Genomic DNA, 72,089 nt, shown 5'->3' with positions numbered 1-72,089 from the left:
TCGCCAGCTGGGGAGGGGCAGCGTCACCATTAAGGCTGAAAGGGTGAGGCCACTGGAAGCAGAGGCCTTTTTCCTAAAGACTGAAACTCCCGCGAATCCGTGGGAGCTTCAGTATTTAGAAAGCAAGGCCTCTGCTTCCAGCGGCCTCACGTTTCTCCATAATGGTGGCGCCGGCCCACGTGCATCCCTTGATTAAAGGGATGCCTCGCAGGTGCGGCGCCACCATTATAGCTGAAAGGCATTTTTTTCTGAAGCCTGAAGCTCTCGCACACGAGCGAGAGCTTCAGGCTGTAGAAAAAAATGCCCTTTCGTGTAGTGGCCGGGGCTGCCCGGGGAGATTAGTGGGCCCCGGCAGGGCCCTGCCTCAAAACGAAATTTCGGAGTCTGCCGGGGCCCAGCCCCGGCAGGCCCCGGCCCACTTAAAGCCCTGCTTATTGGTTTATAGCGTTCATCTCTATCGAGATGAACGAGGGGGGAGGGAATAACGAGATAAATGTAACAAATCAAACTACAGCTGCGGATACTAAAGAAGGTGATTTTTTGAGGTGGGACGGATCTAAACTTGTATGGGGATATTACACAAAACCGCCCAATGTTGTTACCCCGCCAAATGAAAGAATGCAGGATAAAATGCAAATTAGCACAACTTCCCCACCAAATGTCTCCGATTACATGCCCGCAGTTTAAATGATCGCAACCCCTCTATTATATCATGGATGTACAACACCCCCACTAGCGTGCCCACACATGTAACCACCCCCACAATAGAGAACACACTACCTGATAGAATAAAGAAAGAGAATGAAGAGATGGCGGTGAGATGTACAGCATTATATGATGAATGGGAAAAGGGGGGCGGAGGGGAGAAAGGGGGGCCTACACTGTTCCTCGCCCATGAAGCTGGGAGATATTTTAGAAATAGTAGGAGGAAGAGGGAAGTGGGAAGGAAAAAATACGACGAGTATTACGGGTTGGGACTCGACAAAATAGAAGACCCACGACACCCCCACCAGACAAATAAATGGTATGCAGACATGAGTGCAACTGGAAAGCAAACAACAAATGAGATTTGTTATGTCTGCTCCCTCATTCCCCCTGCTTCAGGTTCACCCAAAGTATTGCTGCCAAAAGAGTTGCCTATTGTTGATGCCCAATGTCTCCTTCATCTCACGTTGTGCAGAATTAAGAACACCTTCCAGGCACACGAGGTAACTTTTAAAATGCTGCAGAATGAGAAGACCTGCTACCCGAAAGCGGAAGGAGTGATATGTTTGGGAGAACCATTTTTTTAATACAAGGGACATTATTTTCAGAAAGTAAGTGGAAAGATGAAGAAATAATGTGCAAAGCTGAAGCGCTGCGAGGTGTGGCACCAGAGAAACTACAGTGGATAGAGAAAACATGCACACCAGTATGGAAGGTGCACATCTCAAAATTGACCTGTGTGACTGCCATTGAAAAGCCCTTCAAGCTACAGAAAGAAATAAACTATGAACTGTGTTTCAAGGGAGAGGGGAAAAATATCATGGGAGTAAACAAAAAGTGCAACAAGACCCTCACCATCCCGGATATGAGAAAAGGAACAGCGGCCCTCATGGACACTTATCGGGTATGCGGCAACCAGGCATACCTGCACCTCCCACAATCCTGGAGTGGCAGCTGCTCATTGGCCACCCTACATTCTGCACTAATGGTGATACCGGAAAGCCACATTGATGGGAGCAAGAAAATGCGAGAGACCCCTCAGCAGAATAAGGCCCAACCAACTGCAGAATTACAAGTATATGTCCTGTCTTCCGGTAATAAGGGGGAGATGCTGTCACGAAACAGACGATCGTCGAACTACATATCAAAAGCATCCTCAGAGCTACTGGCACAGATCCCGGACAGATATCGATTATTCAGCTCTGCAGAGACTTTCTTCGCCTCACTCATCCCCAGCATCCAGGCACGGGCAAATGCAAAATGGCTCCAAATTACACGCTGGGAGCTGATCCAGCTGGCGAATGACATTGAAGAATTTAACGTAATAAAAGTGGAACTGCAAGCACTGTGGCTAATGACCATGCAAAATAGGTATGTCTTAGACCTGTTAACAGCGATGGACGGAGGTGTTTGCCGAAAAATTGGAAGTGCCTGCTGCACTTTCGTACTTTCCGAAGATGCAGATAATGGTTCCTTATCCGACGTGATCGAAGCCGTACATAACCTAGTAGAAAGAATGAAAATGGAAGGTGGAGCAGAAGCAAGCACATGGTTCGACAACATCTTCTCCTGGGTCCCATCGTGGCTGGGAATGACTGTTAAATTTCTAATGCCGGCAGTAGTGTTCCTCCTCTTTATTTTTTGTATGTGCCAGGTGGGTCTTCGATGTTGTGCAAACGCAGTACCAAACGGTGCAATGATGATGGTGACAATGGGCAACGCTAGCGGTACGATACAAAATATGCAGGAAGTAGAGGTACAAACAGGAGCAGAAAACACATCAAGATTCCAGATGGTGCCATACACCATAGCGGGGATGTAGTAGACAGGCTATGGCACACTACAATTAAAGAGCCCCATGAACTCGAATGGTATGAGGAGGTGTGGGTGGATTTGGAAGGGGATGGAGGTTGTATATATATGACCTGCACCCCGGACGAGTATGCTAGAAGGGGAGAAAGCCTGCGAGGAGTGTGTAGGGCATGGATGCCCATAAAAGGCACCCCTGCATGGGATGAGGCTGTAGCTGAAGAAGAAGAACGCAAGAGGTTGAGGGAGTTACAGTATTCGTTACTTAAGTAACGAAAGGGGGGAAATGTATGGGAGGATAGGTCCAAGGGACCCCCCCTCCCCTGCAGCACCCCCCCTTGTGGAGTCCATGGCTCGTCAGGGGTCCCCCCTGCCACCAGGCCCCAGGTGGCGGGTGAACCACTGGCTGAAAACAATGACCAAACATGCTGTATTAAGCGAGGCCCTGGAAACCATTTTGTGAAATCAAAATGGCATGAGCCCTGTGCACCGCAGCGCGGCCCCCACCCTTGGAGAGTTCTCACTTGTCCCCGCGGCCACAGCTCCCGGCAGATCCGCCGAGAGCCCGTTCCCACAAACAGACGGACATGAGCTAGTGCTAGATGCAAACACTGTAACATTCACATTCCGCAGTGTATCACTGTCCTCAGTATGACCCGGCCAGCAGGGTCGGGGTGGAAAAGAACTGTAAAATGGTCCCCCGACAAAAGTAGAGCCCCCAAATACTAATGAGAAAACTGCCTGTGATGAAACTCTTCTCTCCATTACCTTTTTGTTTAAAACATGTAACCTCCATGAAGATGGCAGAATGTGTGTTTATATGGCATTCTGGTTGAAGTACCCACATCCCTGTAGCTATGCGCAAATAGTAAAAGTATCCCGGGGTTTTCATGTTATATGTTTCGCCGAGAAGAATGCACTCCAAGGTCCTTTGCCATAACTGAACTAATGCTGCTAGAGTGCAAAGGAAGACAAGTGCAACCACATTGGGAGCTCATGTAAATTGTGCACGAAAATGCACAAAATGTATTTGAATGTCCAAGCTCACCATGTGTCACTGCCATCAGTCTCATTGGCCAGTTGTTCCTGCATGCTCCACCAACCTTACTACTACCTCGCTTACCGTGCATGCATAGAAATGTAACAAAATGTTGTGGTTGTTAAATACTTAACATATAGTTATCAATTGCAAAATGGGTATAGGTAACGCATTTGAAATGGCCATGTAAAGGCACTAACAATGAAGAAAACATAAGCTTTGAAAAGACTCAAAGGGCCTCATTACGACCCTGGCGGATGGACCATGGTGCTAATAGCACCATGGTCCATGCCGGTAACCTTCCGACTCCGCCATGGCGGAATGGGGAATTACCACCCCATTCCGAGGTTGGCGGAGTGGTAATTCCCCCTTCCGCCATGGCCCTTCCCCATTCCCATTTTTGCCCCATAGGGCATAATGGGAATGGGGAAGGCGCTAAGTACGGTGCTGCAAATTGCGGCACCGTACTTAGCACCAAGGTCCCTTTGCGGCATGGTTTTTAACGCCTGCAAAAAGCAGGCGTTAAAATCACCATCCCGCAAAGGGACCTTGTAATCAGGCGTTAAGGGTTGGCGCCGTTTACGGCGCCGTAAAACCCTTAACGCCTGACTCGTAATGAGGCCCAATGAGTATTGTACATTATATGAATGTTTATGCCTCTTCCACATAATCTGCAACACACGAGGAAAATACCATTGTGGGCATATCCAAGGCCATTACCCCTTCCTCCTCATTGAAGCCTGCCAGACGGAAAGCAGAGGCCTGTGCTGCTCTGCCTCACCTCCCACAATTTGGCTGGAGCCGCTTCAAGCATTCATGTTCCCCCGCAGCTCCCAGGGCCGTGGCCAGCCACCTGAATTATTTACAACCCAGCAGTAAACCCTGGCCATAAACGCAGGCCAGAAGGTGCCCTTTCTTAGGCTCCACGACCCACCAGCTCACCCCAGGTTAATGGCCCCTGTAAAATTAGGACACCCAATATTATAGCAACACTGTAGGAACACATTCATAATGACTTCTAACGAGACATGATAACTTGGACAGCTCGCCCCTTGCCCTGAGACCCAACCTCGAGACCTATGATACCCGGTCAACAGGACAATGGTAACCATGTATTGATGTATTACCAAAGGACCCCACTCTAGGTGCATTCCTCCTGTGTTGCATTAACCTGTAGATTAACCTATTGGAAGATTTACCGGGGAAGATAATATTGCAATATTGAATGAATGCGGTGTGCGTGGTCGTAGGGCAGAAAGGCAAGAAAGACGTTTATCAATGACACTGGCCACGCCTGGCACAACAGCACCGCCTGGATGAGCCCAGCTGACCTGCCCGGCCCACGTTGGCAACCAGTGACGTCCGCCAACCACGGCGCACCACATCACAGATGCACCTATAGTTAGTCGTCGCCACCCATCCCCACGAACATGTGCCCCCTATAGTGTGTAGGTTCTTATGACGTATTTTGTAAATATATACGCCTGTCTTTGCTAATGTCAGACAGAGCGCTCTCGGAGTTTGCAGAGTCCTTTGCATGCCCTATTTCAACTTATATAAACTCCCATTAAGCTCACCCGCACTTTGTCTTAGCCTTATTCCCGCTGGGAGAGTCCATTATTGTCTCTCATTGGGGGGAGGATCGTGCTAACAGGGGGACGCTCGCCATCAGCCTCCCTCTGGAACAGCCTCCCTGCCTCTCTGAAAATTGAAGAGAACCATTTCCGGTTCCAGCAGAACCTCAAGACCTTCCTCTTTGCTTCTGCCCTCGCTCCTCCTCTCCCCAGCCAATCTGGTTACCCTCTGACTTTGGGCCCAGATCTCTGCCCTCCCAGCCACACACCCACACTGCCTCCTGGGAACCCTTGCACTTGGGTCTGTATCTGCTACCCTACAGTCCCCTTCCAGCACTAATCAGACACCCGTTGTCTAGACCTTATTCTCGCACTTACCACCTGCTGGCCGCACTACCTGTTGCTGTTCTATCATGTGTTCAGCACTTTCCACTCCTTCCCTGCCCCTCACACTTTCCCCGTTCCCTCTCCCTTGCACTTGCATGTTCTCAATGTCACTTGGCCTAGTAGGATTGTTGTTTTGTCCTTCCTTGTTTCTCCTCTCTTGCCTCGTCGCTCTCTGAAACACTTGTGTATGGGCACGATACAAGTAAAATATCATATCATATCATATCACAGACCTCTCTCTACGGTATACCTACTCCCTTTGATATTACAAATGTAGGGGAGGACTGGCCACGAGGCCCTCCTCACCTGCAGCCTTCTCCCCAGGTGAGGACCATGACTCGGTGGCCGTCCCCTCATGCCACCCGGGCCCAGGTGGAGGAGGGGTCACCCGCCGACGACATTGCCCACACATATCCGTTCCCTGCATATACCAAAATTCAGTTAGGCCTAGAAGCCATTTTGTTTAGCAAACATGGCGTGAGTTCAGCACACTGTAACGAGGCCCCCACCTTTGGAGGGCCTTTCATGCATCTCCGCCGCCGCAGTAGCCCTGGTAGATCCGCTGCGAGCGCGTTCCCATGAGAAAGTCGGGTATGAGCTAACCCGAGAGGCTAACACTGTAACATTTTATCGTCCACAATGTAATATTGCACCCCGCATGACCTGGTCCGCGAGGCCGGGGTGACGGGAAAAAAGCTGAAGCATCACTATCTGAAGAAAGTAGAAAATAATTCAAGTATTGGTATTAACGAACTACCTCTGGTTGAACAGATCCTGTAAACTGTGAATAAACCATAAAGATGTAACGTTACATGATACCACCCCAGGTCTGGACTAGTGCTGCTATAACCACAGAGAAAGATGTCGACCAAATGTATAGCCTTTATCTGTATAAGTGTTCTTACAATTTTATGTAGAAACCTGAACTCATATATGTTTTCTTAATCACCTAAAGCAGCGAGCATCAATTTCTGTAGGCCATAACCTAGAACTACCTCGTGTAACGTCTAATGTACATAAAATAATCACACCATGTAGTAAATGTAATGTTAGGTAATGAAAAGGTACTCGGACCGACTGTATTAAAGAAATGTGTAACGAAATTGAAATATATATGTGTGTTTAAATAACATCAAAATAAGGCGGAACATTATAAAAGTTCTGCATTCAAAAGTTAGCAACGCACGAGGAAAAAACCTTTGTGAATATATGCAAGGCCATTCTCCCTCCCACCCTACCAAGCCTGCCAGATAAAGAAGCTAAGGCCTGTGCCGCGCTCCCTCACCTCCCCCAACCAAGCTGGAGCCGCTTCAGAGAGTCAGAGGCCCCGGTACCGCACCCAAGGCCACAGCCCGCCACCTGTGTTATTTACAGCACGGTAATAAACCCACGTTTGAATCCACTGATCTACCAGCACCCTCTCGTAAATTCCACAATCCCCCCTAGACCACCCCGAGAATCATGACCCCGTGCAAAGACGACCCCCATCACTGGGACAAGACGCAGAGACCCATTTATATAATAACTTCTAACGCGGTAGACAGACATGTATCATTCGGCTCAGGCCCCAGAGCCCAGCCCCTCGACCTAAAATACCGGTCAATAGGACACAGGTAAATCTCACCCCAACCGATAACCACCGGACCTCTCACGAGGTGCATTCCTCATGTGTTGCGTTTATTTTATAAGATAAACTGCTGAGCGATTTATTGATGAACTTAGATGTCGTTTCTTGAATAACTGCAGTGTGCATGGCCTAGGGCAAACGAGTCAGGAAAGGTATTCATCTTTGTCACAGGCTGCCCCAGCATACCAACACCGCTCGGATGACCTCAAGCTGGCCTGCCAGGCCCAACCCAACCCACGAGGCTGACCAGTGACGTCCTCACGCCAAGACCAACCACGCTGCAGCAACACCTATAGTTAGTCGACGCCACCCAATCCCAATTAACTTGTGCCCCCTATAGTGTGTAGGTTCTGATGACGTTTTTTGTATTAGAAATACGCCTGTCTTTGCTATTGTCAGACAGAGCGCTCTCGGAGGTTGCAGAGTTCTTTGCATGCCCTATTCTTTGGATAAACTCCCACTTACGCTCACCCGCACTCTGTCTTGGTCTTATTCCCACTACGGGAGAGTCCCTTATTGTCTCTCATTGCGGGGAGGATCGTGCTGAAATTGGGGGCGCTTCCTTTCACCCACTACTACTTATTCGCACCAAAATGAAACATTCTCTACTCTACTATCATTCTCCCCTCCTAACTCCACCAACACTCTCCTCTCTATTACTACTATCATCTCTCCACTCCACTAGTACTCTCCCTTCTCCAATGCACTACTAATCGGCGATTTCCACTCTACTACTAACATTCTCCGACCTCACACTACTACCATTCCACCCTCTACATTACTAGTATTCCTCCCCCCACACTGACAACACTCCTCCCTACACAACTACTATTCAGTCACCCACCTTTCACTGCCTCAGTCACCCACTCTCTGCCTTCCTCCCACTACTCTCACTCACACCACCTGCACACACATTCAAAACACCAACCAATACACAAGGCCTTCTGCGGTCTGGGGCCTCAATACCTCCAACTCTCTCTTCCTAAATATCTTCCTTCTCGAGCTAATCGCTCCTCCCCCTCCAACTCCCTCAGGGTCAGTCGCTTCTCCAAGCAAGGAGTTGGTGGTAGATCTCTTTCTTCGGCTGGGGCCTCCCTCTGGAACACCCTCCCTCCCTCCCTGAAACCTGAGGAGAAGCATCTCCGGTTCTGGAAGCACCTCAAAATATTTCTCTTTGCTTCTGCTTTTTCTCCTCCTCTCCCCTGCTGACCTCCTGGCTGAAATTGAATCTGCACTGGTTATCTAGCCACCCTCTGTTCTCAGGCCCAGGCCCCCCCCCAGTCGCACACCTGCACTGCCTTCCTGGCAACCCCTGCACTTGGGACTATTTTTGTATCCTTACAGTTTCAATAGCAGCACTTACCCTTGCACGTGCCACCTGATGTCTGCAATTACCGTTCCAGTCGCCACCAGCTGGCTCTACTTTACTTACTTATTTATTCTATTATCCTATGTACTGCACTGTCCCTTCCCCCTTCTCTTGTGTGACATGAATGACACCTGGCCTTGTAGGATCGTTGTCTGTCTTCCCTTTGTTCCCCCTCCCTTGCCTCTTCGCACCTTGAAACACTTGTGTGTAGGCGCATTATAAATGCCATATCATATCATATCATATATCATATCAATACCTCACCTTTTCTAGAAATTGCCTCCATGCTCTTCAACACCATCCTTCCTCCTTCTGGTCTCTTGGTCTGAAAACTACGCCTCCTCCAGCCTCACTTGAACAACCCACACCTTCCTGACCCTTTTTGATCCTATTCATCCTGTCCCATTGGAGTTTCCTCACTAATTCCCCGGGCCAATTGGCTCCTCCATTCTTCTCTTGGGAGATGTCACAATCAGACCAGTACATAAAAAGGGAGCTAAGCCCCGACCCAATTCCTCATGCTTCAGGGCCAAGGATTGTTAATGGTGGCTTGCAGGGGTATTGCTAGGTCTGGAAAAGACCCGGGGCTACGCTGATGTCAGAATTACGAGACTGGGGCTAGCTAGCCTTTTGGTTGTAACTCCTGAGATTCTATCCGTGGCTAAAACCAAATGATCAGGGACTATAGCCCCCTTAGCCCCCCCTAGCAACGCCTCTGGTGGCTTGGTCTGAAAATCGTCCAAGTTCCTTTCACTGTTCCATTATTTCGGAGCCACTCCGGGGCTGGTTCACAATTGAATGAATCTGTTTGTTAGAACTGTGTGCAGTGGTCCATGCTGACACACATTGTAATCACCAGTGCTGCTTCACATAGTGGTTTTCTGTCTCTTAGTTGCCGGTGAGGAACTGCTGCTGAGGGTTATCTCCCTGGAGACGCTGCTGGGCTGTTTTTCATAGGGGCACAAAGGGAAGGGACAGGGACTGGGGCCCCAACTTCCATCTTCCAGGAATGACTCATTTTTCCACCTTTGTAGGCCTCCCACCTCAGTCTGGGAGGAGTCCCTATTCCTTCCTGGCCGGGTCAGATAACTGATCCTGTTACACACTTCTCCCTCTTTCAATCTCTTCACCTAGACAACTAACTGCCTGTGTACCCAAATAGCAAAATACATTTTGTTTCTGTACCTCCTGGAGACACTGGTTGAATAACGAAATATTCATACTCAAGAGAACCTCCTCTGAGAGACCTGACATCACTATTATTGGCTATGTGCCAGCTTCTTATAGGTCTTTGACCTTAATATTGGCCAGAGGTTAGAGATCTATGTCCACATGGACACAGATGATCTGAGGCTGAGCCCCTGCGTACAGCTCTTTGTGGTTGACCCTATTCAGACAGATAGCGGTACTCTTACTCCCAGAGACTAGTAAATCTTTGGCAGGCACCCTCTGAACCATTATTTGGACGTCGAATCTTTAGTCAGTTTCTCTGGTAGTATGCATGGTCCAGTAATTCAGCTCAATCCTGTCCTCTTCCTCAGAAATGTATTTTGTATCGCTTTGTTTTTCCATCCAGTCTGCAAGGTCGCCTTCCCATATAGCTGATGGTGCTACCCAGGTGAGAAACCCAATTTCCATTGGTTCTTCCTTGCGGTTCTCTGGACAGTACGAGGCAAGTTGTCCGGGTTTCCTGCAAGCACAACATTTTTGTATTTCTGGCTGCGATTGAGGCCGGGGATTACACCAGTCCAAGGGAGTGGTGGTCATTGCTTTGTATCAATGTTTGGGATTGTAGGACAGGCCTTCCTCACATTGGGGCTTTTTTCCCTCCCTTGTAACCCCAGTTTTGGATCACTGGGTTTCTTGGCTCCACCAGCAGCTTCCCTGGAATAGATGGCTCTCAGGTGTGTGCTGTCTATTTCGATTGCCTCTTAGCGCATGAGATCATGTAGCTACCAGACACATTTTTGTAAGTAAGGGGGTAGTGAATCAACAAATTGTTCCAGGTTGAACATTTCTTTAACTTCTTCAAATGTTGTGTTGATCAGACATTTGTTTAGTAAATCTTCCTCTAAGTCACACTTGTTATTTCTCTCGGTCTTGCTCCAGTCTAGTGGGAATGCTTTGTTTTAGATCTTCAGAAAGGCTCTGGCCATCTGGATTGAGAGACTGGAAGTCCTATTGTTAGTAGCAAGGTGACATATCAGGCCTAGTGTTCATCCGGTGGTCTCGGCTAAAGTTTCAAAGGTTACAAACAAGGCCACTGGATCTTCTCTGTTGCACAACTTCTGCAGAATAGTAGGGGTTACTGCTGCTTGTTCTCGGCAGGTTTCCTCATCCGATAAACAGACTTTGGTTTCTTGTTCCTCTCTTATCTGGCTTCAGCATTTCCTGCACTCTTGGAACGAAGAGCTACTGGAAAGATCTGGAAGTCTACTCCTTCAGATTTGTGCCGACCCATTTTCTCTTGTGCTTCTTGTATTTTCTTGATGAGACTCTTCAGTGTTGCCTGTGCCAAAGTGTAAGGCTGTTCTAGCTAAGTGATAAGGCTGGGTTGATATCCTATTCTGAAGACTCCCAGGAGTCCTTCACACCAGGCTGAGAGGCGTCCCCATCCCTTCTTGACAGGGTCAGATTACTGACCCTGGCCCTCATTACGACCTTGGCGGAGAACCATGGTGCTATTTGCACCATGGTCCATGGCGCTAAGCTGCCAACTCCGCCATGGTGGTTGGCGGACTTACCGCCCCATTCCGACCTTGGCGGGGCGGTAAGTTCCCAATCCCCATTTACCCTTCCCCATTCCCATTTTTGCCCCATAGGGTATAATGGGAGTGGGGAAGGCGTTAATTACGCCACCGTAAATTACGGTGGCGTAATTAACAACAAGGTCCCTTAGCGCCATGGATTTTAACGCCTGCTAAAAGCAGGCGTTAAAATCACCATGGCGCTAAGGGAACTCGTACTCAGGCGGAAAGGGGCGCCATGGTTTACGCCGGCGTAAACCCCTTTCCGCCAGGGTCGTAATGAGGGCCCCTGTCATTATACTAGATTATCCTCTCAGGAGATTTTCACCACCCTTTGGATCCAGTTGCAAAGAAATATGCATAAGCCTTAATGTCAGCCTTGCAAAGTCCACAATGTGATTACAACCATTATAAAATAGTTCCATGTGTTTTTACTGCCCACATTTCACTGCATTCTTAGCACAAGGGGCCTCATTACAAGTCTGCCAGTCCGGGAACTACGGTACCAGTAAGTTCAGTGACCTGGCGGGCAGAGCGGCACCGCCAGCACAGCATGTTGGATGCACCGGCAATGCCGTAATGAACCGGTTATTGCCCATTCATGGGCACCGGTAAAAAGAAAAAATACTGGCGGCAGCCGTGCCTCTATTACAGGCACGGCTACCGCCAGCCTCCTAATGAGGCCCAATGTTTTGCTGATTTTATTTGCTGTGAAAATGTGGGGCATACCCTCCACAGCCCCCTCTAGCCACACCCACCCTCTTAACCCTCACCTACCTTCACCCTCTACCGATACCATATTGTCTCATGCAAACTCCCCACCACCCCCTTGCATTTTCAGGGAAAATGTTGGTAAACATATTGCAGTAAAAAATGTTGGGGAAAAGTAGATAACATAAAAAACAAGCTAGCCTAATAGATCTCTACTAGGCACACAATCCATCCGCAAAGTTCTAGGGTGGAGGTTGGACATTGTGTCCGCAAAGGTCCTTGTTAGATTCTCTGAAGTTGTTTGGCCTCCTTTTTAAATTGGTGCTCTTATGTTTTATCTTTGATCTTATGTGGAAGAATGCAATTTGCACCCTGCACGTTGTTGCTTCCACATTCTGTGGTGCTGCACATTGGTTGCTCACTTCTCAGCTGAGCAGACCTCCCTTTTGGAAGTAATATCATGCTCCCAGAATTTGGAAATGTGAGAGCTAATGATTTCCTGAAACGTTAGGCCTTGGGTAGTGGTGAGATGCTGGCATCCACATGGCTTCTGTTAATACTCAAGGACATGCTTCTGCGAACCTACAATCTTCATAGGATTTCAATTGAATTTAGGAAGACTGAACCATATCTTATTTGCCAAGCAAAGTGCTTGCAAGGGTTGATGCCAGTGGTTCTTTTAGGGTAAGATAACTCAGGGCTAGCTCATAAAGACATTTAAAACCAAAAGCAAAAACATTAAGAGAATCCAACAATGTACCAAAAGCCAATGACGCGATTGATGTAAGGGATTAATGACATTGGATATTGCTGAATTAAAAATAAGCTGGATGCAGCACTTGGGACTTTTTGAAGAAACGGGGCCAAATTCGAATTTATTTTTGGCTCAAGTGTCTACCTAATAGCCGATTTGACTCATACCAATCTATTGGCAGGGTGGCCTTCCAAATTAGCTTAAAAATATATGATCATGAAAATCCTGATCCTAGAATTACTTTCAACTTGTTTTTCATTTTTTTTAAAGCAGGCCTCTCTCAGGCAAACACAACTAGGTATATTCACTCTTCTTTGCATGTATAAAAGTTAATAAACAATGGGTTTCTGCAAATTCCGGTTTTCAAGAAACTGACACTTGCACAAACGTACTGTTTTGGTGAACTAAATCTTACAGCTTAGGTTTACAACATGGCAAAGCTACATGAGATATATTCTGTCTCATGTAACAGAAAATGTTTCTTTTCAAATCATTTCCACTTGTAATAACAGTTAATAATAGATTGGTCTGTTCATAAATATACTGTGCCCCTCATGTGAATTTTAATAACTTCTTTGTATCATTTCCTTGTAGGATACTGAATATTTAAGTTCCACAATTCACCATAATCTCCTTTCATGTGGCAGCAAACATGGAAAAGCACCTTTAAAATGACCCTTCTTCTTTTTACAAGGCTTACAAACATAGTATGTTTTCTCTGCTTATTTTTTCTTAATTACATCATACACTACTGTAAAGCCATACTGAGCTTGCATTATTCAATGGAGAGCCATGCATTCAATCAGATAATATTTTCAGCCTGCAGTGATGATTTGTAATGTATTTTGTAATGTTTAATAATGACAATGGGCATAACATTATTTCGCGTAATTATAGACGTTATTAGCCCAAAGCATGGCCACCGCATTCAACAATTACAATGCGGCCTGTGTGTGACATCACCCCGTTCTTGTGGGATGACGTCACACACGCCATAATTAGGACCAGCAAAAGCTGACGACTCTGATCAGGTTTTCATGAGAAACGCTGTTACCCTAACCTGAAGCTGGGAAACCACGCAGGTAAATTTCATTTGAAATACTAAGCAGTGGCTTTGGAATTCTTATAGTATTGCAACGTACATTAGTAATGCAATGTGCTTAGAAATGTTTAGTAATGTATACTGATGTGACCTTTTTTCTTTTCCCCACATGTCAACCCATACCCAAATTGACTGACATGAACAAAAAAGGAACAGCTTGTTTTTGGTTTTCTTCGTGTGCAGATATGTATTGATAAAGATACTGCAGATATAGATTCATAAATAAATACAATACATAAAGGTATATAGGATGAAACAAGATAACATTACTCTGGGGTTTCCAGGGGGGAGGGGATTGTGAAGTGTCTAGAAAATCTGTCTTAGGTTGGCACTAGGTCAGGGGTCTGTAACCTTTCACTTTCAAGATGTTTGAGACTAAGGGCCTCATTACGACTTTGGAGGCAGCCATCCGGGTCCGGGTTCCCTGAATGGGGAATTACCGGGCCATTCCGAGTTCGGAGGGCCCGGTAATTCCTCCTTCAGGGAACCCGGGCCCGGACCTTCCCCATTCCCACTTGAGCCCCCATAGGCCTCAATCGGAATGTGTGCGAGAGCTAACAACGGGCCGATTACGACCGGCCCGTTGTTAGCTCCCTGGTCCCCTCGTGGGACCCGCTCTGGACGTCTGGTAAAACCAGACGACCACATCGGGTCCTGCGAGGGAACCTCGTAATATTGCGGAATGCGTTTAACGGTGCCGGCACCATTACCGGCGCCGTTAAGCTCATTCCGCAATTGTCGTAATGAGGCCCTAAGTCTCCAATAATCCCTCACCATTAACTGTGCTAGCTAGAGCTAATATGAGTTGTACTCCAAAAACATCTGGAAAGTCAAAAGTTTCAGCCCGCAGACCTAGTTGAATGTGAGTCTCACTTGCTGGACTGAAATGGGGGGTGTGTGAGGGGCATGCATGTAGTGTAGGGACACACAACTGGCAGAGATGTTGGCAGAGCTATCACACGAATTTGATTACTTTGTCCTTAATATACTGGATGTAGTCCCCCTTGAAGTGTGTGTGTACAAAACGTCGGTCTGTTATGTTATCTTATATTTGTATAGAACCTTTTGCCATAGTTTTTGGTTTCAACGCACTTTACCTGTCAGAAAGGCTAAGGAGGAGTGTGATAGAATATTTAGTAATGGTAGGAAGAAGCAAAGCCAGGTAGATAGTTGGGATGAGGGCAAAAGGTAGATAAGATACACAGGAAGGCCTGAGAAGGAAGAGATTGAAGAGGTTTGTGTACAATTGGTCCAAATTTATCGTGGGTCTTAACTGAATTCTATGGGGCGCAGAGAAGGCTGGAGATGAGGTGTTCTCTGCACAAGGGGGTAGGTCTGGAAATTACTCCCTGCATGGTGAGCCTGGGCACGTTTGAGCCATGCCCAAGAAAACACATGTGGAAAAGGCCTTATACTTATTTCCCAAAGCCACCAACAAAATGTGGGAGGGGTTGTATTTCAGAAATCTGAATTTGTCAAGTTTACAAAAGCTTCCTGAAAAGCATGTAAATAAACCTTCAAATGTTTTGGTTTCCTCATTTATGTCATAGTTGCCTAAACCCTAGACTTGTGCGCAAAGTTCTTATTCCAGACCGTGAGCCCTCAACGGTGTCATGGTGCACCAAGGAATGTTGAAAGCCATCACCAAGCAAACAGCATGTGAAGCCCCTGCACTTACTCCCCAGAAGGCAGGTTTTATATATGGGAAAGATGGAAGTCAATATGGGCAAATTTAACTCAGGGTGGGATTTTGACCACGGGTTCATCGGAAGCAAAATCCCAGTCTGGCCTTCCTGCAGGTTCCTGAGTCATGATAGGGCCATTAGAGTCATGGTTATATTAATCCGTGAAGCAAGAATCCTCTTAGGCTGAGGCTGCACGCTTATGGGAGTTAATTTACACAATCCAGTCTTTGACTACAGTTCTCACCCTGGCCTGCAGTTACTGTGTACTGTTAATAGAGGGCATCATTTTAATGTTAGGTTAAATCAGGGCTGTATGGTCTAGTTAACACATTAGATTTCCAGGTCTACCTTCTGTTTTTAGTTTTTTTGCGTGTTTAGGGGGTTGCTGCCTGGTGTCTTCAAAAGCGCTTGAAATTAGACATATAGAGCTAAACATCATAATGAAACCGCAGCATAATATAACGTAACCTAACCTGCTAGTATAAAAAGAAACTAACATAATAATTACCATATGCATATATGCAGAAGCACTCAGGTAGATTCTTGTTAATGAGCACTTAGATTTGGGAAAAGATCACTTTGATCTTGGCAGAGCAAGACATTACAACAAAGTTTCTGCAGCTTAAAATATAACATGGCATAGCATAACATAACACAGTGTAGCATACCAAAATGTATTCAGTGCAGCATTTCAAAACAGGGCTGGGTATAGATAATAAAGCCTATTACAGGCACAGAACAAAAAATCACAAACACACGCACAGACACACACACGCACACACACATAGAAATGTGCTTCTCTTTTGTAGGCCAAGGGCCTGGGTCTTCAAAGGCAATGGACCCCACCACTCATGCCTTCCTTCACTCTGCCCTCTGGCAAATTGCTGTTTCCTTTCTTTAAGAGGTGCCATTTCTCCTTTAAGAGGTGTTACCTGTTTTGGAAAGAAGGAAATAACATTTGGGTGCTTTTTGATGGAGGAGTGATGGCCCACCCTTTGAAATAACTGTCGGCTTCCATAAATGGAGTTTCTTATTTATTTATTTGTTTATTTACTTAAGTTGACCAAACCCCATGGTGGTTTTCCGATTAAGAGGGAGGGATAACTTATTGTCCAACCTTCAAAGTTGGCTTTCTCATAACATTCTTAATATGGTCCAAATGGCAAAAGAAGTTTGAACAATATGTGCCCCATCCTACCCAGGGAATGCCTGAAGTTTTTAACAGTGACCTGCGGATGCTCTAATGCGTAATGGCTGGCAATAGATATCCAGGCAAGAGGGAAAAGGTACACTTCTTCCTCAGAACTATGAGGCAGCGAGCGGGATCGGTGTTACCACGAGATCAACCCTGCCATCAGGTCTCAAGGGAAATAGGGTTTTTTGGTGCTGATATTTAGTAAACAGTCTGTGGGCAAAGCTACCATGTGCAAAGCACTAAATGGACAGGCGTTGTGAGGCTGAACATGAGTGGTGTAATGACAGGGGAAATATTCAGCTCAGATCAGGTGTCCAGAATGTCGGTGAGCGAATGGGGCATGAAGGGTTAATGGATAAAGGAGTGGTGCGGGTAGTGAGAGTCTCAAAATAGCTTGCAGTGGCTTTCAAGAGTGCTGGTTAACCGGGGTGCAAGTCATGGTATGCTGAGGTGATGCTCGTGGGCTGTTCAGAATGGTAGTGTGCCCTAACAAATAATTGAAAGTCTGTCACTCCCACCAGTACATGATCCTTTTGCATCAGCCTCCCTAAGAGGCACACATGCTGCATCTGTGTGCACAGGTCAGAGAAAATGGTCTGCATCCAAAAGTGCTGGGTGCACAGGCAGCTCTGCAAGTGCCAAACAATTCTATAGGACTTCAAAAGTCCCTCTACATGGGACATTTTCATTCCTGGACTTGCTGAACATCAGCCTCAGCATTATGATCCCCTCGCTGACCCTGCACCACAGCCTCTTCTCCATACACTGGTGTCATCCACTGCCTTATTTTGCACTCATTTCCCCTCCAACCCATAACTGAGATCCTAGACAGTTTCTGGCACCTGCTCCATGTCCCCCTTGATGGTGATGTCCACCCAATTATCCCACATTGGTCTTCCACTCCATCACCAAGATCATAGGCAGGATGAACTGGCCCCTGACCTTTCCCCCACTCAATGGTATTGTCCAGTACCAATGCCCCATCTGAGTTGACTTCCAGCACTGGCAGAGCTGATAGTGCAAAAAGAAAGAAACATATAGGGCCTCATTACGAGAATCCCGCTAAAAACAGGCCCATTACTGGCATGGAGGAAGTAGCGGGTCCATGCTCATTTGACGCCGCCAATAGCGGCTGATTACGAGTGCGCAAGCACGCATGAGCCCCCATGCTGGTAATGGCCATACCACCATGCCGCTAAAGGCCCTCCAACCCCCCGATAGCAGCATCACGGGACCCACCGATACCGCCTCCGCCTAGGAGGCACCCCTTAATACCGACCCGGTAATAACACCATGTAAATACCGTGCTCATAATACCGGACCCGAAAGTAACGTCATTGCGTCGGAACGGGAAATGCGCTGGCGGCCATCTTTAAAAACACAGTCCATTGCAATCCTCCCAATCCACCACTGCTACATAGGAGAGAACAGGGCCACTGAATAGAAAATGTCCAAGGCTACCCAAAAAACCAACCCCCACCTGTGCAAGAAGCGCTTCTCAGATGAGGAATTGAACATGTTGGCAGATACCCTTGCTGCCCATGCCGATGAGGTCTTCACCCATAACCTCAAAAGGGAGGTGCAGCAGAGGAAGAAGGAGATATGGGGGGAGGTAGCACGCAAGGTGTCTGTAGTTGGCACCACCCCACGCACAATCGAAGACTGAAAAAAAAGGTGGAAAGACCTCCGCCTCAGGGTACGCAACATCCTGGCCAGCAATCATCGGGAGGCCATGGCCACAGGCGGGGCTGACCACTCCCCGGTCAAACACATCAGATGGAGTCAATAGAGGGCTTCGGGGAGATGGAGACGGGTGCCGCAACATCTGGAGATGGAGGTGAGTGACCCTGCAAACCCCAGTACGGCAAACCATGACGTAAGACAAGTGATGTGGAATAGAGCCTAGGCAAGGCAATGCATGGCCCATCACACACACATATATGAACATATCCATGTCCAGATGGAGGCCCAAACCCTGCCACACTGAAATGCATGCTGAGTGCCAATCCCATTACCAACATACAGCCAACACACAGGGACCATTTCCATGTCATACATCACACAAACCCCAATACAACGGCATACCACCTGGCATGAATCATTGCCGAATTGAGACGTCACAGCTAATGACAAAATCCCTCCCCTTCAAACTACCCTGTGTGACACACCTGTAAGATATCAATGCATGAGAAATTAAAAACTCCACAGCACCATCTCATGCATCTTGCATGTAACACCATCACTGATGCCCTGCATCTCTTCTTCCCCCCAAGGCACCGATGGAGAAGATGGCAGTCAAGACCCAGCCACAAGGCCATCCACATCCCGGGCCAAACAACCTGGCACTGGCAAAACCACCTCCGGGGCAGTATCGCGGCCCACAGTACAAGCCAGGGCGAGTGCACAGGCCATGCTGACACACGAGGGGCCCAAAGCAGCAGATGAGACTGCAACCACATAGCTGCCAACAACAGTGGAAGGGGAGGCCAGTGGCACCCATTCCGCTGCAACAGTTCAGTGGGTGAGGCAGCAGCCACAGCCCCACTCAGTGACGTTGACATAGGAGCAGAGGAGTATGTGGACCAAGAAGGTACAATCCATGTGGCATGTCGACACACCCCAAGCCCCCCGTCCACCTTCCAACACACCACTCATGCCTCACTCTCCAGTCCCATGCTGGATCCTGCAGTTCTGCTTCACAGCCCCGAACTCAGTACCACCCCAGAGGCCAGCCCTGCAATGGCACGCCCTGCCGCAGCACCATCAACCTCTGCTGCTCCCACTGACTTGGAGGCACGGCTGTCAAGGGTGGAGGCAAGGCAGGACACCATGATTGACATTTTGCGCCAATATGTGGCTGATGGGGAGGAGACAAGGCGGGAGATCCGTCAGGCCATAGCTGGGAACACTGCCGCAATCAATGCCTGTGCTGATATGATCAGTGACAGATTGGTGGCGGTCACGCAGGTCCTGACTGGCATACTGCAACACATGCAGCAAAAACAACCTGCGCCAGCCTTGCCAATCCCTACGGCATCCACCCCATCCTCCACACCCGCATCCTCCGCACCCTCCAGTCCTGTGCGATTGACAAGGCGGAGTGCGAGGCCTACTGAAATGCTGCCGCCGGACACCAAGAAAGCATGCAAATAGTGTGGGATAACAATGGGAGTGGGGGGAGGTGGTGTTGGTGGTGTATAGAATAGGGGATTAAAGGGGTGTTCATTGGGGGGTATGCGGAGTTCATTGGGGTGTATGGGGAGTTCATTGAGGGTATGGGGAGTTCATTGGAGGTATGGGGAGTTTGGGTGTGTTGGGGGTAGGGGGGAGGGAGGAGGGCGTGTGAGTGGTGGAGGGGTGAGGCACTTTTCTGTAGTTTTCATTAATACACCAGTTGTGTGAAAAATCATTTAATGCCTGGACATTGTTCATTTCGTGTGTATTAATTTTATTCATGACAGTGCACAGTGCCCAACTCCCCACATACCCTGTGTGCATGTCCACATGGACCCAGTACTCAGTGTAGCACTGACACATGTCCATCAACGTCCCTGTGGTTCAGAAGTATTCCTCAATCAGTGATTGGCGTACAGCACGGCCATCTTGTGCATCACGTACTGGCAGGGGTGCTGCTTCTCCTCCATCATCATCCTCATCACCCTCACCCGGTGCAGGCATGTCAATGTCAGGTGGTAGTGGTACATTTCTCCGGATGCACATGTTGTGCAGCATGACACAGGCCATGGTGATCTTGGCCACCTTCTCAGGCCCATGAAGGAGTGCTCCACCAGACCTGCTTATGCAGCGGAACCGCGCCTTCAACAGGCCAAAGGTCTGCTCAATCATGACACGGGTACGGGTATGAACCCGATTGTACTCCTCTTCGTGCCTGTTCCGCGGGTTCCGCACAGGGGCAAGTAGCCACGGCTTCAAGGGATAGCCTCCATCTCCTGCATGGGAGTACAAAGAGGTCTGTGTGAGTCATTCTGAGCTGCCACCTTTAGGATTCACGGCCATGGCTTCATCTATTTGGTGTTGACATGCACATGTCCCTGTACATATGCACACAGATTATTTGGATGCATTGTGTACTGCAATATGGTCTGCTAGTCTGGATAGCTTTGTACAGATGATCAGGGTGTTCACTTGCATGCTGATGCAGATGTACTGTGGATGCGGAACGATGTCTTGCCTCCCATAATTGCAGTGTATGCAACTCTGTGCCTAATCATACTAGCGACATTGGCACAGTTGTAATCATGTTTAGTCATGCATCGCTTGACATACCCATGGTGGCCTGGTTGTGCGTCTTGCATGTTGTCATTGATGTACGGCATTGGTCTAATGTGTGGCAGTGATGTGTCGTGTTCGGGTTGGGAGGTTCAGGTCAGAGGTGTTTAGCTCTGAGTGCATTGTCCACTCACGCCCATTCCCACCCAGGTGGAGTATGCATCCCCCCACATTACCACCCAGGTGGAGTATGCATCCCCCCACATCACAACCCAGATGCACTGCCATGGGCCAGTCAGGCAACTCACCAAGCAGCCAGGCACGTCGTCCAGCATGTCGCTCCATGTAGCGGGGTAGCGAGGAGTTACGCAGCACCATGGCATCATGTGTCGATCCAGGAAATCGGGCACAACAATGTGTGATGATCTTTCTGGAGTTACATACCATCTGCACATTGATGGAGTGGTATTGCTTGCGATTGCGGTATACTGCCTCTATGGCATGAGGCACTACCAATTCGAGATGGGTGCAGTCAAGGGCACTGACGCAATTGGGCATGCACTGCCAGTGCATGAAAGCCTACTTTAGTGTCGGCAAGGTCCTGGCCAGTCCGTGGTAGTGATATGTGGGTGCTAGCATGCTTCAAGAGGTACAGGGTGTGGATCTGCTCAGGGGTTAGATTGAATTGACTGGGTCTAATGCGAGGGATTGGTGGCTGCCTACGAGGTACTACTGGCTGCACTGGTGGTATTTGCTGGCCTGTCTCACCCTCCTTCTCCTCCTGCGTCTCCTCTGTGCTGCCTGTTGTTGTGGCTGTAGATGTTGTTGTAGTAGCTGTTGTTGCTGTAGTTGTAGCAGTACAGGCAAGTCCTCCAGCCCCATGATTGCAACAGCTAGTGGTATCATTTTGGTGTGGGATGGGGTGTGGTGTGTGGGTGTGCTCCTTTTATACTGGGACAGGCTCCATTGACTCCACCTGTGGTGATTGTGTGCACCTGTGGCAGTTGCCTTCACTGCAGGTTGCTATTTAAGGGTGGTCTGTGATGCCTGTATAGCCTCCGCCATGCAGGCCCTAATTACCGCCTTTGGGATATCGGTAAGTGCATGTCAGCGTAACTTGTGATGTCTTCCTATTACCGGCATCCCGGTATTAACTCCGCGAAGGGGCGCATGTGCGCGCCCATGCCGGTATGTAGGGGCACGGTACAGGCGGTGGCGGTATTGGCGGGTTGTCGGGTCAAAATGGCCCATGCCCGTTAACGATGCCGGCAATACCATTCCGCCTTCCTATTTTCATTACCTCCATGGTCGTAATGAAGCCCATAGGTATTGATAGAAATGGGAAGCACAGTGATGTATTGAAATACAATACAGCAGAGAAATGATAGACTGGTCGTACAGGTTTGGCATGGGCTATGTCGGATCTTTGGATTGGGTTGGCAGGGACAGTATTGCAATACCCAGTGGAAGACCCCTTCCTTTGGACTTTCAGTGCTGTCGGATACACTGTCTGGCATTATAAGGCAAAGAAGGCTCTGTCCTTCTCTTGCATCCACTTATCCTCGTTGCAGTACCTTTTGTTGGATCCGGCTTCCCTGCCGATGCGTCGGCGGGAAGCAGGAGATGAGGGCCTCAGGTTACAAGGCCAGCGGGAGCAGTGAAGACACAGACACACGTGTGTTGCTGTCCTGCCCCGGAACTGCCCGCGCGGAGCGGGGGCGGGGCTTTTATTCATGACACCTTATGTCACCGCGTAGTGGGACGTAAGGCGGATATAACATTCTTCCTTTATTTGAATTAAACAATAACAAACATTATTATTTTCTTTAACAACTATTTCAGACAGTGAGTTTGGTAGTCTCTCGGGCTGGTCTTCTACCACGCATAGGGCCTCATTCCGAGTACGGCGCTAACCAATGGCGCTATTAACGCCTTGGTTGACGCCGTACCCGGACCGGCAGCGCCTTGGTGGTTGGCGGAATTACCGCCCCATTCCAAGGTTGGCGGGGCGGTAATTCCCCAATCCCCATTTACCCTTCCCCATTCCCATTCTTGCCCCATAGGGCATAATGGGAGTGGGGAAGGCGTCAATTACGCCACCGTAAATTACGGTGGCGTAATTAACATCAAGGTCCCTTAGCGCCATGGTATTTAACGCCTGCTAAAAGCAGGTGTTAAAAGCACCATGGCGCTAAGGGAACTCGGAGTATGGCGGTAAGGGATTACCGCCACCGCTCTCGTTAGCGGTGGCCGCTATCCCTTACCGCCATACTCGGAATGAGGCCCATAGTCTCTGAGTCTGGCTGGGGGCCGGGGCGCATTTCTTAGTTCATACCGTCCACCCCTGGGTGCTATCCCCTGACTCTCCTCGGGTTGCTAACCTTCATAGTTGGGCTCACCCAGCTCTGGTTCACTCAACAGTTCTTCCCCTCTGTCGTCCATGGTCATTTCGCATTCCTGGTGATTACGCTCCTCTCCCATTGGCTGGTCCTCTTCTCGGCGAGCACTGGCTTGTTTTTTTTTCTTTCCAGAGGTTTTGTCCTGTGGTGTTTGGGGTTGTAGCGGCAGTCCCGACGATCTGCATACCTTTGCGTAGTGGTCTTTTCTGCCGCATGCACCGCATGTTGTACCTTGGGCTCGGCAGTTGCGTCTTCCGTGGTGAGGTCCTCCGCACCACCCACATTCCGTGGATCCTGGGATCCTTTGTTGCCATCTGGATTGTGTGCTGTTTCCGCTGGCCTCATCCCTCGTGTGTTGGCGGCTCGTGATTTGGGCTACGGTCACCATTGTAAGTGCCGGCTGGAGCTTCTGTAAGGTCGTGCCCATGTGTGCTGCTCTGGCGTGTGCCAATTCCCTCTGGCGGCCAAGTTCCAAGATTCTGGTCAGGGATATGCCTTTTTCACTTAGCACCATCCTCCTTAACTTCTCTGAGTGCATTCCATTGATGAGCTGGCATCAGATCTCCTTTTCAATGTCGGTGAATTCACATGAGATCGTGATTTTCCGGAGCCTGGTGTGATAGGCATCCAGTGTTTCATCCTCTAGCTGAATGGTGGTGCAGAAAATGAATGTTTCATAGTCTGGATTAAGCTGGGGCATGAAGTGGGCCGTCAGGGCGTCCTTCGTATGTTGGTAGACGTCGAGGCCATCTGTGATCGCCAGCGAGTTGAATATTCGTAGGACCTCATCCCCGACGTTCAGTAGGAGGTGCGACCTCATTTTCCTTGACGTGGTAATGTCTTTGCAATCCATGGCCATCTTGAATTTTTGTAACCACAGCTGCCACCGTGGGCCAACCGATGATGGGTTGGTGTATGGATCGAAAGGGCTGAGTGCGATGGTGGTCCCAACTTGCGGGCGTGCTTGCGGTGTGGATGGTGACAGGTTGGGAGCTATTCTGGAGGGCATGCCTGGCCTGAGAGTGGATGTGCCTGTCGCCATATAGCGTAGATCTGGCGTCTGTTGGTGCGCACTTGTATCAATGCCCCCTCACCTTGTCGTGCTATGGGCGACTCCACTTGGCTTCCTCGTCGTGTGTCCAATTGTTGGGCACCAGGCTTCTACTTTCCCTCTTTTTTTCTGGCTGATAGGCCCCAAGATGTCTGCCCGCTTGGTGCCGGGCCTCCCAGCACTGAATTTTGTGGCAGTTGTGGGAAAAACTGTTATGGTCCACTGTGTTTTCTGGGTCGTTTTGGATAATTTGAGAAAGAGAAACATTTTTTTTCTTCAGGTTGGTGTTGGGCCCCCCACCGTGGTTCCAAAAACTTCGCCCTTGCCGAGGGCTTTGTATGCTATGCTGCAGCGTCGCGTGTGCCGTTTTTATCACTTCCCTCGTTGCCAGTGTTGGTTCCGGCTTCCCTGCCGATGCGTCGGCGGGAAGCAGGAGATGAGGGCCTCAGGTTACAAGGCCCCGCCGCGCAGCTCCAGCGGGAGCAGTGAAGACACGGACACACGTGTGTTGCTGTCCTGCCCCGGAACTGCCCTCTCGGAGCGGGGGCAGCTCTTTTATTCATGACGCCTTACGTCACCGCGTAGCGGGATGTAAGGCGGATATAACACCTTTGTATGTGCAGAGTTCTTCGCGTGACAAAATCTTTTTTCAAAATTCAGCCTTTTCAGATTTTTCTGTGCCTCGCTGCATCCACTCCCTTCCCCCATTCTCCCTCTGTAAATTAGGATCAGACAATTGTATATTCTTACTCCTACCCGTGTGTGTGTCTGTGTGACTGCGTGGGTGTGTGCCCCACTAGACATTTTGGGCACCCTATGTTCTTCATCATTCATTCCTCCATGAGCAGGCAGAGGAAGTAGTTACTGGCTGGCAAGCATATCACATGCCTACTGACAGTGCGTATCTTCAGGTTTATAAACTGGGATGTGTGTGCTCGTAGGCTGGTGTCTGTTATTCATGTCATTGTACTGTTTCATCGGTACGATGCCGGCAACGCTGAAGCCACACAATTGCGATTATCCAGTGCCCTTTGGGTGGAGGTCACTCGTATAAAATCTATGCTGCATCATCGCCTGTGAAATGTGTCCCTGCAGTGCCACGACCATTCTAACACATTTGGTTGTTGCTGCTGGAGTAGGCATGGGTGCACATGAGGGTATACAGGATGTTGCTGAGCAATCAACGCCCATGCAATTGCATGGCACCCACCTACACTGCTCAAGGGAATTTAAGCCAGGATTAAGGCATTCCATGGGCTGTGAGCTGTTATGCTGGGGGGAGAGTTTAGGGGTATCATGGGTTCGAACCCCAATGGTGCACTTAGAAGATGCATGAATGCAGCATGAAGGGCTTCATAAATCACATATAGAATAACAAAAGCAATACCACCAGCCTACCATCAAAGCTCGGAAATGATCTCTTAGCTGTTGACAGCACAGATGTTTTCAACATTGGAAAAACAAGAACAATGCCAGAAGCATTGCGGCCAACCCGACAGATAAGGGTGCATATGGCATGTTTACTCCCTAATAATAGGCAAATACTCCCAAAGACTAAAAATTGGGAGTAAAAACAATCCCAACAAAAAATAGCATACAGGCAGATAGAAGCCTATCCTCCTGCTTTCATCCTCGTAGCTCCATGGATATATTTCGAACAGTAATATACATAACACCACAAGAAGAATCTGTATTATTATTATTATTACTGCCTGATCTGAAGAGCTAAACAAGCATCTAATGCATCATGATTATTTATTACAAAACATTTCTGTTTTACGGTTAAAACATGTTTTTACTCTCTTATTAAATACTCCCACCAGCAATGCGGCTTACTTGTGGCAATACTTGCAGCGATATACCATACTCTGGGATATTCTGTGAACACATATGAGTGTGCATCCGCCGTGACAGCTTTACAGAGTCAATATTGGAGTCAATGAATCATGGTGACCACACCATTGAAGGCTTTATCCCCCATTCACTTTGGAATGAGACATCAACATTACTTGAGTGCTCACTCTTCATTTTCTATAAACAACGTGCTTTCCTACCGTAGGCAACTTATTTTAGTTTTGTTACATGCAGGTCTAGCTGGAAGCAACAGAGAGGTTTACAAGGTTATCAGAACCCGCGCCCTAAAAATCCTCTCATCATAAACTATGCAACAAAACTATGCAACTGCTAGTCTTTTATTTAGTGTTCACTGTGCCACCTAAAAGCAGACGCTTCTGCATTATAGTACAGCTAGCAGCGAGATAACATGTGTGTTGGGACACATGGTTTGGGGGTATTGTTTGGTTATTTATCCACCCATTGACTGCTCATGCCCTTTCTAATCCCTATGGTCATTCCACCCACACCCTACTCCTCCCTGTCCAAAACCCATCCTCGTAAGATCTCTTCAAGCTAGCTCTAGCAAGCAATAACATCAAACGTTGGCCTGCAAGCGTGATTTCAGTTGTAAATGTGCTAATGGTGGAATATAAATGTCTTAACCAAGTATGCTTTCAGCCACTTGGTAAATACTTGTTCCTTTCACTAAAGTCACTGAAGTCCTGTTAAAAACAATCATTGACAAAGCCAACAGTTGTTGCTTGTGTATAGGCCTTAGTTATACATTTGCCAGGCACTGCTATCACATAGCCAGGCAATCACACCCTTTTCTAGTTGCTACCATCTTAAGAACAGGTAGTCCTTTTATGGAAGTGCTTGTTAAATGCATATCGTCTGCCCACATAAAAGCGAAAACTGTTGGCATTTCCAATGCTTGTTATATACATGTTTTCGCTGGAGAATTGGTGCTACCACATTCTTTAAATTTGCGATCCAAAAGAACCGTTTTCAGAATCAGATGCTCACAATAGCTTTGTGCACTGTGCGTTGATGCTAACACGGCCACCTTGTTTACAAAAGTGGAAAGGAGGGGCAATGTGGAAATGTCACTTTATTCTGCATTGGTGCATGCATTCAACACTCACATCTTGAAGAGTAGACACTTTGTACTCAATTACTAGAATGCCAACTTGGTAACTGACACAAAAACCTCACAGGCACTGAAAGTTACTCATCTAAAAACCAAGCTTTGATAGACTTTTAGTACCAGTTTTTCGTTTGTCCAGAAATGAGTTTGCCCAAATCACTTCAGCAGTTCATAAGCGTGTGTAATGCCACCGAACAATAGTGTTCTAACTGGGCCTAATGGAATATGGCGCTGCTATGCTGACTGGGCACATTGGCAATATCCATGCCACTGATCGGAGAACCTGTGCTTTGGATAGCAATGGCATGAGTATCTGAGGGTTTATTAACAAAGCCTGGAAAGAGTTTCAGCACTTGGTCTTTCCATGGCAACACCTTCTATAGGAAAGTAGTTCATGCTTTATGATGTTAGTTCCAGAACAAATCAGGCAATATCTGACAAATGATTACACACCCTGGCCATCTGTCGGCAAAATCTGGCAACTGGTGTACATAACCTGGCAATTGATGCCAAATGCCTACATACCAGCAAATACATTGGCTTAGGCAGTGCTTGCTCGGGTTGGTCTCTGTTCTGTGTGAGTTGGTTTGCTGCTCTGTGCATGCTCCAAAGGATGCCATGTTGGTGCATTTAGCATTTCCTACTGATATTCCGCTAACACTGTACTCTAAGTATTTTTCCGTGTGCATCTTCTCCAGCTTGCCCCGTTTACCTAATTTGGCAGGCGACCCTAGCTAATGACCGTGTAAATTACGTCATCTACGTGATTCTTTGTTGAATATTGAGCGCTCCCTCACTGTACGTTTGCATCTTTTGGACAGCTGAGCTTTACCACTCTTGTCTCCCTTTTCCATTTGGTTTTCTCTTTTGGAAATATGTTGCTGGCAGAACTCTTGTTCAGAAGTGCACTGTGCGCGCCTAGTTCTCTGGCGCTATTCATCTTCTGGTGGCTGGGGAAAGATCAACATATTAAGTCATATTTAATTCTGCCAACAGTGAAGTAGTTGCAAGTAATGTGTTTTGTGGTTGGATCGCTGTAGGCACCTCTTGAAACATTCAGGGTTAGTAAAACTTCTCTGTTGAATCAAGTGAGAATATGAGACAATCCTGCATGTATTCCAGTCCAGTAGGAAAACCTTTGTGGTTATAAATCATTAAAGGCAGACAGGTTGCACACTCTAATTTACAGTGCGTCATTAATTCCAAAAGTTGGGATTCACTCCCTGGGAGGTGTTGATATTAGATTTTCACTTGAATTAAGATCCAAATGCATCTTCCATTTTAGTAGTGTACACGCACTAGGTCATAGTCTAGAACACATAAAGGGTTGGGTGTTCAAGTGTGGCACAATACATCTGGGGAGAAGTACTCAAAACAAAGCTAGCCACTTATATGAATATACAGTATGGATGCTCACCTACTCGGCAAACCACTAGTATATAAAATTCAAGAAGAAATTATACATAAACGAAACCGCTTCCTGTCAACATTGAAAGGCCCAGTAGTGACTTTATTAAAGATGTGCATACTAGAAAAACACAATTTCTTGTTTGAAACTATTCCTATTCATGTCCAGAAATACATAAGTGGCCTGCAGGGTCAATTTAATAGCTTTATACGTGCCTCGAAATCCCACAGATTAGCCTGAACTAAACTATCAAGATCCATTGCTAGGCTGGGATTTACTTGACCTTTTCATATTCCCAATGGGCAATAACTAGAAAGCATACCAGGCCTTTACTAGGAAAGGGACATTTGGAGATTAATTGCAAAAGACTGTTCCAATTCAATACATGATTTCTCCAGGAAATGTGCATCAATGAAATACTGTAAACAGATCAAACTAAAGGTATAGCAATACTTATTCAAAACATAGTTAGGCATCAAGAAAAGGGTGGCTCCATCACATTTTAGGCATGATTAGTCATTTTGGTATTTCCGGGGCACTGCAACTGTTTGCAAGTTAACATGGGCAAATGTATTCAGCCAAATACACAGACGTTCTGGAGCCAGATGAAACCAGACTCAATGATGGAAATATACAAAGTGAAAGGCAAAACCCATCTGTGTTAACATCCAAATAAAGCATGGACAGCATACATGCATAACATGCCACTGCTCTCAGCCTGCTTATCAAAAAAATGCATCATCAATGACATCATAACATAATATTAGTTTACAAAATATATGGGTTACGGGGATTGGTTAAGGGGATTGATTACATACACATTCTATAGGGGTTAAAGTTCTGATTCGGTAACACTTGTCTGATGGCTCCTCCTGAGACCTTCTTTAAATTGATAACAGTAAGAAGACATCATATCTACAATAAACTATTGGTTGGTATAATATGTAATGGGTGGCCTAGCATTGGGGGCTTTGATTGGTTGGCTTCCTACTGACCAACATTGGGCAACTGACAGGTCATAAAGACACGAGCCAGACATGAGTAGGGGGAGAGAGGTCCATGGACTGCTTTCCCCCCAATTAAAGAAAATACCACCTCTCATTCCTAGGCCATGAGCCAGGGTGATTTCTTTGTATTCAACCTTGTGTGGCATCTCGTGTCTGGAAATATGTGTGAGGAGCGAGGCAGGTGTCCTATCTATGTTCATTGCTAATGAATAGACAGTGTTCTTCAATTATGGGTCATGTCTGATGAGACTGCGTTTGGAACTATGTCAGCCTGTATTTATTGGGATTTTAGCTAATATTAGTGCAAGTGTTATGGTTCATTTTACCACTGGGAACACTATTGAGTTATTCATTGTAGCGTCTTCTTAGGTTTATGGTTCACTCTTACCTGACTTACAAAGGCTGTTTTTTCTTTTAATAAATCTTAGACTATATGGCTTACGTCTTGGAAATCGTTATCTCATGCTTTCACTGCAACGTTCCTATTCTCCCTTTTTCATGGAAACCTTGGCTTGAGTTGCTAGCTACTATCTAAGCTCTGCAAAATAGTGTATTTCGTGTCCATCTCTTGTTGTACCTGGCTGGGATTTAGGTTGTACAGTTGCCTTAGTGAGTAACGTTTCTCACTTATAAGGTACTAGGCCAGAGTAGGGACAGTAGCTATTGATGATGTATAATATGATGTGGCATTTATAACGCGACTTTACACAAGTGTTTCTAGGTGCAACAAGATAAGGAGGGGGAAACAAAGGGAGGACAAAATAACAATCTTACTAGGTATTGTGTCATTCAGATTGCCCAAGTGCGGGGAAGAGGGAATGAGATAAGTGCCAGGGGGAGGGGTAGGAGGAAGTGCAGTTAACTCACAAGTGCAGCCAGCCGTGACTAATAAGTGCAGAGAGAAGGGACTCTAGGGTTCCAGATACAGACCCATAAGTGCCGGGGAGCCTGGAGGGAGTGCATGGGCAACTGGACATGCAGGTGCCTGAGCCCAAGTTTAGAGGGTGACCAGGTGACCCATGTGCGGGAGACATATTCATCTGTCTCCCAACATTCCCACTCTAGTCGAGTTCTGAACCACAGTCTCCTGCTTGTCCTCCCCCACATATTCTTCTTTGGGTATCCATACTTTAGTCACCCCCTCAGGGTACCTAATGTTCCCCATTAGAATCACAATATACTCAGTGTTCTGTGTAGTGCTCTGTGTAATTGTGAGGGTCCTGAGGATAACTGAACTTCGATACTGGAGGGACAATAGGGCTTTCCATTGCTTGGGCACAGGCAGGTCATTTGTTTTGGTATACTTATGCAAGTTACCATCCACATTTATTATTATTTTCATTCCAACTACCCCTTTGGTAGCCTTTTTGCAACCATGTATTGCTATTCTTAGAACTCAGAAAGCCAGTAGTATCAGCAGTACTATGGCTAGCAATATTGTGAATGCATTAGCTAGCCAGGTCAGTATTCAGGAGAACAGGTAGCTGAACCAGTCATCATTTTCAATCTTTTCCACCTCGCCCACCATTTTTGTGTGTAATTCTGTTAAGGTGGCTATGGCCTCTCTTAGGGTTCCATTCTCCTCATCGTAGGAGGCTTTATGTGCAGCAAGAAGGCTCCATTTTTGCGCACCCCCCCTCAATGGCTGCTATCAAATTGAGAACGTGTTTATTGCTCTCATCTCTTCTTATATGGCATTAAAGCTTTTCACAGTTGCATTGATTGTTTGCAACAACTCCCATCAGGTTATTTCTAATCATTTTGCATTTGGGATGCCTGTAAACTGGGAGTAAAGAAGGACGTAAAGAATACTGCCATCCTACCAAACAATCTATGCTCATCTGGTATGCCTTCATAGGCCTCTATTGATTTAGCCAAAAAGTAGGTTTCCCTTTTACTGAATTTATGGTTAAGGGGCCTATTGTTTTCAAAAGTGTGCATCCATTTGGGAGAAATCAACAATCTGTACTTCACTCTGAAGTACTACTAGCGCTGGTGTACTAAGAAACCTGAGGAAGGGTAACAGATTCCCGACAGGGACCGGAGAGGAGCTGGCGACCGTAGGCAGGTTGTTTCCAGTGCTGCTGTGAAGCAAAGCAGTATCCATGTCGGTGAGGGACAGCGAAGGCACCCGGGAACCTGAACTGGGGGTTGGGGAATCATGGGGCTATACCCAAAGCAGTACTCTGATATTGTCACAGTCCACGTGTCAGAGATGCCAAAGAAAACTGGTGAGTTGGCCATTTGGCATTGGTGATCCCAGAGTGTTCCGAGTGGTGTGTGGAAATGAAAGAGAACATTTCAGGTATCGATTAAAAGACTATTGTGAAGAGAAAGAAAGAGGGCAGAAATGGTACAACTTCCCTGACCAGAGAGATCAGTTGGGGAAACCTTGAGCCAGCATTGCCTTAAGCCATACGATTGTGATGTGAGAGAAAGAGGGCAAATATTGTACAGCTAACTTGACAAGAGAGGTCAGTTGGGGAAAACCTGGAACCAGCATTGTCTTAAGCCACAAGGTAAAGAAAGAAAGAAAGAAAGAAAGAAAGAAAGAAAGAAAGAAAGAAAGAAAGAAAGAAAGAAAGAAAGAAAGAAAGAAAGAAAGAAAGAAAGAAAGATGCAATAACTGTGTAATTCTCCTAACATGAGTTGCCGGGTGGGGGACATTTTAAACAAGCATTGCCAAGAGTTGAGAGATAACACCTTTTTTTCAAAGATATCTGGCAGGAGAGTACACCAGAGGATCTGTCGAGTCAAAAGCGGGATAGTTCTGCCAGGAAAGTAAACCAGAATATTCAAAGCATATGGTTGAACATTATTTGGGAACATATACCTGGCAGGAGAGTACACCAGCAGATCCATAGAAATCAAAGGGAGAACACAAAATGTTGCAATTTCCATTTTAGAAAATATGGCTGCCCATTACTCTCGTGATTCTATGTTAGTGAGCTATATTTGCACATCATTCATGTTGCAGTCAGCTTATTCATTGCTTATATTAGTGTTTTTCATGTCTTGTGGATGCCATGTTAATATTCTTCATGTATAATTGCATATATTACCTAGTGTTTGCGTTCTTCATGTTGAATGCACATTTGCTTCGTGTCTAATGCATGCACATGTATTGTTTCAACCATTAGTTTGGTTTTACTCATGTCATCTTCAGCTTAAAATATGTCCATATCCTACTGTACCTGACTGGGATATGGGTGGTACGGTTGTCTTAGTGAGTAACCTTTCTCACCTGTGCAGTATTGGGCTGAGGAAGGGGCAATAGCTATGGATGACACAACCATCTACTTCTGAACATGTTGGGATCTAGGGGATATTGAGGTTTGTAGGGTATTGAGTAAGGGATGTCATACCATGTTCTCCCGAGGTGCTCTCCATTGCCCCCAGAGGGGAGCCTCTTCCAGTGAGATCCTCCTGCTGAGTAACATCCCCAGGGGGACTATCAGGTAGCTGCCTCACCACCCTGGCCTCATGGAAAGCCCCCCGCCCTCCGCCGGAGAAGTGACGACATCTCAGGATTCGTCACACATCTCCAACCAAACACCATTGAAGAGGAGGTCTAAAAAGTCTAACAGAAACGGAGCCTATCCAGGCACAATGCAGAAAAATGCAGGAAAGACTAACTGAAATCCTGCAAATATTCAACGTGTTGGTGTATAGAGATACAACGTAAAAGCCTGAAGTGTTGGGACAGTTTTCTCAGTGGACACCGGACTGTTGCATTGGAAGGGTAGTGTTGGTCGGCAGATTAATAATGTTTCCTGATTTTTGAAAGGTGACATTTTTAGTCCATTCCTCAAGCTCTGGGGGCTGCATAAAGACCCAAATAGGAGACTTAACATATTTTAGAGTTGAGCAGCTAATGTCTTTAGGGTTCATTTGGCATGTAGTTTCAGTCTTACCTTCTGCCACTGGATCAAGGTGCCCAGGCTAAACTCCAGGGTCCTGGCAGGGATGTTTTGGGGTTCCAGATTCTGAGGGTAGTTGGGGATCTCTCACCAGAGGTCTTTTGCAGAATGTTAGTATTTTAAGTATGCTTTTTTGCTCCACTAATGCTAGCTAGTGCAAGATGGTTATTTGTTTGGTGGTCTTGCTTCCTGAGTTTGAAGCACACTTTGCTGTTTTCCGCATTCTTTTGGGTTTTGTGATCTGCTACGAGAGTACTGCTGGATAGATAGCGCTACCACAATCCAGCAGAGGGAAGATCAATTCCCAGACTAGATCGACTCGATCCTTTGATTGTAGTACCGGAACAAGTTCAGTTACTGATTGTCCCTTTCACCAATGCATTGGCTTTAGGGAAGAAGGCATTGGTGGGAGGAAAGATCGACGTCAAAAACGAATCCATGTTTGCTCCCTTTTTGATATTCAGTGAAAGGGATGCCTGTGATATGGAGCCCCCGCACCTGCTCACCCCTCCCTCCTTATCAGGAATAAATTATGGGTAGGACCCCAGTTTTATATTGATTTAGGGACCAAACACATTTTTTTCATCCAGTAGATTATTTGAATGTGATAAAATTACAAATAACGTTACTAGATTGACTGTATTTTTTATTAAACACACCTGTGGATAGTGAATTTAGAAGTAACAGTTCCTATCCAGTTGTGCCTGAGTGTTATTAGCTGAGCCCACATAACTTCACTTGGTGAGAGTAAAGTGAAAGTAACAGTTCACAATAAGCCACATAAATACTGAGATACCTGTGTGCCCCCCTTCTTCATCCCAGGCATTGCTTGTCAGGTCCTTACCTCTTGTGCAGGAATCCCTCTTCTCTTTTCATGATCGACTTTTTTGGATGCCTCCCCCCTTCTTTCCCTGTATTTTCCCTGTATTCCCTGTCTAGCCTCGGTCCAAAATGTCTTCCCAGAGCAGGGATCTGCAGGCCGTATTACCGTTTATCCTTCTTCCTTTCCTGCTAGGTCCAGGTGGGGCAATGCAAGGTTACTTATAGACAGAACCCCCCTACTGGGATTGGGGGTTCTCTTCTGCAGGGGTGTGTTCTCTGGGCCCCATCTGAGCATGGAACTGCCAATTGAATCTGGAGCAGTGATGCTCCTGGTGCGACACTGACTGAGAAGCATGCCTGCGATGAGTGGTGGTGCACCAGTGTTCTGTACCAATGCAGCCAGATCCAAGGGAATGCATAGAGAAAGGGGGTAGGGAGCATGCATGTACCAATGGTTCTAGGTTCCTGGGAAACATGGTGGATTCGCCATGGAATTATGCAGGCAGACACGGTGCTGTGTAAGTACACGTTCCATTTTCCTTTTAAATTGTTTTGGGATTGTTGCTCTATACTCATTGCAGCAAGCAAGGGAAAGCATTTAGGGGAAAAGTGCCACCTGGAGCCCATATCATTGTCTGAATGCCAATCTCCTGAAAGGTACAAAAAGAAAAAGAGGCACTTCAGGCTGTCTAAGGAGAGGCTATTAGACATTTTTCATAAGGCCATCAAGGAAGAAAGAGGGAAAGGTAGAAAACACAGATCTCCCTCTTCTACTGCATCATATTCCTATGAGGTAACGGGGCAGTGGCCTCTGTTTTGATCCAAGCGATCCACTGTAGGGGATTCTAGGAAACAGACTGCCACTGTCAATGGATAAAATGAGAAGAACCCCTCTGCTGCAACTTAAACATACTCTTAAAAGAGGGCTCCCCCTTCTCACTTAAGTTAAAAAAAGGAATCCTGGGGGAGTAGGAAGTGACTGAGGAATCTGCGGTCCGTAGATTCCTAGCAAACCTCTACCCGCTCAAGGTGGAAGAAAAAATCTAGGCCACTGGTGATAGAGGTGGATACCATTCTCCTCAGCCTGGTTGGAAGATTGTTTTTGGCACCAGAGGAGGCCATCATTGATGCCACTGATAAATAAGTGGATGGGCCCTGAATAAGGGACGCCAGGGTGCCCATCTGGCTCTTAAATCAGCACCATATTGGTCATATACATCCGAGACTGCCTGTTGGGGGTTTAAGAAGACACTTTCCAAGGCCCTACATGAGGGGTGTGACCTACCACCTATTTTACAATCAATCAGGACACATGTGGAGTTCATGAGAGGCTTGGCATATAATGGGATCAAGGCGTCTACAATGGCGTTGCATTCCACCGTAGCAGGTCGCCACCACCTTCACATTAAAAACAGACAAACCAAATCAGATCAGAAATCCATCGCAATAAAGATCCCTTTTGAAGGATAGTTGTTGTTTGGAGACTCCATGTGTTGCAGGGTGAAAGCGAGCGTGCCACCTTAAATACTGGACCACCTTAAGTTAAAGAGGAAGGACCTGACACGAGGGACAGGGAGGAAGAGGAGGGGCTACTAGAGCCCGGGAAAGACAGATCCGTGTAGAGGGCAATAAAGGAGGTTGTTTCCTAAACTGTCTCCTGTGTGTCTTTGTACGAGATGGCCCCCTCGGGGCTTGCAGGCGCAGAGGTGCATGTTGGCCCCACATGGTAGTCCCAGTGAGGAATACAACAACTGGCGACGAAGCGATTCGAACCCTACGCTATGAGGCTGATGGAACTGAACTGATTGTGTGAAGCACAGTCGATGACGGAGGGTCACAGTGAGCCCAACAAGACGGGTGCGCAGAGCCCAGCAGCGTGGCAGGCGAGGAGCGTCCAGCAGAGCCGAGCGGACAGGATAGCAACACGGGAGAGGAGGATTACTCTGCCGCGTGAGAGGTGCCCCCGCAGGAGGAGAGGTGGGTTTGAGGAGCCCAGCAGCCCGTACCGCAACCCAGGAGCAGCCCACAAAGAGTGCCCGGCTATGCAGGCCACAGAGTACGTGAGGTGCAGGTGACGTCCCAGCGAAGAGTTGAGTGCGAGAGGAGCCCAGGGGACAGGATAAAGCAGTGAGCCCAACGTCGCAGGCTGCAGAGGAGGTGAGGTGCGCTTCCCGCACCAGCAGGCCGCAGAGCAGAAGCGGCGCAGAGACATTGGTACCGACGGGGACAAGAGCCCAGCAGCACGGCACCAAGGGGGGAACACCAGTCGTGGGGAGCACCCACTGAAGACCCTATGCGCAATGCGTGAAGACCCCCAGATGATGTGAGGATAGGAGCAGAGGGAAGGACACAGAGTGCCCAGCTGAGGAGAAACACACGACGCACTGGCCAGCGCGCCCGCCATCAAGAGTACGGGCCAAGCAGGCGAATAGATACACGTGTCTTCAAGGGACCCGGCACTGCACGTGCGACACCACTGGCCCTTGCATGAGAACCGGAACTACATGAGATGCAGCGCTCAGTGAGAGTCAGCCAAGCTTGGCAGAGCGCAGCGTGAGACCCAACACCGTGGGCGAGATCGACCCACAAGAGAGAGACCACAGTATTGCAGGAGGGTCCACTGCACACATGTGATCCAGCGACCAGCGTTACGAGACAGAGGGAGAGACACCCGAATGGCATGAGGAGTAACACTATATGGCTGAGACACATCACAGTACCAGAGAAACCCGCACTACAAGTGAGGGAACACCACCTGAGTGAGACAGCACATCAGTGAACACCACTCTTTTAGGTGACAACACTGAAGGAGGCACTGCACCGTGCAAGCTAAAACGGCGCGAGAGGCAGAAGAGGCCCGTGTGCCACCAGTCAGAGCACGCAGGACCGGCGCAAGGAGAGGAGCGGCACAGGACGCTGCCAAGAAGAGGATCGTGTGCCCAGCAGAAGTGGCCACAAGGAGCAGGCATCGCTGCCTGTGGTAGAAGAGGGTAATCGGACCCTGCAGAGCCAAGGAAGGCTGTGGTCCCGGTGTGCCCAGCAGCGGAGGTGTAGCATGCGCTGCTACATCTAAGAGAGTCCATCGGGAGAGTAAGGGAGCCCAGCAGGCGGAAGAAGCACAGAGGAGCCCCACCGCAAAACGAAGACCGTAGCGGCCCAGAATGGGAGGCACCAGACACCGGTAAGGAGTCCACACCCCTCCCCCATCAGGGCATGTAGAACAAAGGCCTGCGCAAGCGTCGCAAAGAGGCCCGCGCCCCTCACCCACCGCCGCCTGCCAAACGAAGAGCAGCGCCAGCAGAAAGCACCACAAGCGCGCCAAAACACCCCTGTGAGCGTGAAAAAAAAAAAAAAAAAAAAAAAAAAAAAACACAGAGCACACTAACTGGGACACCATCATCCCGCCAGCCATGACGGCAGCGAACTGCCCGCAAAAGCGCCAAAACGCTCCCGCGAAGAAAGGAATGTTTCTATATATCAAAAGGGAACATACGAAACTAACATACCGGGACACGACATTGTGCCAACCCAGGGGGTCCACATCATAAAAGCAGCACGAAACCGCAGAGCACGTGTCCAAGTGATAAAAGACACACATGACAAGTGCGTTACGACAAGACTCCGGAGGACACCGGCGCCATCAATCCTCAGGCTCACAGAGGGTTAACCAGAAGAAAGCCATAAGGGCCAATCACCGACCACCACTACAGCGTCCACCCCACACCACGCAGACCACCGGTACTGCAAGTTGCCAAGCCCACAGAAGGACAATAACACGAGTGAGCAACACCACGAGGATAACCACAAGGTGGAAAGCCATCACGTCGCTCACACCACTGCTGAGGACCAAGGGCACGCATTTGTAGACTGCCAACAGCCCCAAAAGAGCAAAACCACGCCATAAGCCACAGCCCAGGGAACCATAGACACACGTAGCAGCCCATACAAACCACCTGCAATGGTGACAAGAACATGCTCACAACAGAGACTACCAGAGACTGCTCCTCTGAGTGCCACCAGCAACGCGGGAACGACTTGGGAGCTGGCAATGGGAAAAGGCGGTCTGGCAACGCCACACACCACCCACTGAGGACCCAAGGAGCATCAAGAGATCTCATGCAGAACTAAAACCCTGTGGAGGGATACCGCTTGAGACCTGCTGCTCTCAGCTGGCCAGCAGCTAGCCCAGTGAAACACAACATAGAGGGTCAAGCACGAACATTATAGTACAGCGTTGTCACAGAGGAACTAACACAGGGACGATTGCCACAGGAGATTTATGGCACATACAGCATGTAACAGACCACGGACGGGATGAGGACCAGGACGTAAAATGGCCGGCTACGAACCAGGAGCATACCGCCGGAGAACAAGGAGGAGAGCGGATTGACAGCGGGACCGGAGAACGACAGGATAGCAGTACCGCAAAGAGCAGGTGATGGAGGAAGATCTTGATGACCCTGAGGCAACAGCAAATGAGACAGCATCAAGTAAAAATTACCCAAAAGGAGGGGGGCAAGGAAAAGCTAAGGGAAGAGGGGGAAGTCCACCCACAGTGGAAAGGGGACACTCCGCCCAACAGCAAGAAATGAGAGGAAGGCAATTTGCCCACATAGATGGCAGCCCACTGCACAAGTAGCAGGAAGGCCCAAGAGACCCACAGCAGAAAATGGAGCCCAGAAAGGAGGGCAGCAGAAAAGGGAGCCCAAAAAGAGGGCAGCAGAAACAGCAGAAAATGGAGCCCCGAAAGGAGGGCAGCAGAAAAGGGAGCCCCAAAGGAGGGCAGCAGAAAACGGAGCCCAGAAAAGAGGGCAGCAGAAAACGGAGCCCAAAAAGGAGGGCAGCAGAAAATGGAGCCCAGAAAGGAGGGCAGCAGAAAAGGGAGCCCCCAAAGGAGGGCAGCAGAAAACGGAGCCCAGAAAAGAGGGCAGCAGAAAACGGAGCCCAAAAGGAGGGCAGCAGAAAAAGAAGCCCAGAAAGGAGGGCAGCAGAAAAAGAGAGCCCAGAAAAGAGGGCAGCAAGAAAAGGAGGCACACAGGAAAGGAAGCCCAGGTGGAAGGGCCAGAGGACAGAACAGGAAGGAGTAGGACACCTGCAACAAAAGGAACCCAGAAAAGGGAGCCACCGGAAAGAACAAGACCGACTGCTGAATACCACAAAGGATAGCCCAAATACGCGACTACTGCACAGCAATCACATCAGCAAGGAGCACTGCAGGACAACAGTAGAAAAGGAGCGATCTGCGAGAACGGAGAGACCCAGGGAGGAGGACATAAGAGCAGCGGCTAACAAGACTAAAGCGCACACTGCAGCGACCACCAGAACGCAACACAAGTCGCCGACCCCACAAAGATGTTAAGCAGGGGGGAGGTGTTGCAGGGTGAAAGCGAGCGTGCCACCTTAAATACTGGACCACCTTAAGTTAAAGAGGAAGGACCTGACACGAGGGACAGGGAGGAAGAGGAGGGGCTACTAGAGCCCGGGAAAGACAGATCCGTGTAGAGGGCAATAAAGGAGGTTGTTTCCTAAACTGTCTCCTGTGTGTCTTTGTACGAGATGGCCCCCTCGGGGCTTGCAGGCGCAGAGGTGCATGTTGGCCCCACATGGTAGTCCCAGTGAGGAATACAACACCATGGAGGACACAGTCCATGGAGTATTTGAATCTGACAATGATGCCAGCCGGCTCAGAAAGAAAATTGATCCCAAATATAAGTCTTTCGTTGCATTCAAGAGGAGCAGCAAGCCCCAAACTGCCAGCTATGGGTCCCACAGGCAGCAAGCAAGTAATCAAAAACAGGGTCTGTGAAATAGACATCCAACTCTACCAGCCAAGACACACCAAGCCAAGTGGAGGTCGTTTCAGATGGTTTTAGAAGGAGTGGTACAAGAATTGGGGAGGTGCCTTGGGTGAAATTTCAGGCTGGCAGAGATAAAGATAGAATTCTGCTCATGTCCGATCCCCTTGGGCACCATTCATGCTCCTTTCCCCAGTGGGACCAAGAGGGAGGTGATGGCTCATGCAATCCAAGTACTGATGTAGAAGAAATACATTAGGACGGTACCCAGGAAGGAGAGGGGGAAGTTAGTTTATCCCATTCATTTGCTGTACCCCAAGCTTTAGGTGAAACTCAGACTAATAATAGATTTGAAAACTTTAAATGACCATGGGATTTCCTAATGCTTCAAGACTGAACGCTTCCAACATATATATGATTTGATATGATGTAGTATTTATAACGTGCCTGTACACAAGTGTTTCTAGGTGTTACAAGACCCGGATGGGGAAACAAAGGGAGGACAAAATAACGATTTTACTAGGCCTTGTATCATACAGATTGCGCAAGTACATTTATGTATGCAAATGTACCTTCTGTTACCAAGCAAGCTGTTTTATGTAATGCGCCCTGATATCTTCGGGTCTGGCGCGCAATACAAGTAATAAACTAAACTAAGTGCGGGGAAGAGGGAAGTGGAGAAGTACCAGGGGAAGGGGTAAGTTAACTCACATGACACTCAGCTCTCTTTCAGACTCCCCTCATCCACCTCTGCTTCTTCTCTCATACCAGACTGTCTTGCTGCAATTCAGGAATGGTGTGCAGCTAATGATCTCTGCCTTAATGCCAGTAAGACTGAGATCCTCCTCCTTGGGAGGACTCAGGAAAAAGAATTTCTGACGTCCATGAATCTTAAGTTTCTGTGGTATACAGTGGGCAGCATTCACTTTCAGCTCAGAGCTCTCCCCTTCGGCCTGAAGGTAGTGCCTTATGTTTTTCCGAAGGTTCTGGGTCGAGTTGTAGCCTCACTCCATGTACAGGGAATACAGGCATTCCCATACTTACATGACTTGCTTCACAGAGCCCCATTCCAGATGTTGCTGATGTCCTATATGGACCAGACCTGCAAAACCTATCAGCTTTGGGAGACTTTATCAAGTGGTCCAAGTTCCAGCTCCTCCCATCTCAGGATCTCCAGTATATAGGAGCAAGATTGGGGACATAAATAGGGAAGGTGATGCTACCAGAGTACAGAGCATCAGAACTTCAGCAGTCCCTGAAGGAACTATAAGGAGGGGGAGTGGATCTGCAAGGTACTTCCTGAGGACTATGGGGCACATAGTTTTATGTGTTTCTGGTCCCTTAGGCTCAGCTTCATATGACAATAAGATTCTGCTACATCTTCACAGATGTTGGAGAGAGGACTCCCAAGACTTTATGTCCAGATTCCGGTCAGACCAGTCCGGAAACTAAAGCTGCGTTGGTGGCTCCAGTGGAACAATCTCTTGGATGGGTTCCCTCTAAACTAATCCTGCCCAACTCTGCTGCCCACAGATGCCAGCAGGGCAGGCCGGGGTGTGTTGATGGGGTTACACGCTCACCAAGAGTTATTGACAGTTGAGGAGGCACCCTGTTCCGCCAATTTGAGAGAACTAGCAGCACGCTCACAAACAATGCAATGATTCTGTCCGTCCCTCAAGGGGTAAAGCAGTCTTATTACAAACAGACAACACTACCACAGTGTCCTATATCAACTAGCAGGAGAGCTACCACACAAGAGCTCTAGTGCACACAGCCCAGCAACTGGAAATATTTGTTTTTCTTATTTTATTACAAACATTGAAGCTCCTGGGCTGTGACCAGCGCCATGTGGCTCTTTGTTTCTGGAGTGGGCTGGCTTTCTTGTTCAGGCCTCTTAAAAAACATGGGGTTGCACAAGTGTAACACTTTGAGCAGTGACCCTAAATAAGAAAGAATAGGAATAACAAATCATTTGTCTTCCTGGAATTCTGCACATTAATTGCTAGACTCATAAACGTTTATTGTAGAACACTTCAGGGTTTGAGTCACTGATTTATCTGTTCCTAAGGGCCTCAACTTCACAATGTAGACACAACCATAAAAATGCATTTAGAGTAGAATAAGCATCAATTTCAGACTATGCTTTTCCCAAGTTTCAGTTATAGCATGTTTTCTTCTGCCATTTTCTCTGTTACGATCATCACAAGACATTCCATCTCTGTGTCCTCAGTCACTTGACAAAATCCTTGTGCCTAAAAGCTTGTGTACAGTGTATAAATGTTTGACAATAGCACATAAAGTGGCCCACGATTTCATTTTGCCACAAGTAATGCTTTGTTGTAACGTCTCTATCCTTCCTATCTCCATGGCATGCTCAGGATATTTGTTTACATGTATGAGGTAACAAGTGCACAGAGTACGGGATGCCATATGAGTGCGTGGCTTTCCCTGGGATAGTCTATAATACACAGTTATGAACCCCCCCTCAATGGTATGTATTTTGGCAACCCCTGAAGCCTGAAAAGTAGATCCACGCAGGCTTGACGTGTGGCCAACATTGCAGCAGACCTGCAGATGAACTGGCCTGCTGTTAAATCTCAGTTACCAGTTTAATGGTATCCACTATAGAGTGTAATTTGCTTTCTGACTTTGAGAACATTCAGACATGTAATTGCTCATTTGACTATAGCCGTTAAGATAGCTATAACCGGTAACATAGCTCACTGGATTCAGTGGTCGCTACTGTGATGTGTGTGTGATCTGCAGGTTTTGAATCCCGGCAAGGCCAACTCAGCCTTTCATCCTTCTGAGATTGATAAATGAGTACCAAGATAGGTTGGGAGATATTGTTTGTATATTTGTTCTATATAAAGCACTTAAGTGTAAGTGCTTAATAATAACACCATTAACATTTGGCCTTAGATGTCTGCTTGCATTCACAGTAATTTGGTAATATGGTCCTATACACACTCATATTAACGATACATAGGGTGCTCCATTCTTGTATGAAATGTATATCACATTAAAGTGATATTTTAACCATATTTTTCAAAGTGTACTTAGGAACTATGTTATGTGATGTCACTTCCTGTTTTGTCAAAGGGTGAAAGATCATGTTCCAACATTTTGTGTGATATCACTTAGGGGTGGAGTCAAATGATATCATTTCCTGTGATGTCATCAGAGGTCAAGGGTCATGTGATGTCAATTCCGCTACCCCAGGCAATTTGGTGAAATGACGTCCCTGATAGTCTCTTTGTAACTTTTGGGTGGTTTTGTCTGGTAAATAAACTGACTGTACCCATTGTTAGCTGCTGCTTTACAGAAACCCTCACCACTGCATATAGTTGTCCTAATTGTGGCACCCCCCTCAGACCCCAAGCTATAGGGGAAGTCGACAAGGCCTATGTCAGCCTCCTGGGCAGAGGTACAGGGGTATCAATCCAGAACATATGTAGGGTTGCCAATTGGACTGACCTTATTTTACACTATCAGGTGAATCTGCATAGGCAAGAGGCAGGGGCTTGTGCGACTGAGGTTTTAAGTGCTGTACCTCACTGACTCTCACGGTCCCATGATGATGCTTTTTCTATTAAAAGGTGATGGATGGTGCACTCAACATTCAGTGTCTCAGTGTGTTTTGTTCTAAGCCCATGCTACACAAAAAGTGTATATTCCTCACACGTAAGTGCTGGAACAAGGAAGAAGGATGCAGAGGTAATGCTGGGATTACTTACCTGTAATCTTAATTACTCCTGGTCCTACTCTTCCTCGTCACACGATTTACATACTGACTTTTCCACCCATTTGTGATAGAAAGGGTGATGGCAATTGGTGTATCAAAATATATCTCTCAGGGGTTGGACCCTTAGTAGTTTAGGGAATGTTTCTTTCTCCTACCGTATGTATCTCATGGTTATTTATGCAGTGCTCTTTTTCTTGCTGGTCACAATCTGTGGATGAATTGGCTATAAAGGAGGTATTTAACTGGGGCCAGATGGAGAGAGGAGGGAAATATACAGGTCAAGGACCCAGGGCATCCAAAGAAGTAGGTCATGAAAAGAGAAAAGGTCCTCCTGTACAAGAGGTAAGGTATCTCTCATGTGAGTACTGTGTACTGTGACGAAACAGATTAGAAGTAATGAAGATTCCCAGTAAACAATCCCACCATCGTCAGGAAAATACGGAGATTTGTTCTCACTAATTCTCCCTAGAACATTGCAGGTCCTTTCGCTTAACTCTCCATGTCCCAGAGTCAATAGTCGGCCCTTTGCAGCAACACTGAAGCACAGACATATGCGCAGTCCGCTTTATATTGCCTTCCTCTGTCTGCCGCAGAGCTTCTGTTAATTGTGTTTTGGTTGGATGAGTGCACTGATGCTAATGACTCCGCGGCTCCATTTTCTGTTATTTTTGTGAATCCACAAACGTATTGACGTTTGTTAGCAGAGTCAATAGTGATTTGTGTGTTGTGATGGCTCTTCTCAGCAGGAATTGCAGTTTAATAAGATTTCGTTTGGAGTTTCTTGGCTGTGAGAACAGTGTTTACCACATGATCTTTCAGTGAAAGCTGTGCACTGAAGAGAACATAGTGGAAAGCGAGTCCTTTCTGAGCGGGTAACACGATTTTGGTCCAAGGCAAAGCATCTCAGTTACACAAGCGGTTGCAAGGAATACACCATGGTCTGCTGCTACGCAATACTCAATGGTGATTCAAAGAGGTGCACGTAGTTGACTTTTAGAGTACCAGAAATTCAGCTTCGTTTGCACCATTTATTTTGTAAGGCGAAACTTCACATTTTTCTCATCACTGTAGTCAAATATTAACTATGGCCCTTATCCTAAATTAGGTGGACTATCCTTACCATTACCACATGTAGTAGTGCCAGAAGGTTCTCAACATGGTTACGGATTTACCACTGCAAGATCACTAATTGTATTTTTTTAAAACGTCTTGTTGTATTTCCGTTATGGTTTAATTACAAAACGTTCACACCAATTATTAAATATCAATAAAAAAAATATCCACGATGAAAAGAAAAAAGAAGAAGAGAAAACATACAAAGATGTCATGCTGGTAAAACGTTGGTACATAAAAGTGCATGTGGACACATATGATCCTAATCTAGAAAATCTTTAAACGTTCCATTTCATTTCAATCTTGGTGAGATTTTGCTGGAAGCGACTTTATGAAACTCACTGCTGCAAGCACTAACGGTAGATGGCGATTGACAAATATTTGATTCCTAAAAAATATTGGGATCAAAAGCCACTTAATTCTAAATACAGAACGAAGATGACGGCACCGTAAAAGTGAGACCCCCGCGCATTCCAAAAATACATGCCTCTGGGTCTCTTTTAAGGATAGACTACAATATCTGCATGTAGAGTTGTCATGAGAAACGCCACTCCGTATATCAGTTATTTCGCCTGTGGACAATATATCCAACCGGAATCTCACACATGTGTTTCTGTACACTGCATTAAGACATTAGGTAGTTGGGAAGAACGTTTCGCTTATTCTCAATAGACCCCCAGCTCCCCATGTAATCCGTTTTGCCTATTCCTGTCCTGTTATAATCAGCCCATTCAAGTTCCCACAGCTTAAGCTTGTGTCTAGTGTTGCCAAGAAATGCCTCCTTAGTAAAGGCTAATTGAGTAAGGGTGTCCTCACATTGCCTCACCAGTCCATTCAGTTCCCTCTGAGTACCATTTGAAATCGTACCATTTAACTCTTCAAACATGGAGAAGTGAGGCAGGACCAATATTGTATGGCTAACAACAATTGATTGCGCTGGGCCCGAGCCTTCAAAGAGGTTCAACCAAGCTCGTATCTGATGCTACAGTAGACAAACTGTTAGGCAAGAGCAACACTCTTCTCCACAGTAGTCCTTCCAGCAGACTCCTCTTAGGGTAGTCCCCCAGATTCCATATTTTGAAAGCATAACACAGGCCAGGAATTGCTTTGCCATTATAATATGTTATCATTGGAATGGTGGAGAACTGGTAGAATTTCCTCTTTCTATGCTTCATCTGAAGAGCCAAAAGAAATGCCTTGGGCTTGAAAAGAACCTACACAGAACCCAGACTCAGTTCATTTATAAAGTGTAAGCCCAAATAGGTCAGCAGATGCACTACCTCTAACTTAATTGTAAGTAGGCAAGTGCTGAGACTTAGAAAACATGATTATTTTTGTTTTCGAAATATTAATTTCCAGTTCATTTGCGAAGGTATAAATGCTAAACCCATTCAACAACTGCTGTAGTCCGACTGGAGTTAGGTCTAAAAGCATAACATCATCAGTGTATGCTAACCAATGGGTTTCCATTCTTCCAGGTCTAGGAGAGAAACCAAAAATATTATCCAGATGGGAACCTAGATCAGAGATATAAAGTTAAAATAGACAAGTTGGGCCTCATTATAAGGATGCCGTATCCTGGCGGTTTTTGGCAGTAAAATGCTGGTAAACAAAATTACTTGCACGTTATACTGCATGGTAAGGTTGTAATGAGGACCGAGGTGCCACCATGCACCCCTGTCTTAAACCTCTATGCGATCTATACTGTTAGAAAAAGCACCTCGGGTATTCAGTCTGACTCTGATAAACGTGTCCTTATGAAGGTGAATTAAATCCCCATGAAGCCAACTTTTCCTACATAATCAAAAGATTAACAGATTCAAAGGCGGCAGTCAGGTCGATATTGGCTAAGTATATCGCCTTATGTTTCCCAGAAAATATTTTTTTTTCTGCAAATAGGCTACTATATAGCCATTAAGACTGGTGTCCGTGTAGTGATGGTGCCAATGTGCAGCACTAGTACAAACAATATTCAATAAGAGAAAACCCAGCTTTATTCAAAGCATTGAACACCGGCTGGGACTGCATAGAATCAGCTCCCAACGTTACAATAGATGTGAGTGGTTTTTAATGGAAAGAAACGTCAGCCGTGTTGTCATAATACACTGTCAATTACAAAACGTATGACTATATTTGATTGGTTTTGTGCACAGGATTGTCTGAAGGACTTCTGGACTACGGGACTCTTGGACCTCTCATGGGGTGAGGCTCGTTCATTGCCTGATGCCTACTGTCTGTTGTTCGTTCTCAAAGCACCTTGTCATGGCATTCTAACCATTGCCATTTTACTGAAAAGCTTTGCACCGCTTGCAGGGGGGGGTGAAGTGGGCGAAGCGTATTGAGGGCATTACCTGCTGCTTGCTATATGGGGACTCGAAGTGCTACTGCAGCTGTGGCCGCTGCCGCTTCTTCATTCAATCTGACCTCCGGTGCTTCCCTTCCTTTTACCCACGGCCCCCAACCGGACACGGAGCAGCTCCCCGAGTGATATGGCGCACAGCAGGCATGGAGGGGCTCAAATCACCCAGTACTACCTTATGTCCCTTGCATTCTCTGGACGAGCCCCCTGCTCCTACTCCTGCTCTTGTGCCTCTGCCCCCTGAACAAGTGGTTAAATCTTGCCGGTGAAAGCTATTTCGTGTCAGTGCCAACAAGGCTAACAAAGCCACTAAATCTTAATTTGACCTTAAATCGCCAACCAAAATCAGCGACTATTACCCTAAGTTGCAGACTCCTCCTACTCCAACTCTAGTCATTGATTCTACTTCGGCCCCACCACCCTGTGACTTAGCCAGTCCCCGGGAGGCCGAGTTGTCTGTATCTGCCCCCTGCCTGGCTCCAAACTCATTGAGTCCGTCTCATCGGTACTAGGGGTGGAATCGGGTCCTGTCTCGGTTCTGATACTAATTTACACCCTCCTCTGTTAACAATGCTGCACACTGGTGATGCCAACGGTGAAGAAGTAGATCCTGCATCTGGCGGTGCAGGATGTGAAGTTGCAGCTCAATTCCTTGCTCCTTCCCTTACACCTGCCGCTATTGCTAGTACCACTTTGGACGTTGCTGTGCACAATTGGGTGATTGTTTCTGCGGTCGTTCATCCCTCAACTGCTATGTTGGATCTAAATTTGTCTTTTCGTCATGATGAACCTACGGACGATCCTGCTGATCCATTTGACATCCACGAGGGCACTTCTTCACATGATTTCCCCCCTACCCCTCATACCTCATCCATCTCTCCACGGTCGAGTAGACACAGCACCAATAACTGTGACTCTGCGTCAATGTTTGCTGCCTTGGAAAATATGCTGTCTACTCTCCTCACTCAATCAGATCAGACCCTATCTCCTCTTAAGCTACAGGACATTGCCATGACTGCCCAAGCTTCTGCTCTCAAATCATTGGATCACGCAGTCCTGGCCCTAACTGGTCTAGTGAAAAATATTGGCCAAGACCTTGGGCCTCATTACGAGGTGGGCGCAAAGGGATACCGGGCACCGTTAAGGACATCAATGCCGGTAATCCCTTTGCGTCCTATTCCGAGGTCCCTTAGTGATTCCCGCAATGGGCGCCTGGTTTTACCAGGCGCCCTTAGCGGGAGCCGCTAAAGGACAAGAGAGCTAATAACGTTACCGCAAATTGCGGTACCGTTATTAGCTACTTCCCCATTCCCATTGAGCCCTATGGGGGCTGAAATGGGAATGGGGAATGTTTTTTTCAATGGGGACTTACCGGTCCCTCCAAGGTTGCGGTCCCTCCAAGGCTGGAATGGACCGGTAAATCCCCATTGAAACAGGGCGGACTCGGTACCGGTATGGAAGGTAGTCATGGCGCAAATAGCGCCATGATTACCTCCATTCTCGGAATGAGGCCCCTTGACCGCCTGACATCAATATCTACTGCCCATGTTAAACCCAAGTATCCTGCACGGCTAATGTACGAATGCACCAAACAGTAGTGCCTAAGGAGGCTTCTCAAGTCAATAAAGTTAACACTGGTCCGTCCCAGAAAAAAAGGAAAATTATCTGTCAAGCAATGAAATATGCAAACAAAAGACCAACTACGTTAAAAGTGGCACAGTACTTAATTGAAGACAAGCGCCAAATTTGTTTTACTTTTCACTAGTTCATACTGTGGTGCCCTTTGTGATGACTCGTGTTTTCGCCCCTGGCCTTTGCCAAATCAGGGCATTGTCATTAAGGGGCCGATTCATGGAACAAACATGCGCCGAAAATCTTTGCGCAAGCAGGCGCAAGCGCAAAAAAACAGGCGCACGATTCATGGAAGTCCCTGCGCGTGTTTACCTCGGGATGTGCGCCAAACCCGTGCATGGCGCACAAGTCACTGCAACATCTCGAAAGGCGTGCGCGACGCGCACAGTGAAAGCGCACAACCTCGGCGCATACACCAGAAAGTGGGCGGGACACGGGGCGTAACGCGCGGAATGGGGAACAACGCGCAAAAATAAGGGCGTAACTGGGGATGTACTGCAGGGAAGCAGACGGAACGCTCACACGCACTCGAACCACACGTATTCATGGAATCGAATAGGGCAAAGCCACGCACAGCCAAAGACATGGACAAGCTGAAACACCTCCGCCACACGAAGGCAGGCGGTAGAGTCCCAGCGCATCACAAAAGTGGCAACATACAGCAATTGGGCCTGTGCGAGCGGGGCACGTGTATTGCAGGGGTGCGCGGGAAGTAACACACGCGATCGAGCGGGGTACGTGTATTTCGGGGGTGCGCGGGAAGTTACACACGCGATTGAGCGGGGTACGTGTACATCGGGGGTGTGCGGGAAGTTACACACGCGATTGAGCGGGGTACGTGTATTTCGGGGGCGCGCGGGAAGTTACACATGCGATTGAGCGGGGTACGTGTATTTCGGGGGTGCACGGGAAGTTACACGCGATTGAACGGGGTACGTGTACATCGGGGGTGCGCGGGAAGTTACACACGCGATTGAGCGGGGTACGTGTACTTCGGGGGCGCGCGGGAAGTTACACATGCGATTGAGCGGGGTACGTGTATTTCGGGGGTGCGTGGGAAGTTACACACGCGATTGAGCGGGGTACGTGTATTTCGGGGGTGCGCGGGAAGTTACACACGTGATCTCATCAGGGTACGTGTATTACAGGGGTGCGCGGGGAGCACCACACGTGAATTGCACGTGTGGGTCCTCCCAGGTGTTCCCTCTACACCCTCCACGGGCCCTGCAGGTGGCTCACACCACAGGGGCCTACCCTGCACATGTCCTGCAGGCACCCCATCCACCATGGCCATGCCCCCCAGCCAACCCACATGTCAACTTGCACTACTGCCCACCAACGCATGTCCCCCTGCAGCCCCAGCCACCAGTGGCACCCTCCACAAGGCCCCCACCCATGTCTCCCACCACCCCCACCCCCCAGCAGTGCAGGGGCACCCTCCACCAGGCCCAAACCCATGTCTCCCACCACCCCCACCCCCCAGCCACCAGGGGCAGCCTCCACCAGGCCCCCACACATGTCTCCCACCACCTCCACCCCCAGCAGTGCAGGGGCACCCTCCACCAGGCCCCCACCCATGTCTCCCACCACCCCCACCCCCCAGCAGTGCAGGGGCACCCTCCACCAGGCCCCCACCCATGTCTCCCACCACCCCCACCCCCCAGCCACCAGGGGCAGCCTCCACCAGGCGCCCACCCATGTTCCCACCACCCCCACCCCCCAGCACTGTGGGGCACCTGCCAGCAGGCCCCACCCATGTCCAACTCATGTTCCCCACCACCCCCACCCCCCAGCACTGTGGGGCACCTGCCAGCAGGCCCCCACCCATGTCCAACTCATGTTCCCCACCACCCCCACCCCCAAGCACTGTGGGGCACCTGCCAGCAGGCCCCCACCCATGTCCAACTCATGTTCCCCACCACCCCCACCCCCCAGCAATGTGGGGCACCTGCCAGCAGGCCCCCACCCATGTCCAACTCATGTTCCCCACCACCCCCACCCCCCAGCAATGTGGGGCACCTGCCAGCAGGCCCCCACCCATGTCCAACTCATGTTCCCCACCACCCCCACCCACCCAGCACTGTGGGGCACCTGCCACCAGGCCCCCACCCATGTCCAACTCATGTTCCCCACCACCCCCACCCCCCAGCCACCAGGGGCAGCCTCCACCAGGCCCCCAATCATGTCTCCCACCACCCCCACCCCGCAGCCACCAGGGGCAGCCTCCACCAGGCCCCCACCCATGTCTCCCAGCACCCCCACCCCCCAGCCACCAGGGGCACCCTCCACCAGGCCCCCACCCATGTATCCCACCACCCCCACATCCCAGCCACCAGGGGCACCCTCCACCAGGCCCCCACCCATGTCTCCCACCACCCCCACCCCCAGCAGTGCAGGGGCACCCTCCACCAGCCCCCACCCATGTCTCCCACCACCCCCACCCCCCAGCACTGCACAGGCACCCTCCACTAGGCCCCCACCCATGTCTCCCACCACCCCCACGCCCCAGCAGTGCAGGGGCACCCTCCACCAGGCCCTCACCCATGTCTCCCACCACCCCCACCCCCCAGCAGTGCAGGGGCACCCTCCACCAGGCCCCCACCCATGTCTCCCACCACCCCCACCCCCCAGCCACCAGGGGAAGCCTCCAGAAGGCCCCCACCCATGTCTCCCACCACCCCCACCCCCCAGCAGTGCAGGGGCACCCTCCACCAGCCCCCCACCCATGTCTCCCACCACCCCCACCCCCAGCAGTGCAGGGGCACCCTCCACCAGGCCCCCACCCATGTCTCCCACCACCCCCACCCCCCAGCCACTAGGGGCAGCCTTCACCAGGCCCCCACCCATGTGTCCCACCACCCCCAACCCCCCAGCACTGTGGGGCACCTGCCAGCAGGCCCCCACCCATGTCCAACTCATGTTCCCCACCACCCCCACCCCCCAGCACTGTGGGGCACCTGCCAGCAGGCCCCCACCCATGTCCAACTCATGTTCCCCACCACCCCCACCCCCAGCACTGTGGGGCACCTGCCAGCAGGCCCCCACCCATGTGCAACTCATGTTCCCCAGCCAACATGTCATCACAATCTAGATCCCTGGTCCCTATGGTCAGCCTCCAAATGCAAAACACCCACCCGAGTATTGCATCCACCCACTAGTAATTTGCAATTACATCACAGAACACCAATTGCAAGTTCCAAAACAAACACATTTCCCTCACATACACCCAATGGGTGTCAGTGAATCTCAAAACCCATATCATGAAATGCATGAAACCAATGAGATACCACACATTGAAGTTCAACAAAAAAAATATGTATTAAAGGAAACATAAATAGAATCAAAAATGAAGAAACAGAAATGTGAATGTACAAAAATCAAAAGAAGCATGTCCGTGAAAAAAAGCAAAAGCAAAAATAAAATTCCAAAGTAATGGTGTCCAAAGTCAATGTCCACAAAACAACATCCAATGGGAAATAAAAATGAAAGCCATTGCTCCATGGTCAAAATGTGAAAAAAAAATACAATCCAACAGTGAACTATGTACATGGGAACAAGCCAGGGTCCATTATCCCAACAAAAAAAAGGAAACCTATCTAACTACACTAACTAATAAAATAACTATATACAAAAATGTGGCCAATGTCCGAAAGGTCCAAATTAAATTAAAACAAAAATGAAACCTAACACTACCTACATAACTATGTACAAGGGCAGCAGGCTAGTTTCACGGCTCACTTGTGGATGTCCCGGGCCAGGGCATCATCGAACTCCTGCTCAATGTCCCGGAGGCGGTCCTCCTCCATGGCCCCGAGGGTCCGCAGGGCCGTCGCCGTGTCCACCTCCAAACCCCTGCGGATTGCCTCGAGGCACTCGGCCCGCCTCAGGGCCCTCCGCATGGAGTTCTCAGCCCTGACCATTGTGAGCCGTGCCTCTTCCGCCACGCTGCCGCTCCGCATCTATGGCGTGGCCCAACCGCTGCCACACGGAAGACACTCTCTGTCCTGGGTCCTCCTGCCCTCCGGCCGATGCCTGCCCCCCCGATGTTGAAGGCCCTAAGCCTTCATGGCTCCCACCACGTTGCTGCTGCTGCTGTGCCTCTGCCCGTGCACTGCCTCCTGCTGCCTGCACATCCTCCGCCGGCTGGGGTGCAGTTGTAGATGTGGCCACCCCTGCTGGACGTCCGACTCCCGACTGTGGCAGGGATGCCTCCTCCACCAGCCTGGCCGCACCGTCAGAGGCAGCTCCACAGGGCACCCAGGTGACTGATGGGTGGGAAGATGGCACGGAGGACGACTGGCGCGTAGGGGGTCCAGTTGAGGAGGGGGTCGTAGCAAGCCCCATCAGACGGAGGAATCCGGCCTGGGTGACCTGTCCCAGCAGGCTGACGTGGTCAACGAGCCATTCGAGATGACGTGCAGTCTCCTCATGAAAAGACTGCAGGTCACCTCGCATGGCCCGTTGACGCAACGCCACACCAGTCAGGACAGGCTCAACCCGGACCCAGATAGCTACGTCCGCAGGCAGAGGAAGGCCAGTTGACGTGAGCTCATCCCCTGCCGGAAAACGGTCTGAACGTAGGCATCCCTGCTGGTGCAAGATGATGCAGGGACAGGATCAGGGACAGGATTGCACACAGGCACCACCGCGGCGGCCTGTGCTGCCTCCTGTCCCTGGTCCTGCACTGCACCACTAGCACCAGTGGGATCCCCACCTCTAGACCCCGGCTCTGGTGCTTGCACGGCCTCCTCCTCCACCAAACACCCCACCAACCTGGATGACTCTGTGCCATATTCCCCTGTTGGGCCCTGTGGGGTCCCAGCTGCCCCTTCTGCTGCCGAGGAGTCCAACTCCAACCTCCGCCTCTTGGACCTCCCCCCGGCAGCTGCGGCCTGGGACGCGGCACCGGACTCCTCACTCCCCGACGAGATGACAACATGGGAGGGGAGCCGGGCCTGGCGTCTCCGGCTGGCGGTGGGATCCCCGCCGCTGTGCTCCACAGCACCTTCTCCGCCCTCTTCATCAGTTGACACTGCAGACAGGGAGAAACAAAACACAGGCATCAGGGCACTGTACAATGGACACATACACACATGACAGTTGTACATGAGTGCCATTGGCAAACCTCAGACATGTCATCAGATTCCCCAACACACATGTCATTTCAACTCGCACACATGAGCCATACCACAGCCATATCGCAACTGCCAGCACCATCCATACACATACAACAGCATGAGCAGGCAAAGGTGAGCCAGACATCACATGCAACACAGGAAGTGCACCACACATGTACACACACCACCACACTTGAATGCATGTGTACACCCCTGCCAAGTGTCGCTGTGTTCAGACGGGCATCCATGTCACATCTGCCAATCAGGCTTCCACATACCGCTGTCACATGCATCCATGTTGCATCACTGTTTTCAAATACACACACATGCACATGTACACAGTGCTGATACATGCAGCCAAAAACAACATACATGCGTGACATCACGGACATGTCTACTTACATACACATTCATCCAAACATGTGTGCCCACACAACTGCATTTGGCATGCAAGCCTACACACACAAGCACCATCCATGTCTCACACATTCCAGCCCTCGCATGTGTTAGCCCCACGGCCCTGTACACCCCCACCCATACTCGACCCCATACAAACAGATGTGCAACCTGCACACTACTGAAAAATCACCACACACAATGCTCACAATCAGGATGCATGTACACTTACCGCTCGACTCCAGACGGGTCTGCCTCTCAAGGACCTGGACGTGGAGCACTGGGGATATGCGTTCCAGGACCCTCATCTGTTCTTCCGACAAGTGGCCCCGGCGCCCCTTGGCATCCGCTGCCTTCAAGAGGCGCCGGGGCTTGTTCAGGGTCCTGGACCTGAAGTCCTCCCAGCGCTTCTTGACATGTTGTAAGTCGCGGACTGCCACCCCCTCCGCGTTGATGGCAGTCACGATGTCAGTCCAGATCTGAGTCCGTCCTTCCTTGTCGGCGCGGGAACCTCCGAAGAGGGCATCATACTGCCCCAGGACTTACTCCACCAGGACACCAACTTCGGTGGCACTGAAGCTGGTGCCCCTCTGCCTCTCTGGCCGGGGGTTGTCAGTGGTCTCAGATGGTGTTTGCCCCGACATGACAACCCCAGAGGCAGGAGTGGGTGGGCAACTGGGTCCTGGGGCTGGGCTGTGGAGCGATGGAATCCCAGTCGGGAGTCTTCGGTTCCAGCAGGGGTGGTCACAGCAACAGCACCCCTGGCTGATGTGCAGGCAGCAAATGGCAGGGCATGTGGGCAGCAGGCAGTCAGGCAGCAGCAAATGGCAGGTGGGAGCGTGCTTGGGGCTCTGGGGGGCAGTAGTTCGGCCTTCTGGGCAGGAGCGTGGTCTTCCGTGTGCTTACGAGTGGCCAGCTTGATACGGAGTGATTTGGCACGTGAAAAATCTGCACGTCAGCGTGTAATTCGAGGACAGGCCCTTAGCGCGTATGCACGGCAGAACGCATATGCGATTTCATTGGACCAAAGGCCCTTAGCGTGTGAGCGCGTCTGTGACGTGACGCGCGCGGGTGTTTCCCTCATTGCACGTGATGACAGAACACACGTGGATTTCCACCAATCGCGTGTGAAAGTTCCCGCGCACCCCGGAACACACGTACCCAGGCTAATCGCGTGTGGAACTTCCCGCACACCCCGAAACACACGTACCCAGGCCAATCGCGTGTACGCTCACTCCCCTCCGATCACACGCAATGACACTCGGACGTACAGTCTTACCACATATCCGAATACGTGAAACCCGCGCACGGCAAAAGACGTGCACAGGCGTCAACGCATCCGCCCACACGAAGGTAGGCGGAAGCGTCCCCGCGCACAGCATAAAAGTGCGCGCAAACAACAAACGCGTATATACAGCTACGATGAATGCCCCATTTGTCGCTGCACTGATTGTGGGACACCGCAGGAGGAGGAGAATAGCCAGGGCACGCATTTTCTCACCACGGACAAGCCTTTTTGGGATGCCTGACGACCAGGTCTACGGCAGGTATAGGTTTCCACCCCATATCATCCTAGACCTGGTCAGGGAGTGGGAAGATGACCTTACATCCCCCACCCTTTGCTCCCAAGCATTGAGCCCCTTGGAGAAGCTGCTCAATGTCCTGCATTTTTTGGCCACTGGGTCATTTCAGCGGACCACTGCCATAGTGGGGGATCTCACAAGCCACGCAGTCACGCTGCCTACACCAAGTACTGGCAATCATGACAGCGCGCCCCTCAGTCCGCAGGCACATATACATGCCCAGAACACCCGCAGAAAGCAGGCCGTTGTCCTGGATTTTTTCAGGGTGGCACACTTCCCCAAAGTGCTCGGTGCCATAAATTGCACCCATGTGGCCCTACGTCCACCTAGGACCACTGAGCACATCTACCGAAACCGCAAGCACTGGCATTCCATCAATGTACAGGTGGTATGCGATGCAAAGGGAACCATCACCTCTGTCTATACAAACTACCCTGGCTCCACCCATGACAGTTTCATATACAGAATGTCCGCCCTGAGCCGGGCCCTGGAAGCTGGGCAGCATGGCGACACATGGCTCCTAGGTCAGTACAAATGCCCTTGCACATGCATGCAAGTCACACACAGACAAATATCCAAACCCTAATAATCTCAACTATTATCACCTCCCCAGGGGACAGTGCCTACCCTCTGAGCAACCACATGATGACACCAATCCGGAACCCCACCACACCACCCCAGGTAATATACAACGCCGCCCATATTGCAACCAGGGGCATAGTGGAGCGCACATTCGGAGTGCTCAAGTCACGTTTCCGCTCCCTTGACCGCTCTGGTGGGCAACTACTCTATGCACCACCAGTAGTGTGCAGGATCATTGTGGCAGCATGTGTCCTGCACAATGTTGCAACACGGCAGGGCGTCCCGGTGGACATGGTGGTGCCCCCACATCCCCAACCACAGGCACAGGCGCTGCCCATGGGAGGGGACAGGGCACGTGGCGAGGAAGCCCGGATCCAGCTTGTGGCCACATTTTTCACCTAAACTCCCACCCCTGCGGAGTGCACACAGGCCTGGCACATACCAGGTGACAATCGATGATGACCAAGAGACAGTCAACTGTCACAACCCTACCACCCTGAGATAGTTGCCATGGAAGTGCCACATCGTCTGCATCCCTAGCTACTTAAACACAAGCTATCCTGTGTGACCAAAAGGCACACATGACATATGACATGATATGGCCCATACACAAGTATTTCAAGGCGCGATGAGGCAGGGAGGGGGGAACAAGGGAAGACAGACAACGGTACTACTAGGCCAGGTGTCATTGAGATCGTGCAAGTGCAGGGGTAGGGGGAAGGGAAAAGTGCAAGGGGAAGGGTGGGGGGGAGTCCAGTACAGGGGAAGTAGCCCAAAAAAATAATACATAGGTTGGCTGGTGGCAACTGCAAAGTTAAGTGCAGACAAGTGCTGGGAAGGGAGGGCTGTAGGGATAGAGAGACAGTACTGCAGTGCAGGGGTTGCCAGGGAGGCAGTGCAAGTGGAGACTGGCTGGACCAGGGACCGAGGTCGGTGAGAGTAGCCCAGTTGCAGCTCCTGTGCAGTTCCAGTGAAGAATTCTGCAAGGAAGAGGCAGAGAGTAAGCAGAAGCAAAGAGGAAGGTCTTGAGGTGCTTCCAGAACTGGAGATGGTTCCCCTCAGGTTCAAGTCAGGCAGGAAGTCTGTTCCAGGGGGAGGGCCCTGCCGTGGAGAGAAATCTACCCCCAGCTAGTTGCTCTGAGAAGCGGATGACCCTGACATGCAAGGTGTGCATCACACACACCTGCAAAACAGGCCATGGCCATCACTGTCATGTCACTCAAACCCTCCCAAACCACAACATGACATGGCAAGCAATACCCATACACCAACACAGTAACGATAAGGTACACATTGCCATGTCCTAAATGTACAGTGGCATCAGACAATGATGCCTGACCTGGAATCAGATGAAATGACAGACCAACAAAATCTCCCACCCAAAATAAGTCATTTCCAAATGCATTACAACAGTCGTAGACGTAACATAACAATGAATGCCTGTCTACATGCACATTATGCATTGCAAAATCAACACTGCAGCTCATGTGTGCAGTGTCCTACTCCTGCAACACACTGCTCAGCACACAGCACAGTGAAGAGCCATTGTGTGTGATGCACACCCTGAGCATCACATCTAAGTGACAGACCACATCAAACATCAAATTAGGCATGTACTGGATCCATAATCGGTCACAGAACATGTGCTGCAGGGACACAGTGGGCACCAGAAGGCAAACAGTGTACACGTGGATATGCAAGGGTGGGAGTACATTTAGTGCATCAGAGTACAAGTGTGTTGTTCTGCAAGGACATGCACTCCACATATGCATGTGCACTCAAGTGACCATCAGTGTTCCCTACACATCACATGTGAACATTCACCATGTGTACACCCCAGCATGTCAAACCACAACTATCCCCTCGCACCTGAAAGGAAAACACAACACATGAACAGGCATTGATCAGCAGAACACAACATGTACATAGGATACCACCATTACAATGTAAGGGTTCCCATGACACTGCAGGGCAAGGCAACTATCAACAACAACCCCCCCTCCCTCACAAATGACCATGACCCACTGAACAACTGCACCTGGGTCATGGAGCCTCCAACCCTCAATTCCACCTGGCCACAGGATCACCTTTACCCTTCGTCACCATCTCCCACCTTGTGTGTAAAAAGATGCCTGAACCCTCAGAATCCACACTCATTTCCAAAATCACAAAATCCAAGGCATAAAAACGAACCCGAACACCCTCCAGTAGATGACTTGACGTAGCAGTACCTCACAAAGGCCAAGTACTACCACAATGATGCAACAACCAAGGTAGCACAGTAAAACAATGTCACAATAGGATGTGAACCATGTGTGGTACATAACATAGGATGATGCATCATGAACGGATGTGTATTGTCACAGGTCCCGTGTACAGGCGCGGGAGTGTCATGAAACAACCACCCCCACCGTGTTCCGGGTGCCTGCAAGGTCAAACTCACACAGGCCCCTGAGACCCTGGTGGGGAAGGAGGTTCAGGGATATGCAGTCGGGACAGGTGTTGGCACACTGGATAACTGGAATGAGTGGCAGGAGAGGGGAGGAGCAATGACACATGAAAGTAGGGAATGCACGAAAATGTACTACCTGCATGAACACATACACAATCCAAATGAACTTGGACATCATTGTTATGGCCTTCTGTAGTCCAGGCTTAGGAGTGGTACGAACCAACCACCCCCTCTAGGGTTTTGGCGCCTGCAAGTTCGGGGCTTACACAGGCATCCGCAACCCCAGCGGGGAAAGAGGGTTAGGGAACGTTGCTTGGATAGGTACGGGAAGCAGGAACACCGGGTAGAGGGTACAGGTTTCAAAATTGCATAGGATTCCGGGTGATTAGGGGGAAAAAAACATACCAAATTGAATCACACATACATCCATGCATTAGTGCACCCCCCCAGCAAGCCTATGCAGAGCAGTTTGAAAGAAAAACAACAAGACACTTAGCTCTGGTTTTGAGTGCTGGCCTCCTGCCTGCGCACTCTCAGGTCCGGTTACAGGAGCACTGCAATGCTGCAAAGAGAGCCACAGTCAACAACCAGTATGTGCCAATTACACAAAAACACACCACCAAACATGCCCCATAGCAACAGAGTACTCTACAAACAGACAATCTGGTGTAGATGCTTCGTACCCATATATATCAGTACCCCTGTGACGGGTCATACACAGTCAATGCAGTAAGTCAGCCGCCGGTGGGTGCGTGGCAAATGGAACACCAATGTGTCACAATTCACACAACATGTAATGTTCCCTGGGTAAGCAGACAGACCCATATAGCAAGCCATGACTTCAGTGCAAGTTGCGTACCACCATGACCGAAACAAAGTTTGCAGTGCATTTATCATAAAGTACATGGAAATGAAATGCACTGCACCCGAGTATGTCCCTTGCTGTATGTCCCTGTGAGCTGCCCCTTTCCATGTCTCGGAAGGCTACATGGTTGATGCAAGTGCCTCAATGGACCTTGGTGTACCGGAGGGTATGTGCCACTGCCCCTGCATGTGTCCCAGACAACCCTACTATCAACAGCCATCAGTCCACAAACACATCTGAGCTGCATTGTGTGCTTCAACACCAATATTCGTCTAAGCTCACCCTCAGTGCTGTGACTAAGCCTGCATGTGCAACTCGCCTGGTGCAAGCTTTGCTGTGTCGTGGCCCCCCTGTGAGGCTCACCTTGCCTGGAGTTCCTTGGAACATGTCAGCAGTTCTAGGATGTGGGTCTGCAATCCCTGTGCCTCTGCTTGTGCACACATGTGCATGTGGGCACCAACAAACGGGTCCAGATTTCCGTCCTCCAATGGGCCATGTCTGCTGGCAAAGGTGCTCTGGAGGCTCATCCCCCTGCAGAAAGGGCATGAAACACATGATTAATGCTTCAAAGTAATCTGTGTGTGTCTCATCAGGCATCTCATTACTTGACCATGTCAGAGAGTCACATCACAAATCACACCATCAGTCCGTCTTTCACATCCAAAGTGTGGTACACTATCTACACATGAATTGCAACAAGCACGTGTACAGGAAAGATATGAAACATACTACACAATGCATAGCAATCAATGTACACGTTATTCATGACACACCCCATCTAGCAAAAGCCAAACAATGGACAATGACACCAAAATCATCCCCACTAGGGGTGTCAACACAAGTCACACAGCACCATTTATTTATTTATTACGTACGCCACTTACCTTGTACTGCACTTTTCCCCCTCCCCTTCCCCTTGCACTTTTTCCCACTCCCCTACCCCTGCACTTGCGCGATCTGAATGACACCTGGCCTAGTAGGATCGTTGTCTGTCTCCCCTTGTCCCCCCCTCCCTGCCTCGTCGCGCCTTGAAACACTTGTGTATGGGCGCGTTACAAATACCATATCATATCATATCATACCAGACATGCCACAGATATGACAGTCCAAAGCCCTTGTGTAATATTCTGTAACACCGAACCATCCTTGCGAGCCCATGGATAAGGGAGGCAGGAGTGGCATATGTGAGTCAAGGACCCCAAGCAGCAAACACATACACAAGACAACCATGAAGGGCCCAGCTGGAACAGACAGTGGATGCCTTCAAAAGCCACAAAGCACCGCACCGTCACATGAATGCACAATAGACTAGCAATTTTAAACTAAATCAACTATTAACTAATTGCACTAACAATGGAAAACCTACATTACCTATTTAAACTAACTATGAAACAGAAACTTAACTAACTAAACTAAAAGAAAAATCAAAAATGGCCACATACGACCCTGGGGGGAGGGAAGGGACCCAGGAGGGGGGAGGTACAGGGTGCTGCTCAACATCCACATGCGATGATGCTGAGCCAAAAAAAAACCTCCATGGGCTCAACGCCTGCACAGCCCGACCTATGTGGGAGATAGATGGTCGTCCGAGTCTGGCTCATCCTGGAAAGGAGGACGTGGCACAGTAGCCTGGCCACGCCTAGCCGCAGCTTGCCCCTCGTCGGCAGCAAGTCTGCCGGACGGGTGAGCCTGGTTCTGTGTGGCGATGTGACATAGGCCTGCATGCAAAACCTCACGTGATACACGTGCTTCCTCTTGCAAGGTAGCACGTGTAACACGGAGTTCCTCCTGCAAGGCCTGGCTGGACAACGGCTGCACCTCTCGGCAAGCCTGTAGCTCAGCCGAGATGGTACGCTCAAGCTGTGCAAACCTCTCCTCTGCCTGCTGCCTCTGGGACATCATAAGGACACCCAGAGTGGATCTGAGGGAAGCATACTCCTCCCTCAGGGCATCCATGTGCGCCTCTGCGTGAGCAGCAATTGCTTGACGCAGAGACGACATTTCAGCCTGGCGTGCCCTGTCTGAGGCCGCCATGCCCAGCCTGAGCGAGCGGGCCGTGGACCGTGCCGCCTGCTGCTGGAGAAGCACCTGCCTAGCAGGGGGGAGCACAGATCGGGACACATGCTCCATGCTCTCAGCGATGTTCTCCATTGCTGCCCCCTGCCGTTCTGAATTGGCAGTCATGTCTTGCTCCCACTCAGTATACAGCGGTTGTGCGTGGCGACCGCGTTGCCGGGCATGACCCCTGCGGGACCCAAGGATCGGGGGTCCTCGCTGTGTTGGCACCGCCTGCGGCTGCACGACTACATGCCCACGTCGACGTGATGTCCCAGGCACATCAGTGACTGGTGTGGAGGGTGACCCTGCGTCCCGATCCACCACAGGCGGAGGAACCAAGACTGTCTGATCCCTCAGTGCAGGTGTCGCAGACAGAGGAGTGTCCACATCAGAATCACTCACCCCTGACACATGGACTTGATGCTCATCCAACTCAACATGGACGTCAGAGTCGTCATCAAGGCTGGACTCATAGGCAGCCAGAGACAAGATGGACTGCAGCACTTGGGGGTTTTCGTGGCCTACCACCCCACGACCCCCACTAGTGCCGGGTTGATGTGGTGTTACCAACCCTGTGTCTGGCATGACAACACCATCCTCCGCCTCCATTGCGTCATCACCTGAAAAATAGAGAGAAAAAAGGTCACTACACATGTCAGAAGCACACGACACACACACACACCGACAGCAAAGGCATCCGGAAGACATGTGACACACAACATATGACCTGGCATGCATGCTGGGTCTACTTTGAATAGCGTCTGTGATCAGACCTGTTGAAAGGTGGCAGTTTCCATGGAAGTGGGTCTATGCAGTGCAGAAAATGTGTACGCCACTCATTACCTACATGTACAAGCACTCCATGGTGTGTGCCAGGAAATGTGAAGGCAGTGCAATGTCAAATTCACACATCATGTGCATTGTGCATTCAATGTGTACCATGTCTAGAAGCCAAGCACCCCTCCACCCCAGTACCAAAGCAGGGATGCCTAGCATGGTATCAAAAGGCTGACCATACACCTGTGTATTGACAGGCAGTGTTGACTGGCATCAACAGCTTAATGTGATTAAAATTACAACACTGCAAATGATGCTGGGACAGTGGGCAGGACACATGATGAAAACTCCGGAGGCCGCCCACGTGTGAAGAAGACACAACAAGAGTTGGACAGAGTCATTGGCCATTGAACAGGCTGAGGCCTGTGAGCCACACAGATTGTCAGAGCCTAAACATGTGTTCAACGCAGGACTGAGCCACAGTTGACATGGGGAGGCCGATGAGATGGCAGGCAATGTATGTAACCAAGGACTCATATTACAGTGATCATCCAGTCAAGGACACATAGGGGCATGCGTGCAATGCACATGGAGCATGAATGGGCACTCATGTCCCTGCGGGCCATCTGACCAATGCACAGTACAAGTGAGATACCCTGCATCGAGTACTAAGGCTGTACCACACGGCATATGTCTGGCAGTTTCTACGCTGGAAGTTAGCATCTACACAGGACACATGAACAAGAAACTACACATTGGCAAGATTGAAGCAGACCAGTGCAAAGGTGGAACTGGGGTGCAGAGTGGCGGAGGAGGGGCAAGGGAGCATGCCCACATGGATACCCGCATGCAGGCAGAGGAGACATGCATGACGGAAGCATTGCATTACTTACACATCAGAACCATGTACACGTCACATGTAGCAGCAATCATGCACAACACATCCCACAAGTGAAACACACACGCCCTGAACAAACATGCATCAACACTCACTGGACTGGGCATCAAAGTCCAGCATCTCTCCCACTCCTTCGACCAATTCAGGTGGTATGAACTCCGCAACGAGAGCCTCAATCAGAGTGAATTCTTCCTCCTCTGGTGCAGGCCCACCGCCAGTCACCAGATTCAAATTGTAATTTGAGACACGCTTAGCCTTAGTGCTGCGCTTGATGTCATTCCAACGCTTTTTGCACTCCTGCGCCGTGCGCACCTCATGGCCGAATGAACTGACATGTTCCGCAACATGCTTCCAGTGGGTGTCACGTTGGGCAGCCGTAGTCTGACTATTGGCACCCACTAGCATGTCACGGCTGTGGCCCCGCACGTAGTCCACGAGGAAGTCCAGTTCCTGCTTACAGAAAGGCTTCTTCCTCGACGTGCAGGAGGTCGTGGCTGTGTGTGGGCTCCCAGCCTGTGCTGCAGGTGCAACCTTCCTCCTCTTGGACTGTGGCGCAGACCCTGGCTGGCTAATGCAGCCCTGACCAGTATGGCCAGTGGGTTCGGTGGATTGAGCCAAGGGAGTGGCAGGTGGAGGGATGACCAAAGGCCTGACTTGTGTCAGTGGCAGCTGGGTGCCCACTAATGGACCCTGCGCAGCAACATCAGCTGTGGCAGGGTCATTGACCCCAACGGTCCTGGTTGGCAGACTCACAACCGGGGTGCTGTTGGGTGCATCTGACCCTGCACTTGCCAACACCCGGCTGTTCGGGGCAGCAGATGACATGACTGCCCCAGTGACACGTGTCTTGGTCTGAGCAGCCCGGCCCGCCCCTATGGTTTCCCCCCTGGCCTGTTGGAGATCTACCAAGGGCTCTTCAAGTGCCAACGCAGCCTGCGCTGGCAGACCCTGAGCCTGGGTGGCGGTGTCCACAGCTGCACCTGCAGCTACCACTACCCTTGGGCCCGTGGCAGTCGATGGAACGGACTGCCGGGTCATACGGGTGCCAGTGCCAGATGCAGGAGCTGCATCCATCGGAACCACAGGGGGTGGTGGCATGGCTGCACCGACACATGGCACAACATTGTGCTCAAGTGGCGCACCCCTGCCTCTTCCCCCTCTGTGGCTGCCCTGGACACCCTGGAGTCCCCCTACTCCCTGGTCACCACGGCCACATCCCGACCATGCCTGCCACGAGGAGGACGCCCAGCTGAGGTGCCCCTCACCTTTGGTGCCCTCCCAACCATGGCACAGATGTAGTAGTGCTGGCACAGATGGAGTGGTGCCAATGGGATGTGTACACCACAATTGACCTGGGCAATTGGGGTGAAGGGGGTGGGAAGCAAGATGTTAACAGCCCCCCTGCACCTGCAAGGCTGTATGTGACCCCGGTGATGTGGTGACGGGTCACGCAATGCTCAGGCACCCCAAAACTGCAGTAAAACCGTGCACGCAACCCTGTAGCCTACGTGCGTGGATTCAACCTCCCGCAGTACGCGGTGGCACCCAGTAACACGAATAACGCGTACGCGTGGGACACGCAGGCTACTATGACATCGAAAATGGGGGCGATACACAGGGGCACCCGCAGTGGGAAAAAGAGCTTGTGCGACTCACCGTCTAACTAGCGCGATGCAGAAAAACATGCATAGCCAATACCCCTGCCAAAAGAAGAGGTACGTCCTTGATAGCTGTGAAGTTGTGATGGCGCGCGAAACAACAGGAAGCAGCAACACACGTCGGTCTCCACGAAAGGCACATACAGTGAACTGCTGGGCCCGCTCACCTTTAACTCGTGCTGAGGGAAACGCACGCGCGCGTCACGTCACTTACGCGCATGGGCCCTTTCCTCGTATTACACGCGGACGTGTAGTTTTCCACGCGCGCTTACGTGCATGGGCCCTTTCCTCGTATTGCACGCGGACGTGCAGTTTTCCACGCGCGCTTACGCGCATGGGCCCTTTCCTCGTATTGCACGCGGACGTGCTGTTTTTCACGCGTGCTGAAATGCCCATGCACATCTGTACGCGTCACGTCACAGGGGTGCTTGCGCTTGAGGGGCCTTCTGTCCAATGAAAATGCGTATGCGTGCAGACGCGCTTACGCACTAAGGGCCTTTCCTCGAATTACACGCTGACGTGCAGATTTTTCACGTGCCAAATCACTCCATATCAAGCTGGCCATGCGTAAGCACACGGAAGGTCACGCTCCTGCCCAGAAGGCTGAACTACTGCACCCCAGAGCCCCGAGCACGCTCCCACCTGCCATCTGCTGTTGCCTGACTGCCTGCTGCCCATGTGCCCTGCCATTTGCTGCCTGCACATCAGCCAGGGGTGCTGTTGCTGTGACCACCCCTGCTGGAACCGAAGACTCCCGACTGGGATTCCATCGCTCCACAGCCCAGCCCCAGGACCCAGTTGCCCACCCACTCCTGCCTCTGGGGTTGTCATGTCGGGGCAAACACCATCTGAGACCACTGACAACCCCCGGCCAGAGAGGCAGAGGGGCACCAGCTTCAGTGCCACCGAAGTTGGTGTCCTGGTGGAGCAAGTCCTGGGGCAGTATGATGCCCTCTTCGGAAGTTCCCGCGCCGACAAGGAAGGACGGACTCGGATCTGGACTGACATCGTGACTGCCATCAACGCGGAGGGGGTGGCAGTCCGCGACTTACAACACGTCAAGAAGCGCTGGGAGGACTTCAGGTCCAGGACCCTGAACAAGGCCCGGCGCCTCTTGAAGGCAGCGGATGCCAAGGGGCGCCGGGGCCACTTGTCGGAAGAACAGATGAGGGTCCTGGAACGCATATCCCCAGCGCTCCACGTCCAGGTCCTTGAGAGGCAGACCCGTCTGGAGTCGAGCGGTAAGTGCACATACATCCTGATTGTGAGCAGTGCGTGTGGTGATTTTTCAGTAGTGTGCAGGTTGCACATCTGTTTGTATGGGGTCGAGTATGGGTGGGGGTGTACAGGGCCGTGGGGCTAACACATGCGAGGGCTGGAATGTGTGAGACATGGATGGTGCTTGTGTGTGTAGGCTTGCATGCCAAATGCAGTTGTGTGGGCACACATGTTTGGATGAATGTGTATGTAAGTAGACATGTCCGTGATGTCACGCATGTATGTTGTTTTCGGCTGCATGTATCAGCACTGTGTACATGTGCATGTGTGTGTATTTGACACCAGTGATGCAACATGTGACAGCGGTATGTGGAAGCCTGATTGGCAGATGTGACATGGATGCCCGTCTGAACACTGCAACACTTGGCAGGGGTGTACACATGCATGCAAGTGTGGTGGTGTGTGTACATGTGTGGTGCACTTCCTGTGTTGCATGTGATGTCTGGCTCACCTTTGCCTGCTCATGCTGTTGTATGTGTATGGATGGTGCTGGCTGTTGGGATATGGCTGTGGTATGGCTCATGTGTGCGAGTTGAAATGACATGTGTGTTGGGGATTCTGATGACATGTCTGAGGTTTGCCAATGCCACTCATGTACAACTGTCATGTGTCTATGTGTCCATTGTACAGTGCCCTGATGCCTGTGTTTTGTTTCTCCCTGTCTGCAGCGTCAACTGATGAAGAGGGCGGAGAAGGTGCTGTGGAGCACAGCGGCGGGGATCCCACCGCCAGCCGGAGACGCAAGGCCCGGCTCCCCACCCATGTTGTCATCTTGTCGGGGAGTAAGGAGTCCAGTGCCGCGTCCCAGGCTGCAGCTGCCGGGGGGAGGTCCAAGAGGCGGAGGTTGGAGTTGGACTCCTCGGCAGCAGAAGGGGCAGCTGGGACCCCACAGGGCCCAACAGGGGAAGATGGCACGGAGTCATCCAGGTTGGTGGGGGGTTTGGTGGAGGAGGAGGCCGTGCAAGCACCAGAGACGGGATCTGGATGTGGGGATCACACTGGTGCTAGTGGTGCAGTGCAGAACCAGGTACAGGAGGCAGCACAGGCCGCCGCGGAGGTGCCTGTGTGCAATCCTGTCCCTGATCGTGTCCCTGCACCATCTTGCACCAGCAGGGATGCCTACGTCCAGACCCGTTTTCAGGCAGGGGATGAGCTCACGTCAACTGGCCTTCCTCTGCCTGCGGACGTGGCTATCCGGGTCCCGGTTGAGCCTGTCCTGACTGGTGTGGCGTTGCGTCAACGGGCCATGCGGGGTGACCTGCAGTCTTTTCATGAGGAGACTGCACGTCATCTCGAATGGCTCGTTGACCACGTCAGCCTGCTGGGACAGGTCACCCAGGCCGGATTCCTCCGTATGATGGGGCTTGCTACGACCCCCTCCTCAACTGGACCCCCTACGCGCCAGTCGTCCTCTGTGCCATCTTCCCACCCATCAGTCACCTGGGTGCCCTGTGGAGCTGCCTCTGACGGTGTGGCTAGGCTGGTGGAGGAGGCATCCCTGCCACAGTCGGGAGTCGGACGTCCAGCAGGGGTGGCCACATCTACGACTGCACCCCAGCCGGCGGAGGATGTGCAGGCAGCAGGAGGCAGTGCATGGGCAGAGGCACAGCAGTAGCAGCAACGTGGTGGGAGCCATGAAGGCTCGGGGCCTTCAACATCGGAGGGGCAGGCATCGGCCGGAGGGCAGGAGGACCCAGGACAGAGAGTGTCTTCCGTGTGGCAGCGGTTGGGCCACGCCATATATGCGGAGCGGCAGCGGGCGGAAGAGGCACGGCTCACAATGGTCAGGGCGGAGAACTCCATGCGGAGGGCCCTGAGGCGGGCCGAGTGCCTCGATGCAATCCGCAGGGGTTTGTAGGTGGACACGGCGACGGCCCTGCGGACCCTCGGGGCCATGGAGGAGGACCGCCTCCGGGACATTGAGCAGGAATTCGATGATGCCCTGGCCCGGGACATCCACAAGTGAGTCGTGAAACTAGCCCGCTGCCCTTGTGCATAGTTATGTAGGTAGTGTTAGGTTTCATTTTTTGTTTTGATTTTATTTGGACCTTTCGGACATTGGCCACATTTTTGTATATAGTTTATTTTATTAGTTAGTGTAGATAGATAGGTTTCCTTTCTTTTGTTGGGATAATGGACCCTGGCTTGTTCCCATGTACATAGTTCACTGTTGGATTGTATTTTTTTTCACATTTTAACCATGGAGCAATGGCTTTCTTTTTTATTTCCCATTGGATTTTGTTTTGTGGACATTGACTTTGGACACCATTACTTTGGAATTTTATTTTTGGTTTTGCTTTTTTTCACAGACATGCTTCTTTTAATTTTTGAACATTCACATTTCTGTTTATTCATTTTTGATTCTATTTATGTTTCCTTTAATACATATTTTTTTTGTTGAACTTCAATGTGTGGTATCTCATTGGTTTCATGCATTTCATGATATGGGTTTTGAGATTCACTGACACCCATTGGGTGTATGTGAGGGAAATGTGTTTGTTTCGGAACTTGCAATTGGTGTTCTGTGATGTAATTGGAAATTATGAATGGGTGGATGCAATACTCGGGTGGGTGTTTTGCATTTGGAGGCTGACCATAGGGACCAGGGATCTAGATTGTGATGACATGTTGGCTGGGGAACATGAGTTGCACATGGGTGGGGGCCTGCTGGCAGGTGGCCCTGGTGGCTGGGGGGTGGGGGTTTTGGAAGACATGGGTGGGGGCCTGGTGGAGGGTGCCCCACAGTGCTGGGGGGTGGGGGTGGTGGGAGACATGGGTGGGCGCCTGGTGGAGGCTGCCCCTGCACTGCTGGGGGGGTGGGGGTGGTGGGAGACATGGGTGGGGGCCTGGTGGAGGGTGCCCCACAGTGCTGGGGGTGGGGGTGGTGGGGAACATGAGTTGGACATGGGTGGGGGCCTGGTGGAGGGTGCCCCACAGTGCTGGGGGGTGGGGGTGGTGGGGAACATGAGTTGGACATGGGTGGGGGCCTGCTGGCAGGTGCCCCACAGTGCTGGGGGGTGGGGGTGGTGGGAGACATGGGTGGGGGCCTGGTGGAGGGTGCCCCACAGTGCTGGGGGGCGGGGGTGGTGGGAGACATGAGTTGGACATGGGTGGTGGCCTGCTGGCAGGTGCCCCACAGTGCTGGTGGGTGGGGGTGGTGGGAGACATGGGTGGGGGCCTGGTCGAGGGTGCCCCACAGTGCTGGGGGGTGGGGTGGTGGGAGACATGAGTTGGACATGGGTGGGGGCCTGCTGGTAGGTGCCCCACAGTGCTGGGGGGTGGGGGTGGTGGGATACATGGGTGGGGGCCTGGTGGAGGGTGCCCCTGCACTGCTGGGGGGTGGGGGTGGTGGGAGACATGGGTGGGGGCCTGGTGGTGGGTGCCCCTGCACTGCTGGGGGGGTGGGGGGAGACATGGGTGGGGGCCTGGTGGAGGCTGCCCCTGGTGGCTGGGGGGTGGGGGTGGTGGGAGACATGGGTGGGGGCCTGGTGGAGGCTGCCCCTGGTGGCTGGGGGTGGGGGTGGTGGGAGACATGTGTGGGGGCCTGGTGGAGGCTGCCCCTGCACTGCTGGGGGGGGTGGGGGTTGTGGGAGACATGGGTGGGGGCCTGGTGGAGGCTGCCCCTGGTGGCCGGGGGGGTGGGGGTGGTGGGAGACATGGGTGGGGGCCTGGTGGAGGGTGCTCCTGGTGGCTGGGGGGTGGGGGTGCTGGGAGACATGGGTGGGGGCCTGGTGGAGGCTGCCCCTGGTGGCTGGGGGGTGGGGGTGGTGGGGAACATGAATTGGACATGGGTGGGGGCCTGCTGGCAGGTGCCCCACAGTGCTGGGGGGTGGGGGTGATGGGGAACATAAGTTGGACATGGGTGGGGGCCTGCTGGCAGGTGCCCCACAGTGCTGGGGGGTGGGGGTGGTGGGAGACATGGGTGGGGGCCTGGTGGAGGCTGCCCCTGCACTGCTGGGGGGTGGGGGTGGTGGGAGACATGGGTGGGGGCCTGGTGGAGGCTGCCCCTGGTGGCTGGGGGGTGGGGGTGGTGGCAGACATGTGTGGGGGCCTGGTGAAGGCTGCCCCTGCACTGCTGGGGGGGTGGGGGTGGTGGGAGACAGGCTGCCCCTGGTGGCTGGGGGGTGGGGTGGTGGGAGACAGGGGTGGGGGCCTGGTGGAGGGTGCCCCTGGTGGCTGGGGGGTGGGGGTGCTGGGAGACATGGGTGGGGGCCTGGTGGAGGCTGCCCCTGGTGGCTGGGGGGTGGGGGTGTGGGGAACATGAGTTGGACATGGGTGGGGGCCTGCTGGCAGGTGCCCCACAGTGCTGGGGGGTGGGGAGGGTGGGGAACATGAGTTGGACATGGGTGGGGGCCTGCTGGCAGGTGCCCCACAGTGCTGGGGGGTGGGGGTGGTGGGAGACATGGGTGGGGGCCTGGTGGAGGCTGCCCCTGCACTGCTGGGGGGTTGGGGTGGTGGGAGACATGGGTGGGGGCCTGGTGGAGGCTGCCTCTGGTGGCTGGGGGGTGGGGGTGGTGGGAGACATGTGTGGGGGCCTGGTGGAGGCTGCCCCTGCACTGCTGGGGGGGTGGGGTGGTGGGAGACATGGGTGGGGGCCTGGTGGAGGCTGCCCCTGGTGGCTGGGGGGTGGGGTTGGTGGTAGACATGGGTGGGGGCCTGGTGGAGGGTGCCCCTGGTGGCTGGGGGGTGGGGGTGGTGGAAGAAATGGGTGGGGGCCTGGTGGAGGGTGCCCCACAGTGCTGGGGGTGGGGGTGATGGGAGACATGAGTTGGACATGGGTGGGGGCCTGCTGGCAGGTGCCCCACAGTGCTGGGGGGTGGGGTGGTAGGGGACATGGGCGGGGGCCTGGTGGAGGGTGCCCCTGCACTGCTGGGGCGTGGGGGTGGTGGAAGACATGGGTGGGGGCCTGGTGGAGGCTGCCCCTGCACTGCTGGAGGGGTGGGGGTGGTGGGAGACATGGGTGGGGGCCTGGTGGAGGCTGCCCCTGGTGGCTGGGGGGTGGGGGTGGTGGGAGACATGGGTGGGGGCCTGGTGGAGGGTGCCCCTGGTGGCTGGGGGGTTTGGGTGGTGGGAGACATGGGTGGGGGCCTGGTGGAGGCTGCCCCTGGTGGCTGGGGGGTGGGGGTGGTGGGGAACATGAGTTGGACATGCGTGGGGGCCTGCTGGCAGGTGCCCCACAGTGCTGGGGGGTGGGGGTCGTGGGGAACATGAGTTGGACATGGGTGGGGGCCTGCTGGCAGGTGCCCCACAGTGCTAG

This window comes from Ambystoma mexicanum, chromosome 2q (genome assembly GCF_040938575.1).
Source record: "Ambystoma mexicanum isolate Mex_15411 chromosome 2q, UKY_AmexF1_1, whole genome shotgun sequence".
NCBI classification, from domain to species: Eukaryota; Metazoa; Chordata; class Amphibia; order Caudata; family Ambystomatidae; genus Ambystoma; species Ambystoma mexicanum.
This window is presented reverse-complemented; position numbering follows the sequence as displayed.